This window comes from Sitophilus oryzae, unplaced genomic scaffold (genome assembly GCF_002938485.1).
Source record: "Sitophilus oryzae breed Bouriz unplaced genomic scaffold, Soryzae_2.0 scaffold_1396_pilon_pilon, whole genome shotgun sequence".
NCBI lineage: Eukaryota > Metazoa > Arthropoda > Insecta > Coleoptera > Curculionidae > Sitophilus > Sitophilus oryzae.
Genome location: NW_022146055.1, coordinates 12,281,135 through 12,353,223, shown reverse-complemented (window position 1 = coordinate 12,353,223; position 72,089 = coordinate 12,281,135). Strand labels below are relative to the sequence as shown.

Here is a 72,089-nt window from a genome sequence, read left to right as displayed (position 1 = left end):
TTATATTGCTGACATTTTATGGAATGTATTAAAAGACGCTTTATTTACATTATTTCGTACCCAATTTTATACCATTTATTTTAGTCCAAGACTATAGGCCTTTGAATACGAAGTTTTAGGAAAAACTTGAATGTTTCAAACCCCGAGAAGGGGTGAAATAAATAAATAAAATAATTTTTTTGAAATTTCGGAGAAACGGTAAGAACTAGAAAAAAATGTGCAAAGAAGTTGTAGAGCATCAAATTTTACATAGAAATGACCTCTATACTTTTTTTGTTCAGATCAAAATTAACGGAGATAGGGTGGCTAGAAGCTGCGGGATGATAGTAGAAATTCAAAAAATAGTATAAGTTGCTGAAAAATTCACATATTTATCATTTTTTTTTCAATTTATTTGGAAAATTATGTCAATTGAGATTTTTCTAAATTCTCCCCGAGAAGGGGTGAACAATATAAATAAAGTGTTTTTTTTTCAAATTTTAGAGAAACGGCAAGGACTTTAAAGTTTTTGAATATGTTTGAAAGAAATGTTTCAATAAAAGCTGTCCTCTAGCTTCTAGCTACCCTATTTCGGTTAATTCTGATTTGAGGAAAAAAAGTATAGAGACCATTTTTATGTTAAATTGGACTCGCCACAACTTTTTATTGAACTTTTTTTTCTAGTTCTTACCGTTTCTATGAAATTTGGAAAAAATAATTTTATTTATTTATTTCACCCCTTCTCGGGGGTAAATTTTATAAAATCTTTCACTATTCGTTTTTAGATCTTTCAAAATAACATATTAAAAATTCAAGTTTTTCCCAAAACTACATATTTAAAGGCCTACTTTCTTGGACTATTTGGTGATGATTTAAAAATGGCGACATATTTAATTCTTTAAGATTTAGGGTATTTTTATACGGTATCTCTCGATCAGTTTCTCCTGTTGAGATCTTAATTTAAAACAATCGTGAAAAATAAAATCTAAGTTATCTAAAATTTGCAGGATAGAGATGAGCTAATAGAAATTACTAGAAATATCCTTAGTTCGATATAATTTACATTTGCTGTAGACCAACTCTTCAGTGCAAATATAAAATACCTATCTAGTAGTAGAGAAAATATCGTCCTATTGGCTGCCAAAAGTCACTAACTAACATTTTTCCGAACAACCAAATTCAATCACTAACTATGTTTTGAATCAGAGAATCGATTGCAAAAGTCATTAACTACGATTTCTGGCTATTTATGTTTTATTTTAATACCGAATAGTTACTAACCACAACATCTTTATGCAATGCAATTCTTCTTTAGACGCATTTTTCTCGGAAGTAATAAAAAGTAATTTAGTGACTTTTGGCAGCAATGGGACGATATGTTGCGTGGTGGACAAAATGTATTTCGATCGCTATTTTTTCTGTCCTTCCAATCATCTTCTTCAATGGCTGAATCTTTCATGTTTCTTCTAATTCCTTCCATCCATACTAAGCGGTCGGTCTTCTTCTCATGTTATGTAGTATATACCTTTTTGCTCTTTTTGGTAATCATATCTCGTCTATCCTCATTTCATGACCGTACTATAATAACTGTCTGGATTTCACTCTGTCTGCTGTTATAAATATGCGTCCTGTTTTTCTTCTGATGTCTTCGTTTCGGATATGCAGCGTCCTGGAAATATTACACATCAGCCTCTTTATATAAGAAGTACGTTTCTATACATTGCATGGCGTCCTTGGGAAGTCTACTGTTTTTATAATATTTTCCCCTTCCCTGAAAGTTCAACCAGCTTTATTATGTAGTTTGTTAATTCTGTCTGAAATTTCATTTTTTTCACCGAAGCAAAAAGTTTAATATAATCAATGTACCTATTTGTTTGATGTTCCATCTAGCGAAATAATGCTTCTCGTGTTTAAATTCCCTAATTTTTAATTTCTGTTAATATAAATCTGGGTCTTTTTCATGTGTATCTGCGCATTCTTTCAAATACTCTGTTTTAGCGATGTTTATAGTTTAGGAAAACTTGACACCAAGTTTTGTAATCCTCTTTCAGTTTTCTAAATATACAGTTCTGCATCGTGTTCGTCACTCGCTGCATTACCTGGTCATCGGCTAACCAGACAGTTTGTTCATTCCCAATTATATAGGGTTTCTTGGATATATAATTTGAACAAATTCGTTAATAAATATCCTTAGTTATTGCCACTTTGTAGTGCAGAATCTTTTTCATAGATCATTTCCCATTTTTATTAGGCTCTTTGTGTCCTTATAAATGTTCAATAGTATATACAGGGTTGTTCACCACATACGACACGGAGTATTGTACGCTAAACAATTAGATTTTTACAAATTGTAAGTTTTGGATTCGTTGAAGGACTATTAGAGCTACAATTTAAAAATATTTTTACAAAGTACAGAGTGTCCCAAATAAATAAAAAATATCAAAGTTTTATTTTTATAAATGGAATACCCTGTATATTATTGCATGTTTAGTTTCTACGATTAAAATAAAGGTAATTAAAGTTTATTACACTTAAACCTTACCGTTTTTGAAATATTTTCAATTTTGTGAAATTGCAGTATAAATTTTAAGGCTTCATTTCTCCGAGGGTATCAAAGTTTTCCTCTATAAATTTGGCATACTTTCTTATCTTCTTTTTTATGGATAGGATTAATAAATGCTATATTCCAATCTTCTAGGATGTTATAGCCGTCAGCAAGCATGTATTAAAAAATACCTTTGCCAGTTCTTGAAGAAGTTCATCTGGTGCATGTTTGATTAATGCAGTAAGATAATAATATAGAAACATATAAAAGAGAACTATATATTTTAGGTTTCAAAAATTCATGACATGAACTTCTACTTTTATTCTTAATAAATGTTTAATGTACTATGCAGCAACTTGCATAATTAAGGCATCTATGTAAGCTATAGTGGGCAGTCAGTAAACCATATTAGACCATAAAAAGTTATCCTTAAACAAATCTGGTTAGGGTATGTTTATTATAACTGATACAACAATAAATCAACCTACTTTGTACTAACACATTAAAAACGCAGTGTAACGGCTGGCTTGTCGTTATAAGTACCAGTCGCTGGTATCTTTTAATTTCTTTATTACTCGTAATAAACCCGTGCTGGCTCATAAAGTCTAAATCCTTTTAGACAACATTATATTAAAAATAAATGTAACCCACACTATATGTATACTTTCTTTTTGATCTAAAATTTTATAAATCATAGTTCCCCCTCGAAATTAAGTTCTGTTTTGATTTATTTTTTTACTTGCCAAGACTTTCTTAAGTATTTACTTAAGAGACTTTTTCTTACTTTGAAAAAAAGAAACATAAATAGAATACAGGTCACGAAACGGAAAATGGAAAGGTCCATGTTGGGAATTAAAGTTAGGGATAAAATAGCCAATGATACCATAAGCAATAGGAGTAAGGGTGTGGTGATATCTATGTTACGTCTTAAGGTTGATTCTCACTATACCTTCCGTTTCCATTCCATATCCGTTCCGTATTTTTTATTGCATTGATGCTATACGTGAGCTTCCGTTCCGTATCAGTTCCATACTTTTTATTGTACAATTTACATCATTACGAAAGTTTTATTTTAAAAATTTATATCTTTTGAACAAGGTAATGGATTTAATTAACAGGTGAAAGAATAAATAAATATCAGCAAAATGTTAACAGAGCTGGTACAAAAATTTAAGAACTTGACAACACTGTTTCCGATACGCTTCAGTCCGTCCGCCAAAAAATGTATGGAAGGAAAGGATATGGAACGGAAGGGAAACGGAACGGATAGTGTGCATTGTCCTATTCATTTACATGATATGATATTTTATGTTAACGGAATGGAACTGATATGGAAGGTATAGTGAGAATCAACCTTTAAATGGAACTATAAATTAAATGGAAACCAAAAAAGCTTTTAGAAGCAGAGAACGACCTCCTAGTCGATGGACAGATGATATAAAAAGAGTGGCTGGAATCTGGATTCATGTTGCACAAAATATAAAGAGGTGGCTAGAGTTAAGGGAACCTTTTGTTCAGCAGTGGACGGAATAAGTTAAATGACGATGATGATGAAGAAGAAAAACCCAACATATCAGAGATTGTTAAAATCTGTCCAGCCGTTCTTTAGTAATAAATGGTGTAAACAAAGTTTACAGAATGAATTCTATAGTAACTTATTTTATTTATTTAGATAATTCCTTGAAACCTTAATTTGCTGTAAACATAAAATTTCACTAATAAACCATTTGAATAAAAACATATTAAAATCGCTCTCGAAGTATAGTCTGATTAATTTTAGTTCATTTCTTAATGCAATTTGTTACAATTGAGATTTAGTTTTTATAGCGATAATCTACAAATAAAAAGCAACAAGTTCATTGCAATTAAACAGTCTTCATATACATAAATAGAAGTAAAGAAATATCCACAAGATGGATCTATGTGACTATCCTGCACAAGTTTTTGACAATAAAATTACTTAAAACCCCAAGAGTAATATTTTTAGCCGACCATACCATCAGGTATGGTAGGCTATTAAGATCGGCAAAAAAAACTTTCTTTTTCTTTAATTTCACTCAAAATGAGTTATTTGGGTCATAAATGACCTAAATACAAAATATTTTCATGGTGTATGTCTGTCTGTCTGTAACACGATAACTCAAAAACCGCTAAACCAATTTTAACTAAATTTGGCACAAAAATACTGTGGCACCCGAGAATCTGGCCATTAGTTTTTGGTGGGGGTGGCGGTTTGGGTAGGGGGTATGGAGGGGGTTAAAATTTTTAAAAAATCGTAACTCCAAAATTACAGTAGTTAGCGAAACGCGGTTTTCAATTTAAGATTAGGAATAATATTTGCAACAAAATTTGTAATAACATCAAAATCAGTCAAAGTCGCAATTTTTGAGATAAAAAAAATTGGAAAAATTCCTTTACTTTGAAACTAAAAGAACTGCCTACCAACTTTTTAACATATTTTAGTATGGGCGGCTATACATGCCTCCCGGCGCCAATTTTTTTTGGTACTTCTTGAAAAATAGCCAATAATTTTAATACTTGAATTAACGAAAAGAGGGAAAGTAATTTCTCAGATCGGTTTTCCAATTTTTCACTACAGTAAAATTTGAGTTTCGATTCGAATAATAAATGAAAGGTAATAAACGGAAAGTATTGAAAATGGAAACTATTGAGACACCGGAAATGAATTTTTCTTGGACAAGTTGGAACGAAATGGCCTGAAGTGGAATCACGACAAATAGAATTCGATCTTGACGATTCCGGCAAATCGGTATGTAATAAAGAAAAATTGGATCTGAACGATATATTAGCTTTTATTATATACTATAGAAAAATTCAAGATAAACTTCTATATACATATGTATCTATAATTGTGATTCTCCAGTAAATATCATTTTAATGAGGCAAATAAAAATGTTATATCAATAATATTCGTCGGCTTTATGACGAAAAGGCGTATCTCGATTTTTGCTACTTTTCAGGAGAGCAATTTAAAGAAAATCATTTACTTTATTTGGTCAATGTAAAGTCTTTAATTTTTTAATAGTGTTTTTGTATTAACACTTAAACGGAGACCTTGAGGAAAGGTTCTGAAGATAAATTGAGCGTAAATTTTAATAAATAATTTATTCTTAGTTGTTTAATAGAGATAGGCCTTTTTGTTATAACAATAATAAATTTATTTCCGAACGAATAGTATACATACGCCCATGTAAAATAAATTTAAAAATGACGGTAAAGTGTTCTTAATAAGGAAAAAAAAATACAATATTCACATTATGGAATACATACAAGAAAACATCTGGAAATCACCAAAGAATCAGATAAAAATATTTTTAAATACTTTTATTCGCGTTGGTTTAGATCAACTGAAAACAAAGACAATTTTCATTCCAGAAGCAAAGACAATAATAAATTAAAATATTCATATCTAGCTTATTTTAATAATATTGTTTTTTTATACAAAAATAAATTTTTTAACTACTTAATATATTTTTAATAATTATTTAGTTCATTGAGTTTAATTATGAGATCAATCGACTTACCTGTAAGGAAGAGTGATCCTAATTATACGAGCAGCCTCGTCGAAAGATTATAAACACCCTGTAGTTGCAGCGCGACTATCCTATCTACGACGTTCAAAGAAAAATAACAATTTTTTGCTTCCCCCCAAGGGTAGGGATCAACTCAACATGTGATGTCAATAAGGGTTGGGAAGTTTATAATCTTTCGACGAGGCTGCTCGTATAATTAGGATCACTCTTCCTTACAGGTAAGTCGATTGATCACATAATTATACTTCGCAGCCTCGTCTCAGATTATAAACACCCTGTAGATGTTTAAAGAATATGGCAATCTAGACTGAGAATCCCTATGTTGAGAATAAGATATATTTATTTTATTCGAAGGACAGTTTACATCCTTTGAATTTTCTAATAATATGATATCAAATAATCTACATAAATATTGTACTAACACATTAAAAACGCAGTGTAACGGCTGGCTTGTCGTTATAAGTACCAGTCGCTGGTATCTTTTAATTACTATATTACTCGTAATAAACCCGTGCTGGCTCATAAAGTCTAAATCCTCTTAGACAACATTATATTAAAAACAAATGTAACCCACAATATATGTATACTTTCTTTTGATCTAAAAATTTTATAAATCATAGTTCCCCCCTCGAAATTAAGTTCTGTTTTGATTTATTTTTTTTACTTCAAGCCAAGACTTTCTTAAGTATTTACTTAAGAGACTTTTTCTTACTTTGAGAAAACAAACATAAATAGAATACAGGTCACGAAACGGAAAATGGAAAGGTCCATGTTGGGAATTAAAGTTAGGGATAAAATAGCCAATGATACCATAAGCAATAGGAGTAAGGGTGTGGTGATATCTATGTTACGTCTTAAGGTTGATTCTCACTATACCTTCCGTTTCCATTCCATATCCATTCCATATTCGTTCCGTATTTTTTATTGCATCGGTGCTATACGTAAGCTTCCGTTCCGTATCAGTTCCATACTTTTTATTGTACAATTTACATCATTACGAAAGTTTTATTTTAAAAATTTATATCTTTTGAAAAAGGTAATGGATTTAATTAACAGGTGAAAGATTAAATAAATATCAGCAAAATGTTAACAGAGCTGGTACAAAAATGTAAGAACTTGACAACACTGTTTCCGATACGCTTCAGTCCGTCAGCCAAAAAAATGTATGGAAGGAAAGGATATGGAACGGAAGGGAAACGGAACGGATAGTGTGCATTGTCCTATTCATTTACATGATATGATATTTTATGTTAACGGAATGGAACTGATATGGAAGGTATAGTTAGAATCAACCTTTAAATGGAACTATAAATTAAATGGAAACCAAAAAGCTTTTAGAAGCAGAGAACGACCTCTAGTCGATGGACAGATGATATAAAAAGAGTGGCTGGAATCTGGATTCATGTTGCACAAAATAGAAAGAGGTGGCTAGAGTTAAGGGAACCTTTTTGTTCAGCAGTGGACGGAATAAGTTAAATGACGATGATGATGAAGAAGAAAAACCCAACATATCAGAGATTGTTAAAATCTGTCCAGCCGTTCTTTAGTAATAAATGGTGTAACCAAAGTTTACAGAATTAATTCTGTAGGTAGTAACTTATTTTATTTATTTAGATAATTCCTTGAAACCTTAATTTGCTGTAAACATAAAATTTCACTAATAAACCATTTGAATAAAAACATATTAAAATCGCTCTCGAAGTATCTTAAAAAGTCTGATTAATTTTAGTTCATTTCTTAATGCAATTTGTTACAATTGAGATTTAGTTTTTATGGCGATTTAGTATTTATTATTTTAAATCTACAAATAAAAAACAACAAGTTCATTGCAATTAAACAGTCTTCATATACATTAATAGAAGTAAAGAAATATCCACAAGATGGATCTATGTGACTATCCTGCACAAGTTTTTGACAATAAAATTACTTACAACCCCAAGAGTAATATTTTTAGCCGACCATACCAACACGTATGGTAGGCTATTAAGATCGGCAAAAAAAGCTTTCTTTTTCTTTAATTTCACTCAAAATGAGTTATTTGGGTCATAAATGACCTAAATACAAAATATTTTCATGGTGTATATCTGTCGGTCCGTCTGTCTGTAACACGATAACTGAAAAACCGCTAAACCAATTTTAACCAAATTTGGCACAAAAAATACTGTGGCACCCGAGAATCTGGCCATTAGTTTTTGGTGGGGGGGGTTTGGGTAGGGGTATGGGAGGGGTTAAAATTTTTAAAAAATCGTAACTCCAAAATTACAGTAGCTAGCGAAACGCGGTTTTCAGTTTAACATTAGGAATAATATTTGAAACAAAATTTGTAATAACATCAATATCAGTCAAAGTCGCAGTTTTTGAGATAAAAAAAAATTGGAAAAATTCCTTTACTTTGAAACTAAAAGAACTGCCTACCAACTTTTTAACATATTTTAGTATGGGCGGCTATACGTGCCTCCCGGCGCCAATTTTTTTGGTACTTCTTGAAAAATAGCCAATAATTTTAATACTTGAATTAACGAAAAGAGGGAAAGTAATTTTTCAGATCGGTTTTCCAATTTTTCACTACAGTAAAATTTGAGTTCTCCGATAGGATACGACACGATACAATGAATAAACTATCAGCAGCGAGGCTCGACGTGGCCCGGTACGCTGAGTCAGGGAAGCAAAAAATTGTTATTTTTCTTTGAACGTCGTAGATAGGATAGTCGCGCTGCAACTACAGGGTGTTTATAATCTGAGACGAGGCTGCGAAGTATAATGACAGGTTTATCACCAGTGCAAAGGGGTTGTAGATCTGGATATTTTCTTAATATTATAGGTTTTGTTTGGATAATTATATTCTGGTTTATTAATAATTACAATACAACAGAAATAAAAATTACCCAAAATGTCGATTTTCTGCAAAATATTGTTCTAATACAGGGCAATTAAACACACGGTCTATTTAATAAAAAGCAAACAAAACATATCTTCACCCGTGCCTTTTTGATACAAATAACTGTGGAGTAACAGTTTCTGTTTTCCCTGTTCACTGATAACAAATTCGACTTTCATTCTACGTGTGTATGCTAGATGATTACTTTCCGCCGACATGAACGACGTCACAATATCTATTAACGGCATTTTAGTAGGCTACCGTTTAACGGCTGTTTAAGTACATCCTTTTATATATTAGTATAGATTAATATATATAAAATTTTGAAAATGAAATTACTCGGCTGTTTTTTTTTGAAAATTTACAAAATACATTAAAAAAATAATATTTATCTTAAAAAATAAGGCACTTTGATAGGCACAATAAGTAAAATTTTCCAAAAATTGGCATGGATGACAATGCTATAAATGCTGTTAATTACACTAAAATATATCTCGTTTATGGCTTTTCGAAGGGCAGCGCAAAGAATAAATGTATTAGTGTTATATTATTTCTTTTGTTTATTCTATTGTTTAAATATAATTTCGCATTGTTTGCATTTTCCGTTTAATTTAACAGGTACTTATTTTCTTCTATTTTTTTCTTTCTGGAATTAAGTGAAAGAGCAGAACTAATTTTTATGTTCTGAATTTCGCTCCATTTTCCACTATATTTGTTTCATTCTGTTATGTTTTGCTAATATTGTAAATTTAGTGTGTTTAATTTTAAGTTACATCATTGTGTTTATTGTATTATTACTTTTCTTGTATTTACTTTTGTAGAAATAATGAAAATTGCTTACATACACACATACATATATAGAAAAAAAATTGTTCCTCTGTTTGGAAATTAGTTGGAAATATGCTCGAAACTAATTTTATTTAAAAAAGTAAAAATATCTACCATTGCTTATTTACATTTTTTTGCAAGGTTATAAAATATGTGGCCGACCGAGGATAAAAAATAGATTTAGAAAAGAAAGTTAAAAATATTCTATGAAACTGAGATACGCCCATCTCCCGCTAATTTAATTGTGAGGTAAAATTCTTGGCGCTTTTCGTTCATGTTTAAGTTTCAAAAAATGACCGCATGGTGGCAGCATCTCACAATACCCCTCAGTGGACGACTATTTAATATACAGAGTGGTCCGAATTGTATTCAGGAAACTTCGGCAGCATATTCTGCAAATAAAAGTAAGTAAAAATGTTTCATTTTTATTTTGATTTTTTCCAAATAATTTCTGAAGTAATGTACATATTTGGATGAAAATTGAGGTATGTGAGTTACAACAAACAATATCCGTTCTATACAGGGTGGTGGATTTTATTTTATTTTAATTTTATTAATTGTAATTAATAAAATATAATGTGTAAAATAGTGTTTATCTCATCAAGGAGGCCGATATATTAGCCTCCGTTATATTAGCCGGTTTTTCGACAAAATATCGAGAGATAACTTTTAATTGGCATTAAACGGCCTACGCAATGACGATATCAAAAGAAAAAAAGTCAGTGGCGCTTATGTTTTTTTTTGAAAAATATTCCAGTGATAACCCATATGCACATCCCTGATAAATTAGATAATATATAATAGATAATAGAGCATTAAAATATGTAGCACTTATAGTAACTTTTACCCTCAAAGTATCATTCTAATCACTAAAAGTACTTGGAAAAGAGTTATAATAAATTGAAAGATTATTAAGACTTTAACACCCGGTAGCTACAAAACAAAGCAGAATCGGACCTATGTTGGTATGAAAAATAAATCTTATTTTTAAGTAAGGGATCTCCCCACAAGAGATGGCACATGTTTTTTGAAACACCCTGTACACAGAGTGGTCCGAACTGTATTCTGGAAACTTCGGCAGCATATTCTGCAGATAAAAATAAGTAAAAAAGTTCGTATAAATATATGTCCTAAAATACTTAGTTTCGGAGATACAGGGTGTAAAAATTTTTATTTCGATTTTTTTTAAAATAATTTATGAAGTAACTGTCTGGGAGTTTCTTGACATGAGAAATTTGATTTTGATGTCAATATCACTCCTACTTGTAGGGGACGCCACCTACATCTTTTTTAACTGTTTTGGAGAGTAATAACTCTTTGATCGTCCCTGTATTACACTACTGAGTGAAAAATATACATTTGTGCCTTTATATGTGCCAAATATTGACGGTACTTTAGAAATTATTTGGAAAAAACGAAATAAAAATGAAATTTTTACACCCTGACCTCTGAAACGAAGCATTTTAGAACATACATTGATAAGAACTTTTTTATTTATTTTTATCCGCAGAATATGCTGCCGAAGTTTCCAGAATATAATTCGGGCCACTTACTATAGACAATGATGTAGCCCGAATCTGTTTTATTTATTTAGATTACCTATGCAGTTTTATATTGACCCTGTACGCGATATGAAAATAAATAAACAGTACTAGTGAAACCGTGTTGAAAAGAAAAACTCATAATTGATGTTTTCTCAAAGGACACCATAGCACCGCCATAGGGTGTAAACAAAAACGTGCCCCAAAAAAATATCCGCAGTATTTATTACCCAACAATTTTCCCAGAATAAGATAAATCCGAGCACCATAATTTCGTCCGTCCTCCGTTTCCATCTATATCACGTCTAACACGTCTCCGATTCCTTCCCTTTTACCGAGAAACTCATTGTAATAAAACGGCCTTTGTCGCCCAACTTCCACCTTTTATTTAATCTCGAACGGTCGCTAAATAGACATTGACACAATGCCGAAATTTGTCTCCGTTATTTGCCACCATTCGCCCAGAGTTTTTCTATTGTGATGCCTGTTATTCTTTCACACCCCTGTATACATCAAGTCAGGGGATAAAATTCCCGAAACGTGTCTTATTGTGGAATTTCTCAAGCCAGTGACGTAACAACGGCACAATTTTTCATATGATTTAATATACGGGAAAATACGTGATGGAAATACATAAAAAAGATTTACGTCAGTACAAAACTGAATGTATGAATTAGAGAGACACACAAATTGAAATTGGATTGTCTTTTCTTAGCTTTATACTTAAGCAGGGGTGGATGGGCCATATGAGGAAACGGGAAAATTCCCGGTGGGACGGTGGAAAGATGGGCCGGTAGGCCAGTCCCGATCAGAGATCAAAAAAAGATTAGATTAGAAAAAATTAAATGGTTAATCTTCTAACTAAAGTGACGTAAGATCCTTAGTGACTCCATAACTAACTAATTAATTTGCATCAGTATAATCATCAGTTGCTTTTAAACATAAACACCAATTTGTAAAATTACTATTGTTAAATATCTTTCTCTGGGACACTTATAATTTTAATAATCATCAGTTGTTTGTTCGGTTTGAAAATATTATGGTAAATGTAAATAGTTGTCAATTCCAAGCCAACTAAACGACTTTTTTCGATCATACGAAAATATTCAGTACCTATAAAAGAATTTTTTATGTTTGTTTATTCTATGGCTAACACGAATAAATTTCCAATACATAAACGCGGATTTTTCACCATCCAAAGATATTTCCGTCAAACTTCTTACAGATATTACACATTTTAATATGGCAACACTGTTGCCTTCAGTTCCACACCGTCTTTGATATGCCTTGAGTGATATATTTTGTTTTTGTAGTTTTATTTTCGTTTTTCTGAACATTTTGAATCTTTAATACAGCACTGCTTTTGTTACGGAAGTGCTGAGGGGCCAGCTGAGTTCTTTTTATATATGACTATAGTCAGATAATAACCGACTATTGTAAGATAACAACCGACTATAGTCAGATAACAAATGACTATAGTCAGATCATAACTGACTATAGCCAGATAATAAATGACTATAGTCAGATAATAACTGACTACAGTCAGATAATATTTTTAGAGACACACTGTATACTTTTATAAAAACATGCCGCCGCCACTGGACATTTTATGAATGAAATCAGCCATGTTTTATTACTACTACCTTCCCCTCACCGACGACGCCGCGCTGTTAGAAACTCCCTTGCCTCTCTTTATAGGAGCATCTTAAGTGAACCACCCTGTACGTACGTAGGTTCGTTGGTATGTGATATAAATGCGCATTATTTGACATATTCAATTGTTTTCTATCGCTTCCGGTTTAAACGGTTTAACGTACACCCTCGATCCATTTAAAAAAATTGACTTAAGGTCATAAATACGATTTTGCAAACTTTAAACGGCTCTGTAGCAGTGGCGAAGTTATGGGGGGGGCTTGTAGAATTAGCCCTCCCAAAATGTTTGACGCTCTATGCAATACAAGCTCGATTACAGTCGGTCCCTGGTCTGTCAGTGTTAATATGTCACTCGATAGTTTAAAGTTTAACCTAGAAATAATTCTGCGAAAACAATATATTGTGATATTGTGATGTATATATTTTAATGCGAAGGTCTGGACCTAATCTAATCCCTAATGAGGCAAAGGAGTTTCTAACAGCTAACAGCGCGGCGTCGGTAAGGGGAAGGTAGTAGCTTAACCTTGTAATAATATAATAAAACATGGCTGATTTCATTCATAAAATGTCCAGTGGCAGCAGCATGTTTTTATAAAAGTATACAGGGTGCTCTAAAAATATTATCTGACTGTAGTCAGTTATTATCTGACTATAGTCATTATTAAAATGTATATATCAGTTATACTTAGTTCTGTTTAGTCCATGTTTATTCGATATTGCCACTAAAGCATTTAGTATTAAATACTGTGTTTTCATCCTAATCTTACCTAATGTTATGATCAAAAGATGCCGGGGCTTAAGCCCCCCCAAAATCAGAGAGCTAACTTCGCCAATGCTCTGTAGTGGTTATAAAAACAAAAAGACAATCACAGTTATTTTTCCATGACTACTTGATCCAAAATTAACCGTTTTCACGCATTTGTGGCGCTCTGGATTGAAAACATACATACATATATTGTATGTTAAATAAAAGCCTTTAAATATAGCTTAGGTTTCTTACCTTTTCTCTTTGTAAAGTTTCTGCAACTTCATCTAATCCCCTGTGAGGCAAAGGAGTTTCTAACAGCTAACAGCGCGGCGTCGGTAAGAGGAAGGTAGTAGTAGCCTTGTAGTAGTAATATAATAAAACATGGCTGATTTCATTCATAAAATGTCCAGTGGCGGCAGCATGTTTTTATAAAAGTATACAGGGTGCCTCTAAAAATATTATCTGACTGTAGTCAGTTATTATCTGACTATAGTCATTTATTATCTGGCTATAGTCAGTTATGATCTGACTATAGTCATTTGTTTTCTGACTATAGTCGGTTGTTATCTGACTATAGTCGGTTATTATCTGACTATAGTCAGTATATAAAAACGAACTCAGCTGGCCCCTCAGCGCTTCCGTATTTTGTAGTACAGGGTCACAGGGTGTCCCATTTTGGTTGAAATTGTACGGTATCTCCGTTATTAGTGAAGATAAAAGAGCGCGGTTTGCACAAACCTATGCCACTTTTTTGTCAAACGGAAGATGCCGTAAACAAAATTTTCATAGCCCTCTTCGTTTCTGAGCTACAGGGTCTTTTTTAAAATTTTGCAATTTGAAACGCCTCCTGTATCTCTGTTACTGTTGAAGGTATCAAGAAGGTGAAAACTGTTTATTATAGAACTTTTTACGTAGAATACAGTGACTTAGTCTGTTATTCTACGAAAATAATGATTTTAAAAATATAAACTAAAATTATGTTTTCTTAAATGGAACACCCTGTATATTTATAAATTGATCTGGCTTGCCATAAGCTTCTCAAAAATATATATCACTCTATATTTATTTTCACTATTTACTGCAGAACGACTAGAGGCTCCACCGTACAGCATTTGAGACGTAAGGGGAAATCACAAATTGTCACGAATTTACCCATCGGGTTGCATATCTTCCCAATTCTTTCAATCAGCGGTATTTTAATGCAAATGATACTTTAATGAAACAATATTTGTCTAATGGAAACTTTTATTTTATTACAATATATTATATTAAAACAGCAGACTTTTTCGGATTAATAGGCCACCCTGTATGTATAGATATGATAAATTTTCACCCCTCCCCCCTCCTAAACATTCTACAATAAGAGCAAGACAAAAAGTTTTTTTTTTCGTTGTGCATAATTTGGGTAATAAGTGGAAAATACAATTATATAACCTACATGATATGCTTCTTTTATACAAAAAGTTATAATAACTAAAATATTACTGTGAGTTAAAACAATAATTGTTAATTTGAATACGTGCATAATATGTAATAAATCCATTTGCCAACTATTGTAAATTTATTTTCACTACCTCATAATACGTTTAATTTTTAATCCTCCAAATCGCATATCCTTAAAATTACACGTTGAAATACCGAACGAATCCTACAATATTGTTTAAATAATAATGGAAATAAATTAATTTCAGTAGGACAGAAGCATCCATAAATCCTTTGAATTTGTTACGAATGTGTATTAATTTATAATGGAAAATGATAATACTACATTTATGTCCGTACTGAGCAGAATAGCTAAACATTAATGTAAATATCAGATTCCATTTGATGTAAAGTACTAGCAGAAAGTTCTGTTTAATAGTTATTTTTTATAGAAATCGGTAGTATTTTAAATTACAGTTATAGTTTGTTATAAATACCGTGTTTACAATTTTTTTATTATATTTTGTAGATTTCCTTCTAGTAACATAAAAGAGAGCTATTTTCAAGATATTACAAACATGTCAGAACGCCACTGGATATATTAAATTGTACTCCTAAGTCGACTCGAGGCACGGATAGAATACTGAACAGGTATAAGTTTTACGCCTAAGATTTTAGTTCGCCTGACTACCATGTAGGGATAATAATTTTCTACTAGATATACCTAAATAAATTTATTTAATGATAAAATAAACGTGAACAAAATCTTGAGTTAACAATATATATTTAATAAGTTACTATAAAAATTAAAGTTGAGTAAAACCGTTTGTCTTCTTGGTTTAGTCGAGTTTTTTGCTTGTCTGAATGTAATTTTTTTATATTTTTATGAACCAACTTAAATAATAGTGTTAATAAATAATAATAAATATTTGATACTTTATTTTAAGTTAGGTATTTAAAGAGTTTTAGACTAGAAAAAATGTACAAAACAAAAAAAGTTATTTTTTAAACACTACAGCACTACAGCGTTGATCCAATGGAGACCAATTTTTCAGTGGTATTTTATTAATACAATAATTTTACCTAACGGGCAATAAATGTTTAATGTTTTAGGAGGTATAAATATCTTCTCCAGTCGTCGAAGTTAAAAATACAAGGAACAAAGAAAAACTATTTAAAATACCTAACAGGCGCTTTCAAATGGAGCGGAGCGTCCGCGATGGACCGTTCGTCTTGTTTTTTCAAGATAGCCGTCGGACGGAGCATATGCGCCCATGTGAAATTGTTCATATAACTCATGGAACTTGCTCGAAATCGCGGACGGTCCGCTCCATCTGAAAGCGATGTAAATACAACCATTCAAGAACACTTTACAGCGCTTTCAGATGGAGCGGAGCGTCCGCGCGGATGTTTTTTCAAGATAGCTCATCCGGACGCGACCCATGTAAAATTGTTCATATAAGCTCATTACTTGCTCGAAGTCGCAGACGGTCCGTCGCGGACGCTCCGCTCCATCTGAAAGCGCTGTTAGTTTTTTAACAAATTATGATAAACCGTTGACGCTAGGGTTTCCAAACCGGGATCCCGAGATCTCGGTGTATGTTTATCCCGAAATCCCGGTATTAAATCCCAGGATCCCGAAAATCTCGAACAATTTAAATGCCCAATCTAAAATGACTCTTTTCATTTTTTTTGTAACAAAAATTGTATTTTTGTACTAAATATGAACGTTACTTTGCTTTGTCTATTTTAGCTCTTTTTGTCTATTATAGCTCTTTTCTCATTTTCTTTCTGATATGTAGCTGCATTCTTACTAAGAATTTCTTTAGATTAAATTTCTCATTCTGATAGTCAATCTCAGAATCCAATTTAATATTTGTTTTTCAACGATCCCGAAATTATAGGTTCTAATCCCGGAAGGTCAAAACGGGATGCCGATTCCGAAAAATGGTTGACACTCTGTTAAAATGTCATTATACAGGCTGAGTCTTAAATAAGTGCAAATATTTTTAGGGGTAATGTATTTCGACCCCAGAAACACGTCTATGAGGTTTTTCGCAATTTTTTTTTGGAAAATTTGGAATTTTTTGAAAAAAAAATGGATTTTTTAAAATTTTTATTTAAAAAACATGTTATATTGACAATGTGGCAACATAGTTAGTAGAAAATAACTAACGCGGTTATTTTAGACTTATTTGAAAAATGGTAAAGAGAAAATGTGTTTCTTTTCTCGAGATCTATCAGTCCTGAAAATATTTGCACTTATTTTAGACTCACCCTGTATAATAATAATAATAACCTTACATTACTAACCTTTACAGTTGCCTTGCAATGTAGCACAATATATTTATTTCTATTAAATTGAATTAAAAAGCCTTTTTTATTTTATTTTTTTGGAGGCTGGTTCTTTCTTCATAATTATTGTCTTGGTAAAAAAATAATTACATAACAATAATATAATATTTAAAAAAAGTTTTTTCTTAGTCGTATATTTTTATTTTGCTTCTTCTGACGCTATACCACCTGAAACGTTAAGATTTTTTTGATTGGGTAAAAGGTAAAATGCCACTGACAAATTGGTCTTAAAATTGGTTTGATAAACGCAGTGGTGTTTACAAAAAATAACTTTTTATTTTAAAAATTTTTCAAGAAGTTTTTTATAGAAATGAACCCGCCAAAAAGGTATAGCTATTAAAGGTATACACTGAGTTTATATTTTCGTGTAAGTAACTCACGATACCTGCCAAAATTGATTGATCTAGAAACTTGGATATATCTCGTGATTTTCGTAAATTTTCTAAAATAATATTTAGTACCGAGACGAATACCATATATTTTTTCGTAAAGTAATTTGATTTAAAACACAGTTAGTTTTAGATAATCTTTACTACATGTATATTGCAAGTATACGTATAGTGATTATACTACCTACGCTTTTATAAATTTATTTTGGATTAAGTCCAATACCTCATAATTTCATAAATCGTGAATCTCCTGTCATCCTGAATACAGGATAAAAACAAAGTATTCTTTTGCGTTCTTTATAATCGGGTCGATTACTAATTTGGTTACTGTTAAAATTACACTGAGGGTTTTATAAATCAAGCGATTAAATCCCAGCTTGACAAATAATCTTATAAATCATCACAATCCGACAGTCATAAAAGGTGACCGCACAAAAATACTTAAGAATATTTTTGAAGGAAAAATGTCATGGCATGCACATCTGTAAACGGCTATTTTTAAAAAATGCAAAACATATTAAGCGTCCATTCACACTAAGATAACAGTTAATCATCATTTTTTTGAAGTTTATGATTTTAGATGTTTCCAAGTATCAAAAACGTTAATTTTAAGTAAGAGTTGGGTACAAATTACGTCGCATCTTTACTGAACTGAAACGCAAAAAAAAAGTTCTTTACGCTCGCTGGGAGTAAACATTTAATAAGCCAGACGAAAGGAAAATTGGTAAGGACGGCCTACGGCTTAGAAAAAATCATCCAATTTAAATGAAATTTAGTATGGCGATAGATTGGACCAAGGGCAACTTGACATTTGTAGCTGTGACAGTTAGATTTGATGTAGGTTATCTTAGGTTAGGTTGCTGGGGTTTGGGATCATGTTTGATCCCTCACTCGGAGGCCTTGGGCCCATTGCGATACCCCTGTATTGTTGTACCAAACATTCCTCTCATTCTTTCTTTGTGTTAAAGCACTTCCAGCTCTTTGCAAAGTTCCCGATGTCGCTGATGTGAGCTTCTGCTGCTTCCTCTAGTCGCTCCAAAAAACCTTGCCCTAAAGTTTTAAAGCGTCGGTATTCCAGTGCCGAACAGTGGCACAGCAAGTGCTCTATGGTTTCTTCTTCCTCTCCGCATTCTCTGCAGTAGTCGTCTTTGGAAACTTTCCATCTCACGAGGTTTACCCCGTAGGACAGTTTCCAGTGTTCTTCCAGAGTTCTTTTTGTGCTCTAGTAGTTGTTTTGTCTTTTTGCTATCTACCACTGGCCATAGTCTTCGAGCTGTAGCGCAGTCCTCACGGTGTTGCCACGTCTCTCGCTGCTTGGCCTTGATGGCAGTTCCTATAGCTTCCTTCAGTGTGTTGATCGTCACAAGTGGTGGATCATCTGCCACGGCTTCTCCCCTGGCCCCATCTTTAGCGAGTCTGTCTGCTTCCTGATTGCCCACCACATTGCTGTGGCCTGGCACTCATCACAGAGTAGCCCCGCCCTGACGCAGCCAAGACAGTGCTTCTCGGCATTCCATCACAGTTTTCGATCTCACTGATTGCATGGTTAGGTTTGATGTAAGAAACTTCAAAAATTGATGTCGTCCGATCGCGACCAAATTTCGTGGGTAGGCTATGTGAGCGACGGTGCACACGGATTCACCCTGCAAAGTTGGATACGACGTTGTGTTTACATCTTCATTAGGGTGCGACCAAGAATTTGATATTGAAGAAAAATATGGGTAGATTTGGGTATAATTGGAGACGGGCTACAGGATGACGCTCTCCACGTTTCTAACCGATGCCGATGCCTCTAAATGGACGAAATCATCAGGGTTTTTCTTAGTTATGGGTTGATTGGAACCAAACTCGGCACGTGGATAGAGTTACCCGAATGGAGTCCTCAGACGGACAGGGCAGATGGTCATTTTAATACAAATTTTATGAAAGTGAATCAAATCATTTATTAATTTCTAATTTATTACTTTCAAACATGTAATTCAAATCCTTCAATTTAATAGCTGTTAATAAGAATTTTCACTTAAATATGCGCACATAGTGCACAGACAATTTTTTATTTAGTGGATATTCTGAAGCTATTGGAAAGTAAGAAAATTGTCAGTCAATAAAATATGATCATGCCTAATTTTGTAAAAGTTCTGTTATATTACTTTCAAGGGATCCTTTGATTAAAAAAAAACAAAATTGAACCCAATCATGTCACACTGTCTCATTTAATTTAATGTATTCATCAGTATTATCTATGCCTTTAATTCATATTAATTTTTCAATCTATAATAGGTTTTTTGTAAAAGGAAACAAATTTAAGAAAATAGTAATTTCGAACTTTTTTTGTACTTTTAATTTTGTCCTAAAAAAGAACTTGCCAAAAAAACAGTAATTAAATCAAACACAAACTAATGAGATAATAGATGTAATGTAATTATATCTTATTCGGAAGTAGAGCCTTCCTTTCACTAAAATATAAAGATTCAAGATAAATAACAATACTATTATGTTTATTTAATAATATAAAATGTTGTAGTTAAAGTATATAATGTATATAATTTTTAGATAGAAATCTTTCATCTTGCTAGTGGGTTACATAGTGGATTAATATGACACTTAAATGGTATAACTGTGATTTATTTAACTTGAATTAATAATATGACAGTGGTTATATATAGTATGACAGTGAATAATATGAAGTTCAACTAAAAAATAATAATAAAGGAGATAGAAATTAGCTAATGGTTAAGTTGAATAAAAATGTCACAATTGGTAATACAAATATTTTAACGACCAAAGAAAATGTAGCATGTTGCTTTAGTGTATCTGTCAAATTTGACATTTAAAGTCAAAATATCTAAAAGTAGGTTTCCTAGCCGAATTATGAAAAACTTAATTTGTTATTGGTGTTTCCTTTTTGAATTTTATGTAAGTGTACCAAGTTTCAGCCGTTTAGATAAGGCATAGATTAAAATATACGTTAAAAATAACGAAATTTTATTTTTCATCTAGATGGTTGAAAATTGGTATATCTACTTGCGTAAAAGTTTTTTGCATAAAAGTTTTTCAAAATTTGGACAGGGAACCTATTTTTAGACATTTATTACTTTCAATGTCAAATTTGACAGATTATGATCAAGCCATATAAGTCTTTTATCTATGGATCAAGCGTACCTGAAAACAACATACTAAATTTTCTTATATCATCTTTTACCTTTTAAGTCAATAAGTAAAAAAAAGTTCCATATGATACGAAATTTATCTGTGACACTAATATACAGGGTATCCCAGAAATAAGTGCAAGTATTTCAACTGGTAGTATAGTTCAACCCCAGAAACACACCTATGAGGTTTTTTTCGCGAAAAAAAAATTTTAAAGTTAGGAATTATTTTTTAATTAAATTATTTTTAGTTTTTATTAAAAAAATAATTTCTTTATAAAATGGCAACATAGGTAGTAGATTAAATTTACAAGAAAGAAAATCCAGAAAAGATCCAGTGGTTCTCAAAATTTTAGCAAGAAAATTTTTTTTAGAAATTTTCAAAGTAAAATAACTTATTTTGGACTGTTGGAAAAACGGTAAAGAGAAAATATATTTCTTTTATCGAGATCTACCACTAAATACTATATAATAAAATACTTGCACTTATTTCTGGGACACCCTGTACAAACATTAGCGTAACTAGCAATTTATACTGGGGTGGGCCTGGGGGGCCTGGGGTTGAGCCCAGGGGGGGCCTAGCTTTTGATTTTTTTTAAAAATGAAAAATAATTTTAAAAACATATTTTTTGAATAAAACGTTTACATGAATTTCTCTATCAATGAATTTCATAGACTTGGTTATCAAACCGTGTTCCCGTAATTTACTTAAATACAAATATTCTAAAAAAAATTAAAATTAACAATTTTTTTTAAAGACAACTAAATAATATTAACTAAACAAAACTAGAAAACGTCATTTTTACTACATTACAAGCAAATAAAAATTAATACGTAGCCAAGATGTGGCCAAGAGTCATAATTCAGGATTTCTCTGTGGGGTGCCCAGCAGTACCTGGGGGGAGGCACCCCTGTAGTTACGCCAATGTGTACAAATATAAATAAATACAAATTCTATCTCCATCTAAATCAAAAATAAGATAAACGCTGTTTTTTTCGATCGTATGGTAGATTTGAAATAACCAATCATAAACCATTTGCATAAATGCTAGAATTTTTAACTACCCCACAATTTTGACAATTCTAATTCAACTGATTATTAAAATTTGATTTATTTGGTTCAATTGTACGGAAAGGGTGATAATATTTACCAGAAAATGTGATACTTTAACCACAGCCCGACTCTACTTAACGTTAAGTAAAGCCGGGCTGTGCTTTAACGATAGCAAATAACCATCTATCAAAGAATGAAATCGAAATTATATGTTTTACCATAGAAACACCTTTTGATTTTTAGGACTACAAACATGTTTTTCTGTTTTTTTTTTAACTTATTTACAAACATAACAATCTAATAAATAATATAAAATATGCCATTATTGTATATTGTTTCTTGTACCTCGAAAGTATCTGATAATTTATCAAATTAAAAATAAAGCCGTTAGCACGCAATTCAAAACCGAACCAAAACCGATACAGTGCTTGAATAAAACAATTTATAGAATACAAACCATTCTATAAATTAGAGAATACATGACACGAACACATTAAAATATAAATTTAAAATAACAAAACCATTTACCGCGTTCAAATAAAGGATTACCAGTTTTCAAGAAAGTTTATGTTTCCTGTTTTCTTAATAGAACCAGTAGTGGCCTACATTTTATATATCTACCTGTATAAAAAAAATCTTAAGATTGAAGATATTTGGGAAGAAAATAATACGATTTACTTAAAACAATATTATATTTTTATATGTTATGATCAATAATATTATTTACTTATTGACATATTTTAATATACCGGGTGCGTCTCAAAAGTGGTTCACCCCTATAACTTTTTTATTTATTCAGATAAAAGAACGAGATTCGGTATTATTTTTATAGTTAGCATATGTTATAAATTAGGATTGATTGAGGTATTGAATTGTTTTTAGTCGTTTCCTGTTTCACCGGAAATGACTACAACTTTTATTTGTTAAATCGAGTCGAACATGGCGGACGACGTGCGTGTGTGTCCTCGTTGCTCTGACAACTTTATAGTAAATCAAAAGTTTCTAAAGTGTTATAATTGTCAAAAACGATATCATTATGCCTGTTCCGGTTTGAAAGACGTCCAATGTAAATTTATCACTGACTGTAAAAGTGTTGTGTGGCTGTGCGACGTTGCGCAAATAAACCTTCTCGTAATAGCGCATCAGTTCCCGATATAAGTGTCGAAAAACTGGAATGCGAAGTTGCAGTGCTAAATAAGGAAATAGACTGTCTTAATCGTGAAAAACAATTGTTAAATAAACTCTTAACTGAAATGGACACTATGGTAGATTTATTTAAATCCAAAATAAACGGTCTCGAACAAAATTCCTTAGCTGATAAAAACCTAAAGAATGCAGATATAAATGACCGGACAAAAAAGGGAATCTCCTACAGTGAGGCGTTGTCGTCGAAAATAAATAATGATGAATCAGCTGTACTGCTTGTAAAAATAAACAAACCATCGATTTCCAAGGAGGATATTTTCAAAGATGTAACTAGTAAAATCAAGCCTGCAGAATTAAAGGTTTGTGTTAATGACACCAAAGAGATAAAAAATGGTATTGCTGTTTTTTGTGAAAATTCCGATGGTTTGAATACACTTAAGAAAGAGCTTACAAAGAAGCTAGGTTCTGATTATATCGTCAATGAATCAAGGAGATATAATCCACGAATGCTAATAAAGAATGTCCGAGCTGATGAGCAATCAAGCGACAGTGATATTATGCATAGTATATTTACTCTAAACGACTTGTCTCAGTTTGATAAGAACGACCTAAAAGTTGTATCAAGACTAAAACGATTTGGTAGGATGGATGTGGTCATAGAGGTAACCCCAACACTTCGTAGATTCATACTTGCCAGAGGTTATTTATGGGTATCATGGAAAAGAGCAGAGATTGAAGATCACCTGCGGATATTGCGCTGCTTTAATTGTTGCAGATATGGTCACGTGTCCAAAGACTGTAAAGTGTCTAAAGTGTGTGGTAAATGTTCTGAAAATCATAGTGAAAAGGAATGTACTGGTGAAGAAAAGTGTGCAAATTGTTTGGAGCATAATTTAAAGTATAAAACTTCATTGTTAATTAATCATACAACTAGAGACAGTACATGCACAGTTCTTAATAATTATATTTCCAGATTGAAAAGTAGAGTTGCATATAACTGATTGTAAATTATGGTGAATAATAGTAATTTAAAGATGGATAAGCTGAATTTTTCACATTTTAATGTACGTTCGCTTTGTTCTAATTTTGTTGCTTTTCGCGACTTTGTAGTGGACGGACAGTTTGATATTTTTGGGTTGTCTGAAACATGGCTGTCTGAGAAGATTGCATCTTCTTCTTTAACTATACCTGATTATAATATAATTAGAAGTGATAGAATTGGAAGAGGGGGTGGCACGGCTTTTTATATAAAAAAATGTTACAAGTTTCAAAATCTTGAGTTGCCTGCCTCAGAAAGTGGATTGGAACAGTTGTGGATATCCATCAAGATTAACGGCAAAAATATATGTTTTGGTACTTTATATCGACCACCCAATGTTAACCTGCTGGGTTGTCTTACTGATCTTGAAAATTCGATTTCTACTTTCTTACCCTCATATGATATGCTTGTTTTTGGCAGTGATTTTAACGTGGATCTTTTGACAAACAATAACAGTAAAATAGTCTTAATGAACTTCTTTGAGAAGTATGGTCTCCATCAAACAGTAAAAGTTCCTACGCGTATAACCAATAGTAATAGTTCACTTATTGATATTATAGTTACATCTTGTTCTGATATGATTACAGATACTGAAACTCTTCTGATGGATGATATATCTGATCACTGTTTAGTTACTTGTAAAGTGAATGTACGGAGAAAAACTGCTGGAGTTAGATTTAGCACATTTCGAGATTATAAAAATTTTAACTTAGTAGAATTTGATCATGATATGTACAACATGGATTTTGATAACATTTTTGTTCTGCATGAGGTTGATGATATCGTCAACCATTTTACTAAACTCGTTACATACCTCTTTGATAAACATGCGCCGTACAAGAAGGTACGTTTTACTAAGCCTCCGGCCCCATGGATTACAACTAATATTAAATTTATGATGCGTTTAAGGAATAAAGCCCTTACTAAGTTCAAGAAACATAAAACTGAAGCTGCCTGGCAGGATTATAAACAACTTAGAAATCTGGTAACTTCGAGTCTAAGAAATGAAAAGAAAGCATACTTGTCTTTTCAGTTTAAGACCAATCCGAAGAAGTTTTGGCTAACACTAAGGCGTTTGAAAATTCGTCCTGGTATGCCATCTCATCATGAGGATACTGGTACTGCCGATGAGTTTAATGAGTTTTTTATTAATTCTGTACCTAAATTGTGCATTGATGATAACACTAATACTTATTTACAAACTTATATGAGCTCTAAATTTCTGGATGATTCCAATTTGTTTAATTTTTTGGAGGTTGATGAGAAAAGTATTTTGAGGGTAGTTAGGGAAATTAAGTCTAATGCCAAGGGATGTGACGGGATAGATAAAGGAATGATTGATTTAATACTTCCTCATTTATTGCGTCACATCACTTTCATTATTAATACTTGTATTAAAAAAAATCATTTTCCAGCTGCCTGGAAAATTGCTAATATTATTCCCACAGCAAAGAACTCTAATCCTGTCAGATTATCTGATTATCGACCAATAAGCATATTACCTTTCCTATCTAAAGTATTAGAAAAAATTATGCATAAACAACTAACAGATTTGTTAATGTCTCTAAGATTCTTCCTTTCACTCAGTCCGGCTTTAGGTCTCGCCATAGTACGGCAACTGCTTTACTGAAAGTCAGTGATGATCTTTTCAGAATATGTGACAAAGGTGATACTGGTTGCCTACTTCTGGACTACTCAAAGGCCTTTGATACGTTAAATCATAGGATACTTTTGAAGAAATTGCAATATTTTGGTTTCAGTGATTGTTCACTGAAACTCATGGCGTGTTACTTGGCTGGTCGACAACAGAGAGTTTTTATCAGAGAATCTCCTTCGACTTTATTGCCTGTAGATCGTGGTGTTCCTCAGGGCAGTATTCTTGATCCACTTCTGTTCTCTATTTATACGGCAGATTTTAAAACGTATTTAAAAAATTTATCTTCACATCAGTATGCTGATGATTTTCAAGTGTACTGTTCCTTGAGTACAGATTTCAAAGCCTCCGAAATCAAAATAAATGAAGATCTGAGAATAATTTACGACATTTCACACCATCATGGTCTTTTCTTAAACCCTAATAAGACTCAACTAATTTTTGTGGGTAAGAACTCGCCAGATGTTTCTCAAAAATTAAATATCGTACTTGACAATATCACCATTACACCTGCTAAAACTGCAAAAATCTTGGGGTTATTTTGATTCTAAACTGAGATTTGAAAAGCATGTATCATATATTTTGCAGAAATCGTATTGTAAGTTAAAGACACTATATTTATACAAAGATTTTCTTAACAGAGATGTTAAATTGACCTTGTGTAAAAGCCTAATTCTTCCATTGGTCTTCTACTGCAACACTGTCTACTGGCCTGCTCTACTTAACAAGGATAATCAAAGCTTAACAAAACTTGTCAACTCTTGCTTAAGGTATTCATTTGGTACTTCTAAATTTGATCATGTTTCTCCTCTTTATAAAGAATCGGGCTGGTTAGGACTTGAACAGTATGCTTTTAAACATACTTATATACTAGTTTATAAAATAGAAAAATTTCGAGAGCCTCATTATTTGTTCGACATGCTTGTCAAGGCAGCTAACCTCCACGATCTTAATACCAGAAAGCGCAGCAGTTATGTTGTGCCTAAACACCGAACAGCCTTGTTTGAAAAATCGTTTTCGTATTATGCTTCGAAATGCTACAATTCACTTCCTCCGTACATTAAAAGCTGTCTGTCCATTGCAGGTTTCAGGAAATCTCTTGTTGATTTCAATTTAACTTTATAAAAGTATTATTGAATTGTACCTTAAGCTCATGTATGGGTGTTTTATATGTCTTTTTTTTTTTGTTCGTTTATATAATTTAGATTTATATTATATTAAAATTGTTATATTGTTGTATTAGTATTGTATGTGTATTTTGTATTTTTTTAAGGTGGTTAGATTGAGTAGCGTATGCTAGACCTCGCCACCTACATAAATAAAGTCAAATTATTATTATTATTATTATTATTATTATTAAATGGCACCCTCGGTATATTTTTACTTTATCGATAGAAAATGACACTCTGAATAAAATGCCATATCATATGTCACGTTTTGTCACTTTCGCTTAACAAGAAATCGTATTTTAAATTTCGATCTAGAGTACCATGGCTGTGTTAAAAACACTAATGTTTAATAAAGGAGTCTTGGAAAAATATATTTGATCATCTAATGTTTTTCGTGTCTTGTCCTGGCCGGTTAAAAAATGCACAAATCGTATTTTTAATCATATCTCAATTTTTTTAAATGGAACAAGGGCGGCTCATTAGCATATTTGGAAAAAACATTTTTTTACGAATAATTTGATACCACACACTTGGTATTAGAGTCAAAATGTCGTTATGATGATATTGATGATATGCGAAAATGTCAAAAGTTGACACGTGATATGTACATATGTATATTCAAAGTGTCATTTTCAATCGAACAGAGTAAAAAAATACCGAGGGTGTCATTTAAAAATCAAAAGTTGTAGTCATTTCCGGTGAAACAGGAAGTGACCAAAAACAATTGAATACACCAATCAATCCTAATTTATGTGATATACAAAATCTTGTTTTTTTCTCTAAAAAAAATAAAAAAGTTATAGTGGTGAGCCACTTTTGAGACGCACCCGGTATATCTAAAAATGCTAACTTTTACTAAGAATCATAACTTAAAAAACTTAAATAACAAACGAATAATACACAGGGTGTTCCATTTAAAAAAAACATCCCGATCCACTCACACTTTTTTGAGCCACCCTGTAGAAGTTAAAATATTTTCCTGAAATACATGTTAACACATACCTACTTTAGGTTGACACTTATAGTGACTTATGCAAAATGCCTAAGTTTTTATGATAGGAGCTACCGATGCCCGACGTACTGTTGCCTGGCCCGTATAAAGTATTAGGAACAACTTTGAACCGCAGCAACTTTTTGATAGGCACCCTTATAACATCATGTACAGAATAAAAATAGCTTTAATTTGACATATAAATGATCAAAAAAAAATGAACGTAATGTTTAATGTTGTCTGCAAAATCAGCTATTATTATTATTAATTAAACATAGTTGCGGCAACTTTTTGATCAGCACCCGATTAAAAGTGTATTCCCCTATTCATAAATATACGTAAAAATTGGTCAAGTGCGAGTCGGACTCTCGCACGACGTGTTCCGTATTAAGCCGGCAGCCCACCACGCGGAACTTGGCGAGTTCGGCGCGCGATTTGGCGAGCCACGCGTTGTGGGAACGAGAGCGCTCGTCGATGCGACAAGCGGCTCGGCTCGGCGCGGTCTTCCGGTCAGTTGTTTTTAAATGGAGCACAAGTCAAACGATGAACGAGCATCGCAGGCTTGACTTGTCTGAACTTGTTTAATCATTTCCTACCATTCTCCCACGTAGGCTTGTGTCAAATAAAACTGTTTTGCAGTCTCAGTAGCGTTCTTTATATCGTCGCAGAATAATCGTTGAGATAGGTGTATTTTTTGCAAATTAAGTTTCTCATTTATTTATTTTTTGAAGAATGGAGTGGTCTAATGAACTGGTTATAGAATTTTTGGAACTTTACGAAGGAGAACCAGCAATTTAGAATCCAAAGGACTCAAATCACGAAAATAGAAATATTGTTCATGATAGTTAGAAAAGAATTGAAACTAATTTAGGTGTCAAATGCACAGTGGCGGAACTTAAAAAGAAGAAAGAAGCATTGATGGCAATTTTTAGAAAACTGTGGCAAAAAGTAAAAGCAATCAATGGAACCGGCACAGGGACCGACGACATTTTTAAACCGGACTGGTTTGCATATGAATACATGCACAGATTTCTACACGGAATTTCTCCACCATCGTTTTTTTTTCTTTGTTTCTATTTAAATTATGTTCAACACTCATTAAAATAAAACTTTTCAAAAATACGCTGTTTTTGTTGCGATCTCATTATTTGTTCTTCCCTTCACGATGTTGACTACACACTGCCACAAACAAATATACACTGCCCTGTTTTTACTACTATGCAACTTGACAAGTCCAGTCAACGGTCGCGCGCAAATTTGCATTCGCCACGCGCCGCGCCGCGCCGTGGGAAAGAACCACGCTCGCTGAGTCGCCACTTGGCGAACTGACTTGCCAAGCCAAAATTCGCCGAGTCCCGCGTCGTGGGATGCCAGCTTTATATCTATACAATATTAGACACTATATTATTATAAACATTTTTTTCCGATTTAGCTGAAATTTTGAATGCGCGTATAAGTAATTTAAAAAAAAGTGAAGAAACACATTACTAAAAATTGTATTAATAATAAATATGTAAAAAGTAAAAGTAAATATGTAAAAATTAAAAAAAACGATTAAAAAAAGTCGCCTTGACTAGGATTCGAACCTGCCTTACTACGGCTCCAACGTCTTAGCAGCGTAAAGTCCTAACGCTTTAACCACGCGGCCACCGAGGACTTGAAAGGTTCTATGTAAAATTTTTACTTAAAAGATAATGTTTAGTGAAAGTACTTTTTTATTTATCAACATTTATTTAATTCTGTTTTTAGTATTTGTTCTTATAGCGGCAACATAGATACATTATCTGTAAAAATTTCAACTGTCTAGCTATAAGATAGTTCATAAGATAGACCTTTGTGACAGACGGACGGACGGACAGCGAAGGCTTACATCGTTTTCAGATGGAGCGGAGCGTCCGCGACGGACCGTCCACGACTTTGAGCAAGTACCATGAGTTTATATGAACGAAAAATATTTACCCTTTGGGTACGGAACCCCAAAAATTAGCTTTTGATTAAAAATATGATGAGCGTGGTAATTCTGCAGTCCGATCCTGTACTATATATATTTTTCAATTGCTAGTTTGTAAAAGGTCCTTAAACTTTGCCCTGAGTTAAGTTTCAAATTATTCAAATTAAAATGTATCTTAACGTAGTGGGACAGGTATAAAGCAAGAAAAAAATACAACCCAAAAAACCATTTCAATATTGTCGGATTAAGAACAGCTCCCGAATTGTTTTTGTCATCCGAAAACGTCCCAGACTTAATAACGTCACTTAATATTTTCGATAAAGATTCCGATATTTAAATAGCAAATTTTGCATAAGACGATCGTATATCTTTTACAACACAAACGGTCATTTTAAATAATGAGAATATGTCAACCTAAAGTATGTCCATTAAGGTATGACGAATGCAGATGACATTTTTTACATCCCAGACAATGTAGATATTTGTTTCTAAATATTTGGCATTCGAAATAATTGGAATACAAACTGTAATAAAGGGGACATTTATTAGATAAAGTTTACAAAAGATCATGATGGTAAAAAAATTGGCGCCGGGTGGCACGTATAGCCGCCCATACTAAAACATGTTAATAAAAAGTTGGTAGGCAGTTCTTTTAGTTTCAAAGTAAAGGAATTTTTGCAATTTTTTTTTATCTCAAAAACTGCGACTTTGACTGATTTTGATGTTATTACAAATTTTGTTGCAAATATTATTCCTAATCTTAAATTGAAAACCGCGTTTCGCTAGCTACTGTAATTTTGGAATTACGATTTTTTAAAATTTTTAACTCCCACCCATACCCACTTACCAACCCCCCACCCCCACCAAAAAATAATGGCCAGATTCTCGGGTGCCACAGTATTTTTGTGCCAAATTTGGTTAAAATCAGTTTAGCGGTTTTGGAGTTATCGTGCTACAGACAGACGGACAGACAGACAGACACCATGAAAATATTTTGTATTTAGGTTATTTATGACCCAAATAACTCATTTTGAGTGAAATTAAAAAAACTTTTTTTTGCCGATCTTTTAATAGCCTACCATACCTGTTGGTATAGTCGGCTAAAAATAAGTGGCTCACCCTTATAACTTTTTTATTTTTTCAAGTAAAAAACCGAGATTTGGTATGTTAGTATATGACATAAATTATTATTGATTGACGTTTTCAATTGTTTTCGGTGACTTCCTGTTTCACATCATTCGACAGAAATTACAATCTGAATAGAATGACGTATCATAATATGTAGTACAAGAGATGCGGTGATATCTGTCTTACATCTTAAATGGAATTGGGCAGGACATGTGGCTAGGATGACAGATGGACTGTGGACAAAGAGACTTGTGGAATGGAGACCGAGACACGAGGCCTATAGAAGCAGAGGACGACCTCCTAGTCGATGGACAGATGACATTAAGAGGGTGGCTGGAAACTGGATTCAAGTGGCACAAAATAGAAGGAAATGGCTAGAGTTAAGGGAGGCTTTTGTTCAGCAGTGGACGGTATAAGCTAAATGATGATGATGATGATGATCATAATATGTCAACTTTTTACATTTTCGAATATGGTTTATTTTAAATTGCAACATGCGATTCATACCAATTTGACTCGAAATACCAAATGTGTAATACCAAATTATTGAGCCACTGTGGTACCATGCTAATGAGCCACCCTCCTTCCTTTTGAAAAAATTGAGCTATGATTAAAAATACGATTTGGGCATCTTTTAACCGGCCAGAACAAGACAGAAAAACAATAGAAGATCAAATATATTTTTCTAAGGCTCCTTGATTAAAAATTAGTGTTTTTAACACAGCCACGGCATTCTAGATTGAAATTTAGAATACAACTTTGTTTTAAGTGAAAATGTCAAAAGTTGACATATGATATGTTATTCTATTCAGAGTGTCATTTTCTATCGAATAAAATCAAAAAATTTCCCAGGGGGCCATTTAAAAATCAAAAGTTGTAGTCATTTCCGGTGAAACAGGAAGTGGCCGAAAAGAATTGAATACGTCAATCAATCCTCATTTATGTCATATACTAAACATACCACACCAACCCGTTTTTTATCTGACAAAATAAAAAAGTTATATGGTCTAAGAGCTAGCAACGTTTTCGAGAAAGTATTTTAAGACGTCTGGCTCTTTGATATATCTTTTACTATGCTCTCTGGAACAGCATGCGGCCCGTCTGGCTGCAGATACCCGTTGCGTTTACTACTGCGCATTGGAAGAAGATCCTTTTATTAATTTAGTCCTATAAATTCTAGTATTGAATATAAATCGAACATGTCTCAATAGCGCAGTGCTTAGAGTTTTCGACCACAAACCGATTATTCAGAGTTCGAATCCGGGTCAGGGCAAAGACTTTTTTATTTTATTTTCGTTTATATTCTGATAGTAAAGTATTAAATAATTCTGGTAATTAAAAAAAACAAATATTTAATACTATCAGAATATAAACGAAAATAAAATAAAACAGTCTTTGCCCTGACCCGGATTCGAACTCTGAATAATCGGTTCGTGGTCGGAAACTCTACGCACTGCGCTATGGAGATATGTTCGATTTATATTCAATACTAGAATTTAAAGAACTAATAAAAATATAGGATCTTCTTTCAATCCGCAGTAGGGAACGCAACGTTTACCGGCAGCCAGACGGGCCGCATGCTGTTCTAGAGAGCATAGTAAAAGATATATCAAAGAGCCAGACGTCTTAAAATACTTGTTTTTCCGATGTTGCTAGCTCTCGTACTAATAGGGGTGAGCCACTTTTGAGACGAATTTAACGATACATGTTTACAAAATATTGCAGCTTTACAACGAATAACATATTTGTTTTTAATATATTGTGACGGTCATAGAATACGGTTATACCTAATAATCATACTGATTTTAAAGATCAAGTTATAAAATCATTGAAATTTCACTTTTTTCTAATTCATTTATAACCAGGGTTGGCATGATTTAAATCATGATTTAAATCGTGATTTAAATCAAGTGATTTTTTAAATTTTAATCATTGATTTAAATCAAAAAAAAAAATTTATTAAAACTTTATTATAAATAAAAAAATAACTGTAAAAGTTATAAAAATGTGTCCTAGAAAACTATAAAAAATATTTCTATAAAAGATATAACAGATAATAAATCGAAAAGTAATTGCATGTAAATGTTATAAAACTATATAAAAATATCTATTCATCAATTTAAATGTTGGACCGATTTTTGAAGTACCTAATTTCGTGTGAATCCATTAGACCACTAAACGCGGGGATTTATTTTAAAATTTATGTATAAGTGACAAAAATTTGCTGTTCGAATACACATCATTAGCAGTCTAGTGCAGAACTAGATTCTTCTGATATAGAGACTATATCTTCATTCCCAAGAATCTATAATAATCGTTGTCAGGAAATATGTTGTTTTTTTTTGAAATGGTTGTATTTTTCCAAATTCTTACCGACATTTTGATCCACAGTAAGTATTTTACACTTTGACATAGATAAAAAAAATAATTTATACAAAAAAAAATTATTAAATTATTTTTTTTTATATATATTTTTTTTATTTTTTTAAATTTCATTCTCGACTTAAGAGTATTTCCGAACAATAGTGTATTGTTTTATTAGGAGTAAAAATTATACTTTTTTTGATGAATTATACTCCTTTGAAGGACCATCGTAAAGCTATGAGCTATTCCGACGTTACAAGGAAGCACAAAAAGTACATTTTACTCCTAATAGAACTTGCATACTATTTTTTTTAAAACATTACAAATAATTTTTAATCAATTTCAAATATTGCAAATAATATAAACAGTAATCAAGCAACAATTTAATTTGTACACTCGTTGAATTTGACACTTAATATCAGTTTAATAATATATTTTTGTACTTTTGTGCTTAGGCGTAACAGTGCTTTACTTTTATACCTAGGCGTTAAAATGACAAAAATTAATACTTTTGAGACGTTTGAAAAAAAATCCTTTTGATCTGAAGCGAGCGACTTTTTTGAGAAATATATTGGTGACCGATGTGAAAAAATGACAAACGCACCCTAGAATTATTAATGTTATCGATAACGGACAGAGTTAAAGTTTAGTAAGATTTAGCCATTTAGGATAGGACTTTAGTTGGAAATAAGTCCTAGTCATTTGGAAATCCGATTTAAATATTGTTTTGAATTAAAATCAAAAAAATTTGATTTAAATCAAAAAAATCTGATTTAAATCAAATAAATCTAATTTTTTTGATTTTTTTAAATAAATCATGATTTTTTCCAACCCTGTTTATAACTAGTAATTAAATATGCAAAAATAATAAATTAACAGATTTAGAAAAAAAAAATAAAAATATATGACCTCTTCTAATAAATCTTAATGAGATTAATAAATATTCGTAAATTATATAAATTTTAAATATGAAAAATATACTTAAATCGAATAAAAAATAAAAACAAATTAGTCACAAGGAACGATTTCTATTTAAACTCTTAAATCATAATTTTCTAAAATTATTAACTATTAATCAAGTCTTAACACCTACGTCTACGAATAAATCTTCTTGGTGTAATTCTATTATGTCTTCGTTATAAAGACTTAATTGGCAATTTTAATTTATCAAAACCCACCAGTAAATTAGTTCCTCGCTCTTTCAAAAAGTGCGGTAAACTTTAAGATAAACTAAATTGGAATAGTTCGTATCTTTCATAAACCAAATCGTTTGTTTTTAATAAATAAATCTACAAATCCTGTATCTCCAAAGATTGTATATATCTGTTTTTATTCTACTTTAAAGAAAAATAAACCAATTAGCCATTTTTTGACAAAAAAACAAATAATCTGGACTAATGAAGCACGGCTTTGAGATAAGAGTGTAACAAATGCGGCTGACCCGGATCATTAGGCGTGCTTTGAAAATATATAATAAAAAATATTAAACTGGATTAATGTCGTCAGTCTCGATTTCGAAATAGGGATGGTTGAAACATTTCAGAAGTCGATTTGAAACTTCTCCAGAGTTACAAAAAATTTAGATTAATTTGTCTCAACATAAAATTGTTATATGTATAGTAAACTAGCGTGTACCCGCGACTTCGTTCGCGTCGAATTAATCATTTGTAATGCTGATGATAAAGCAAAGCAAGAATTTCCATTAACATACAAACTGGATAAAATTTCCTTACATTCATGTCAGCATGAGAAAAAACAATATGGCGATATTATTATATAACTTGGTAATATTTGAGGGGTAGTTTCATCTCATTGGAATTTGACTTTCGAAAAATCCGTTTGCCAAAAATAAGCTTTTTACGTCAAGCAGTTTAAGCAGAACCGTGGTTAATCAATTACCCAACTTTTTGGAACACCCTGTATGATTTTTTAAAAAATTTCAAAATATGTAAAAAAAACAAAATAAATTATGCATGTCCAAGCGTTTTCCCGAAAGACTAACCGTTTTTTAAATAACAAATATTGTAATATTTGAGGGGCGTTCACCCTCTTGGAATTTGAGATTCGAGAAACCCCTCCTTATCGAACCTCTACACCCTACAGTCAATCCCTTTACCAAAAATCAGCGTTAAACGTCAAGCAGTTTAAGCAGAATTGTGATTAATCCATGGTCATATTTTATGAAACACCCCGTATAAATTTAAAAAAAAAATTAAAATATGTAAAACAACAAAAAAAATATACGTATTTAAGAGTTTTTCCGAAAAACTTACCGAATTTTCAAAAGTTCAAACTTTTAAATAAAAAATATTCTAATATTTGAGGGGTGGTATCAACCCTTAGAATTCGAGTTTGGAAAAATCCATTCTTATCGAACCTCTACACCCTAAAGTCAACCCGTTTTCCAAAAATCAATTTTTACGTTAAGCGCTTTAAGCAGGATCGTGATTAATCAATGACCAGATTTTTCGAAACACCCTGTATTCATTTTTAAAAAATCTTAAAATATGTAAAAAACAAAATAAAATATACGTGTTAAAGCGTTTTTTCGGAAACTTGACCGTTTTTCAAATAAAAATACAGGGTGGCGCCTCTCATACGCCGCGGAGGTTCCAAGGAGAACGACAGTTTGTATTGAAATGAAATTTTGTGAACATATGTAGGTCAATTCGGAGCACTTTTTAAAAATATAGAGAGTTCTACAGGGTGTCCCCAAAAAAAGTTACATATCAAAGTTGTGTTTTTTGTAATGGAACACCCTATGTATTAATTGATTCTAGAAAAAAAATAAAGGTGAGTTTTATTAAAGAAGCATGTGCCTAAAATGTAAGGATTTTGACATATTTCACATTTTGTGAAAATGAAGAGTAAATTTTAAATTTCAATAAAAGCTACCTAAATTTTAATTTACCCTGTATAGCCTGATATTTAATTACAATAACGATTGTATGTTAAGCGAAATTAAAATTTGACCCGAAAAGTTATACAGGGTGAGACAAAATTAATATGGAACATTGGTCACTCTCAAAAGCAAGTTACTCCTTTATTTTAAACGGAACACCCAGTATATTATTCCAGTATTCAATAGGGAATTCATATATCTTCAAAATATTATTAAGGTTGCCTACCTCTTAGACAAAGATTTTCCTCGATATTTTGAATTTTTATGTTTTTGCGTCAGTAGATTTCTATTATTTGAAAAAATCTAGGTGGCTGTGATATACCTTTTGTTAATTTAACAAAAATTAAAGGATGTAGTGTAAAATACCCTACGATAATAAAAATATACACGTTTAAAACATATTTTAATTATTGCAGAATTAAAACTAGATGTAAACGTATAATTATGTGACAAAAATTAGGTAGATGAAATCAAATGCTTAAAATACTTCCTTTCCTGTTCAGTGCATAAAATGATTCTCTTTTCAAAAGTTTTTGTCAGTTTAAAAGGCATATGTGGAGTTCTACTTCGAAAAGCAGATACAACCATTTCTCTCATGTTGTCGACAATAGTTGGTCGAGTTTTATAAACACTCTCTTTAACATATCCCCATAAAAAAGCCCAGGCTAGATAAAATCAGGAGCATTTAAGTATTCTTTTAACTGGTGAATGCGGATTGCATTCACCAACTAATAAGAATCATATCAATTCTCACTGATGTAATATAATTTTCCATTTTTGGCAAATTTCTGAGACTTTTTTTGTTTTAACTGACACAAAATGATAACTAGTTTTTCAAGTTGGACTAATTAGGCAGCTATGTTGAAGTAACGTTAGAAACATTCCAAGCCACCTAGATTTTATCAAATAATAAAGATCTACTAACACTAAATCATAAAAATGAAAATATCTAGGAAAGTCTTTGTTTGAGGGGTAGGCAACCTTAATAGTATTTTGAAGAGATATGAATTCTCCATTGAATGTCGGAATAATATACTGGGTGTTCCATTTAAAATAAAAGAGTAACTTTCTTTTAAAGGAAACCAACCAATGTCCAATATTAATTTTGTCTCACCCTGTATAACTTTTTGGGTCAAGTTTTAATTTGATTTAAGGTACAATAGTCATTTTAACTACATATTATGCTATACCGGGTAAATTCCAATTTAGGTAGGTTTTATTGAAATTTAAAAATTGTTCTTTGTTTTTAGAAAATGTGAAATATGTCAAAATCCTTACATTTTAGGCACATGCTTCTTTAATAAAACTCACCTTTATTTTTTTTCTAGAATCCGAAAATCAATTAATATATAGGGTGTTCCATTACAAAAAACACAACTTTGATATGTAACTTTTTTGGGGACACCCTGTAGAACTCTCTATATTTTTAAAAAGTGTTCCGAATTGACGTACATATGCTCATAAAATTTTATTTCAATACAAACTGTCGTTCTCCTTGGAGCCTCCGCGGCGTATGAGAGGCGCCACCCTGTATTGTAATATTTGAGGAGTGGTTTGGAACTGGAATTTCGAAAAATCCCTTCTTATCGAACCTCTACACCCTAGAATCAACCTGTATGCCAAAATTGAGCCTCTTACGTTGAGTCGTTTGATGCAGGATCGTGATTAATCAGTGAGTCAGTCACTTAAGGATTTTATATATTAGTATAGATAAAACAGTTCCCACCAAAGGTTATATTATATGATACCTAGTAATAAAGTATAGATTATACCAAACAATCTTTTAGTCACGTGATTAAGCCTATACTATCCCTTGGACTATAATAAGGATGCAATGAGTTTTTTGCAACGGCTGTTAAGCTGCTTGGCCATCTTGTATACTTCGCACTACAAGCTATTAAAATAAACAATTTTCGACTACAAAGTCTGCTTCGAAAAAAAATTAAACCTAAACTATCACAACTAAATTAATTTAAACCAAAACTCCTAATAAAACTAAACTGTCAAAACGAATCAAAATATTAGTAAATATATACGGCGAATTGACATTTTTTACAGCAGATAAAGCTACCATTTGAATCTGAATCGCAAGCGAGAAATTTAAATTCCAGTTAGTCAGGGCAGCGTCGAGTATGTCCATATAGAGTATGTCCATGGTTGGCAACAATGTGTCAAATTCAACGAGCGTTACCATAGTTTCTCGATATATAATTACATACAAGGTATTACTTTTAAATTTTTTTATACTATTTGGAAGGTTTAAAATTGTTTAAGAAATTATTTGTGGCGTTTGAAAAAAAAATAGCTTGTTCTATTGGGAGTAAAAATGACTTTTTATGTCCCGTCGCAATGTCAAACGTACAGCCTCGCAACAGGAAGTTTCATTTTTATTCCAAATAAAACAATGTATTATTATTTTCTGCCGATTAATAATATAATTGTTGTATTATGAGTAAAAATGATACTTGTTAACGCTCATCCGTCAAACGTAGAGCCTCGCCACAAAAATGCATGTTTATTTTTACTCCGAATAGAACATGCTATTTTTTTAAACATTCACAAATAATTTTTTAATCAATTTCAAACGTTTTACAAATAATATTAAAATATTTAATAGTAATACCTTGTAAGTAATTACCTATATATATGTCGAGAAATTTTATGTCAGTTTAATCATATATATTTTCGTATTTTTGTGCTTAGGTATAAAAGTGTTTCCTTCTATGATAAAAGTGATTTACTTTTATGCCTAGGCGTGAAAATTATTTTTAATATTGTCCATCAACCATCAACATAATATTGTCCTAACCATCAGGTCTCAAAATTTAATAATTTTGTGACGTTTGAAAAAAAGTAAATCAGGCATTTTTTTCTAAATACATGAGTACTAGGAATATGTTTTTTTCAAAAGAAACATTTTTATATTGCCCATTCCTACTTTCGTACTTCATTGTTCTGACAGTTAAATTTATGTCCGCAAAAGCCAGGCAAAAAACTGGATTACGAGGTGTTATTAAGGGAGCTTGTAAATTTAATATTATTTAACAGTATTTTTTTCACAAAAGGTAGATATCCGCGTCAATGTTCATTGTGGTAGATATATGAGCTCGTAAATTTTATTTAGGGCATTATGAGCCAACTAAACTTCATAAAAAAATTTACGGTAGAAATACAAAAGGAAAAGGTTATAAATCTCATGCAGATTTAGTTGATGAAAAATGAGAAACGCCAGATTGAACACTATTGCTAAATTGATCAATGTGTAAATTTAGATATACATATGTATGTATAGTTTCGTATTTGAGATTTTCATTAATTCAGAATTATTTTTACAAAGTATGCACATTTTAAATATATTGTCATACATATAGAGGGTGAATCAAATTTATTTTGATAGTACAGGTGTAGATTTAAATGGAATACTATACTATATATTTTTTCTTCAGTGAATTTGCCATCAAATCCATATTCCAAAAATACTATAATATTTTGTGCTAAACCAACCCAAATCTCTTTGAATATCATTTGCCAACAGTACAACCTCCCAAATACTGCCTCGGATTCGACGATAAAATCTAGGTCTCGTGTTGAGGGTGGGTCAAATTCGACGCTTTTAAATGGAACCACCCTTTTCTATAGGAGATAGACGAAAACTAATATCGGTGTCTGGAGCTCAATTTTTATCAAAAACATGATGGTGAAAACCGCACTTCAATATCTGCTACCGTTTCGGAGTTACGGGGTGTTTTTCAAAAATGTGCATTTTTAACAAATTGCTGTAACTTTTTTGCTATGGAAAATTTTGTATTTCTATGAAACCATTTCCAAAGCACCTTTTTAGAAAAAATGATTTTTTATTTGGGACACCCTCTATATTTTTAATTAACTGAAAAGAATTTAAAATTACCTTTCCAAAAATATAGCACACTTGATATTTTGTTATAATCCCCTTCGAAATACAGAATTTTTGAAAGTTCACCACTTTTAACTAGTAGGCTTTGGACCCCTTATTGATAATATGCCCTTAATGGAACTCGAAAACATATTTTTCCAGCAAGACGCACCGCCTCTGAACGCTGAAGTTATCAGCAAATTTTTGCAGCCAATTTCAAGAATAATTGAATAGCTAATCAAGATCCCAGCCGTTGGCCGTCGAGGCCCCCTGACTTAGTGCCTATGGATCTAATCCTATGGATATATTTGCGGAAGAATAAAGGTTCCTTATTCCTTATTCTTCCGTATAATCTAGACAAGAATTAGAAATACTTAGCAGTTATGAGAGGGTTTCTTTCACCACTACTGAGTTAATGAATTCCGCGAGAAATGTTCAAAAACTACCCCGTCTGTCCATAACAGAAGACGGGAGATATGTTGAACACCTGTAGCAAAATCTCATGTCTTGGTTTGCTATTTATTTTTATGTTATTAGATATAGTTTAAATGTGTTGATGTTGGGTAAATATATTTTAAATTGTTATAAAATTCTGCATCTCTCATAGCAAATATTATTTTCGTTTTAATTGATGCTCACAGCTAGATTTTTTTTGCATTACAGCCGGTGCCCTTCAAAGCCTACTTATTTAAAGCGGGCGAGTTTTTATATACTCTATATCTCGAAGAGGAATCGAGCAAAATATCAAGTGTATTATATTTTTGGAAAGGTAATTTTAAATTATTTTCAATAAATTAAAAATATACAGGGTGTCTCCTATAAAAAATTAAATTTTCTGTTGATAATTCTTAAATTATTAATTTTAAAAAAATTATACTGAAACCATTAAATTCTACGTAAAAAGGTGCTTTGGAAATGTTTTAATAAAAATACAAAATTTTCCATAGCAAAAAAGTTACAGCGATTTGTTAAAAATGCATATTTTTGAAAAACACTCCGTAACTCCGAAACGGTAACAGATATCGATATGCGGTTTTCACCATCATGTTTTTGATGAAAATTGAGCTGCAGACACCGATATTAGTTTCCGTCTATCTCTTATAGAAAAGGGTGTTTCCAGTTAAAAGCGTCGAATTTGACCCACCCTGTACATACATGTGAAATACTGATGACACATATCACAAGTACATGCCGAGAGGTTCTACAACGCCCTGTATAGAGCAGAATGCCACTAAGAATAAATAGAGCGAAAATGAAAAATAAAAATAGAGAACGCTCCGCCGCGCCGGTGCTGCCACCATCAGATAATATCGTAAACAATCAACATATACAAATACGCGGGTTTAAATAGCGAGTATAAGAAAAAAAGTTTATATAAAAGTGTTTGGAAGGAAGTATAATTTAATTATTTAATAAAATGTATAATTAATTTAAAAAAATAAACTTTTTAGATAAGTTTCAACTACGGTAGCGAGGATAGTTTTACGCGCCGGTTTTGCTAGTGGGGACATAACTTGGGCTATAACTTTTAATTTCGGCAATAACGAAATTTTTTGAAGGTAGATAATGATAATTTTAGAAGATATTCATAAAAAATTTAAGCAATAGTTTATTAAATTAAAGTTTATTATTTATTAAAAAAAGAGTATAATATTAATATTGCAAATTATACTTTATCCCCTCGTATATGTCTATTTATTTATTTTTTCCATAGCAACTGTTAAAATTGCCTTATGTTTATCAAAAATAATAGATAAAAAAGTACTTTAACAGCAATGGTAGATTAAATGATACTTTAACAGCGGGGATAGGTTAAAAACTTTATTTCTTCTCGCACGTTTTTTAATTGCTTCCATTTTTGAAAATTTTTGTATTCCTTTTCATAAGTTATTCGGGATTTAAATGGAAGTAGTTTGGATATGGCTGTTGTCGCCTCAGCCTGAATATCTGTTCGTAATTTACTTATTTCGTTTTGAGCCATTTCTGTGGCTCCAATTCAATCAGCAATCGACAAGGGAATTACAAAATATTGACTCAAAACTGACAACTAAAGAGACAGCTTTATTTATTTGTCAAATTATATAGAAACCAACGCCAACCCAGCACAATATTTTTTCTACTTGTAATAAATTCCTTGAAATAATAATTTCTGAATATTTTTTAAAACGTAACTCGCTATGGCAAAAAATATTATTTTATACACGACGATAAAATTGCATTATTGTCTCCCGAAATTAATTCACTCGCAATTTCATCGCTCGTGAATTAATCTTTTCGGTCGACGATGAAATACCATTTTATCGTCTTGTATAAAAAATAACTATGATTATGTAATGGGCACTTTGTTTACTCACTTGTTTCATCGAACTGTTTGAATCCATTTTTGTTTTTGATCAAATTGGTGTGAGAAGCTATGAAGCTATATAATGTTGTTTCGGGAGAGTTGAATATCCGGGAAACTTGACTTATTGAATGTTATTGCACTATTTTTCAGGAATTTTATTAACATTTGAAATTGTGACAACACAACACGACGCCCAGTTCGAGTTTTATTTAATTAATTTTCACTCCCCGAAACAGCGTTACATCAAAGAAACCTCATCATCTGAGTATTTTATAGTTTCAATAACTACACTAGCAAAAAACAAAAATACTTAAATATTATCACAAAGCCACGAATTCAATATTATCTTAATGCGATTAACTTGAACTAAAACCGGGACGGCCGGCGTGAAATACAAAGCGATAACTTCTGATTTCTGCCGTTCCAGCGCTGCGGTCGGAATTTTTTGAAATCAACTAAAATGCACCAAACCTATAGTGAAAAAAGCTCATGTATTTGGAAATGATTTAACCTTATTTTTTAATTATCATTTTCTTGCTATTTTAGAAATTCCTTAAAGTTTTAAACAAAATAAAATGATCTCGCACGATAAAAATCTTTTCAGATAATTACAGTTTTAAATCAATAACCTTTTTGCGTGTAAATTTCATAATAACTCTATCACACAGAGCGAAGCATATGGCAACAACGCGATGGTGTTTTACGGCCGCATTAAACGATATTGTACGGCTTTAGTGTGCAGTGCTGTGAGCTATAATTGTAACTGTAATCAACCCTAGTAATAGCTAGTAATTTCAGAATAATTCCTTTAGTAAAGCAATGCAATTTCTATTGACATACACATAATAAAGTTTTATATATTGAGTTAATTTCTCCGGAAACTATTTGGGGAGATTAACATTGTGCGTAGTCAGGCGCAGGACATTAATATCGAAGCTATTTCGTAGCCCTTCTATTAATATTCGGAATATATTAAACCATTATGAACGCTACTTTATTTAACTCTCGCATAAACATTAACGATTTTCAAATTATGTTTATTAATTAGTGATATTAAAATGATATTTTTTAACAGGTAATTAATATCGTCAATATTTAAACACTATTTTCTGTTTTATAATGATTATTTTAAGCTGCATCAGTATTAAGTCATCTGTCACTAATTCTTAATTTTTGTTAGGCACAGCTGCAAGCTCACAGAAAACTTAAGTCTTTTCTGATTTAAATCATTTTAATGACTTAAGTCATTTGATTTTAAGTCATTTTTCGAAAGCTAACTTAAAACTTGTGATTAGGCCGTAGCTCCAGCGGTAGTGTGTCGATCTGCGGAGCGGAAGGTACTGGGTTCGATCCCCAGCCAGTACGGTCGCTTTATTTATTTAAATAAAAATATTTATTTATCTAAATAGAGCGACCAACGAGCCGCAAGGAAGGCAATGGCAAACCACCTTGAGTCCTTGTACAGCCTCTCAAATAGTGCCGTTCGGATTCGGCGATAAACTGTAGGTCCCGTGTATTTGTGAAACACTGATGACACACATCACAAGTACATGCGAGAGGTAACCGACGCTCTATATAGAGTATGGCACTGTAAGAAGAACCCTTGTTTATGTATTCTTAAAGTTGGTCAACCTCTCGACAAAATGTGCTGCCTCTGGTGAACAAATCGTAAAGCTTTAAAATAATGAAGCATGTGATTAGGGGCGGAGTCAAAAATATCGATTATTTGCGGTATTTCCCTCAGAGTAATGTAATAATATAGCTCGGATTTTTGCGAACTATAATAGCTATAGGGCTCAGCTGATTAAGAAATTTAAACAAAACTATTATTTCATTGTTGATTTTCGATTATTTTTGCTGTTATTTTAAGGATTCTAAACCGTATTTAACAAAGAAATAACAATTTTCAATATGTTGGTACATTAATGCTAATTACTGGTAATTATTAATATTTAAAAAAAGTTACATACACGTACTTTATTTCGATTTGACCCAGGTCAATTTTATTTCATTCTTCGATCATTTTATTCTAAATTGAGGTTTTACGAATTTAAGATAAATTTTTTTTTGAAAATAAAACCTTTATACATTCTTGATTAATTTTTTTCTTAATTAAAAATAAAACTTGGCACTTGTTTCAATAATATTATTTGACATTTAAATAAATATTATGTACTTAATACACCATTTAAATCTTTATTACACGAAATAAATCTTTCTTAGCGTAAAACATGGTCAGAGTCAAGTTTGCTTTAACTTTGTACCATATGAAAAAAAACGGCGTCCAGTTGGCAGGGAAATGACGATCGACGACATTTCCCACATAAATTTACATATAAAATGACAGCGATCTTCATTTCATAGCCATCGCTGACGCCGTTTATTTTCCATCAAGAATTATAAAAACTGAAAATATCATTATGTTTTAACTCACAAAACCCTTTAAACCATAAAACTTTCTAGTATATTGTTTTATTAGGAGTGAAAATGACACTTTTCGTGGCGAGACTGTAGGTTTGACATACAGCCGAAGCACAAAAGTCATTTTTACTCCGAATAGAACATGCTATTTTTTTCAAAAGCCACAAATAATGTTTTAAACAATTTCAAACGTTCCAAATAATATAAAAATATTTAAAACTCATACCTTGTAAGTAATTATCATGATACAAAAAAAACAAGGTATGATATTGCGCAGGTTGGTCACCACGTCACAGGTGATAAACGGCAATATTGGTCGGCAAGTTCCACGCGCCAACTTCAAATTTTCAAACAGATGACACATAATAAATGTGTATAATGTGTCACAACTTTTCAAATGTCCAGCTCGATGATTTTACATAACTTTAAGGGTTATTTAATTCCTCCCTATTTTAGGTCTTTTTTTATTAGTGGCAATTGAACAATACGGATATTTTGTTGTATGGCATATGACGTTACAGGCGATATGCGCAAACTGAACGAAATTGGAGACGCTATCGACCATACCTTGTTTTCAAGTTTGCTTTGTACCATGAGTAATTATATATCGAGAAACTATGGTTACAGCTCGTTGAATTTGAGACTTATGTCATTTTAATAATATATTTTCATACTTTTATGCTTAGGCGTAAAGTGCTTTACTTTTATGCCTAGGCGTTAAAATGACTTTTTTATATTGTCAATCACGTCGCAAAAATTAATACTTTTGTGACGTTTGAAAAAAAAATGATATTTTGAAACTAACTGGTATATTTTTCTGCCACAACAAAGTTATTATACAGTGATAAATGATAAGATCATATTGAAATACGCTACTGGGTAAAAAAAAATGGCTAAATTTTATCAATAATACTCCATTTCAAAAGTTATTTTTCAAAATAATTAATATTTTTCAATAATTGATTGCAATTAATATTATTTGACTAGTTTAATTTGATTAATTAATAAGACTAGATTAATTTCATTTAAAATAAATTTGATCAGATTTTTTTCGTATATTCAACTACCAGAAAAGTAGAAGGAGGATTATAATGTATCTATCACAATATTTAAAAGAACTACTACAATAGGGAACAACGGCATACGGTCGAGTCGGCCGCTGCTGGCACGTATACGTAGACGTAAAGAATCTTTTACGTGTATAAAAAATACAAGAAATGCGCATGCGTACGTGTTTGTAGGCGATTACGTGTTTGTAGGCCGACACGACCGTATGCCGTTGTTCTCTAATAATTATTAGAAGAAAAACAAAAAGAAAAATATACCCAAATACCTTCACCTTCTACTCAACTACAAAATAAATTAATATAATCTCTTACAAGAACACTACACAAACTACTACTTGTATTCTACACTAAACAAATTATCAAACTTATTAATTAATCAAAAATAAAGAAAAATTAACCAAATTACCCCTTCCCCTACTACTTAACTTCAAAATAAAATATAAAAACACTACTAAATTTCTTCTGGTAGTCTACACTAAACATTATAATCAAACTTAATAAATTAATCTAATTTTACATTACAACTATAAAGAAACAAGAAAATATTTTAAAACTACAAGAAATAAAACTTCGATACGTGCGACCAGTATAATAGATTAAGCGGACAAAGAATATAAAATACTTTAAAATGTGCATTCAGAAAGAAAAAATATCTCGAAAATTGTCTAAACAAACATTTTTTTTTCTTATCAGTGAAAAACATCGACCTCGTCGGCCTTGCGGAATTTGTCGGGTATTTACAATGGTCGAATTGTATAATTACCAGCTTTTATAGCATATCTAATAGACAAAAAGTATCTGGTCGATTAGTAACCAATTGGCACAGTCCGAAAATTATCGATTTTTATTTTCTCTGTTTTTATTGGCCGCTTCAAAATTCAGAGTAACAAAAAATATTTTTCTCTAGTAAAAGACTGTGAAATACGCCCCGCCATCTGGTGCTTTAAGAACTTAAGACTTAAAATTTCAAAAATCAAAAATATAGACTTAAAGCTTCATTCAGAACCTCGCAATTAGTAGAATAAATTAGTGGTTTCAATTACACTTTATACTTTTTTAGTTTATGATCATTCACAGACATGAATGTTGTCACACATTAAGACTTAAGACTGAAGTATTTTTGAAATTCACTTGTTGCAGCTCTGAGTATAAGTAGGTACCATTTATTAAGAAACGTTTACTAGTAAAAAAACATGTACTCCATTTTCAAAAAGTAAAGCTTGACTTTAAAAAGAAGAAAGCTTTCCATTTAAAATATCTAAAGCGCAAAGCTGAAAATTATTTAAAACGATACATGGTACATTTTACATAAAAATCCGAATTGTCAAAAAATCCCGTTCTGCATAAGCGGGGGTGCCTATTTCACTGACTAAATTTAAAATTTCCTTTCTGAGATTAGTTGAAAGTAATACCACCTTAATTTTGCTACTACCACCCAAAAATAAACTACTACCACCTTAACTTTGTTACTACCGCCCAAAAATAAATTACTACCACCTTAATTTTGCTACTACCATCCAAAAATAGACTACTACCCCCTTAATTTTTGCTACTACAACCCAAAAATAAACTACTAATTGTCAGTACTTAACCTTTACAAAAATATTATCACCTTTATATCGTAATAATTTGTAATTTTGTTTTCGACTGTTATGTTTTGTCGAAGATTATTAAAATAATAAATGTCATACATAATTTTATTACTAGTTTTATTTAAATAAGTAAATAAATCAATGTTTCTAGCAATTTAACCACTCAAGTATGAAATAATACATTTTCGTAGATTTAAATAAAATTACAGTGGCAGTAGTTTATTTTTGGGTGGAAGTAGCAAAATTAAAGTGATAGTAGTCTATTTTTGGGTGGTAGTAACAAAATTAAGGTGGCAGTAATTTATTTTTGGGTGGTAGTAGCAAACTTAAGGTGGTAGTAGTTTATTTTTGGGTGGAAGTAGCAAAACTAAAGTGGTAGTAGTCTATTTTTGGGTGCTAGTAGCAAAATTAAGGTGGTAGTAACAAAATTGAGGTGGTAGTAATTTATTTTTGGGTAGTAGTAGCAAAGTTAAGGTGGCAGTAGTCTATTTTTGGGTGGTAGTAGCAAAATTAAGGTGGTAGTAATTTATTTTTGGGTGGTAGTAGCAAACTTAAGGTGGTAGTAGTCTATTTTTGGGTGGTTGTAGCAAAATTAAGGTGGTAGTAATTTATTTTTGGGTGGTAGTAGCAAAGTTAAGGTGGTAGTAACAAAATTGAGGTGGTAGTAATTTATTTTTGGGTAGTAGTAGCAAAGTTAAGGTGGTAGTAGTCTATTTTTGGGTAGTAGTAGCAAAATTAAGGTGGTAGTAATTTATTTTTGGGTGGTAGTAGCAAACTTAAGGTGGTAGTAGTCTATTTTTGGGTGGTTGTAGCAAAACTAAAGTGGTAGTAGTCTATTTTTGGGTGCTAGTAGCAAAATTAAGGTGGTAGTAATTTATTTTTGGGGGTAGTAGCAAAGTTAAGGTGGTAGTAACAAAATTGAGGTGGTAGTAATTTATTTTTGGGTAGTAGTAGCAAAGTTAAGGTGGTAGTAGTCTATTTTTGGGTGGTAGTAGCAAAATTAAGATGGTAGTAATTTATTTTTGGGAGGTAGTAGCAAAGTTAAGGTGTTAGTAACAAAATTGAGGTGGTAGTAATTTATTTTTGGGTAGTAGTAGCAAAGTTAAGGTGGTAGTAGTCTATTTTTGGGGGGTAGTAGCAAAATTAAGGTGGTAGTAATTTATTTTTGGGTGGTAGTAGCAAACTTAAGGTGGTAGTAGTCTATTTTTGGGTGGTTGTAGCAAAATTAAGGTGGTAGTAATTTATTTTTGGGTGGTAGTAGCAAAGTTAACGTGGTAGTAACAAAATTGAGGTGGTAGTAATTTATTTTTGGGTAGTAGTAGCAAAGTTTAGGTGGTAGTAGTCTATTTTTGGGTGGTAGTAGCAAAATTAAGGTAGTAGTAATTTATTTTTGGGTGGTAGTAGCAAACTTAAGGTGGTAGTAGTCTATTTTTGGGTGGTTGTAGCAAAACTAAAGTGGTAGTAGTCTATTTTTGGGTGCTAGTAGCAAAATTAAGGTGGTAGTAATTTATTTTTGGGTGGTAGTAGCAAAGTTAAGGTGATAGTAACAAAATTGAGGTGGTAGTAATTTATTTTTGGGTAGTAGTAGCAAAGTTAAGGTGGCAGTAGTCTATTTTTGGGTGGTAGTAGCAAAATTAAGGTGGTAGTAATTTATTTTTGGGTTGTAGTAGCAAACTTAAGGTGGTAGTAGTCTATTTTTGGGTGGTTGTAGCAAAATTAAAGTGGTAGTAGTCTATTTTTGGGTGCTAGTAGCAAAATTAAGGTGGCAGTAATTTATTTTTGGGTGGTAGTAGCAAACTTAAGGTGGTAGTAGTCTATTTTTGGGTGGTTGTAGCAAAACTAAAGTGGTAGTAGTCTATTTTTGGGTGCTAGTAGCAAAATTAAGGTGGCAGTAATTTATTTTTGGGTGGTAGTAGCAAACTTAAGGTGGTAGTAGTCTATTTTTGGGTGGTTGTAGCAAAACTAAAGTGGTAGTAGTCTATTTTTGGGTGCTAGTAGCAAAATTAAGGTGGTAGTAATTTATTTTTGGGTGGTAGTAGCAAAGTTAAGGTGGTAGTAACAAAATTGAGGTGGTAGTAATTTATTTTCGGGTAGTAGTAGCAAAGTTAAGGTGGTAGTAGTCTATTTTTAGGAGGTAGTAGCAAAATTAAGGTGGTAGTAATTTATTTTTGGGTGGTAGTAGCAAAATTAAAGTGGTAGTAGCAAAATTATGGTAGTAGTAATTTATTTTTGGGTGATAGTAGTAAAATTAAAGTGGTAGTAGTTTATTTTTGGGTGGTAGTATTTTTTTATAGATGGGAAACGCCTTTAGGGCCGGAGTGTGGGGATCTCCATCCCTACTCTACCCAGAGGGAGGGCCTACCCACTAAAAACCCATCTTTGCTACATAACCCTAACTATCCTGGAACTGTAGTGGATAGTAAGTGATTCTCAGTTATCTCATATTTTCTAAACTATTCTAACATTAATTTCCATATATACGCATATCTTCCTTATTATTCTAATCAAATCACAGTCAGTTTTTATGACGGTTTAGTTCTTTATCACAGACAATAATATCACAGTATGGGTGGTAGTAGCAAAATTAAGGTGGTAGTAGTTTATTTTTGGGTGGTAGTAGCAAAATTAAAGTGGTAGTAGCAAAATTAAGATGGTAGTAGTCTATTTTTGGGTGGTAGTAGTAAAATTAATGTGGTAGTTGTACGTATTTCGATAGTAGTAACGTATATAAGCTGGTCAGTATATTATGCTGGTCAGTAAAATAGATTTTCCCTGCATAAGCGTCTCGACACTGGCTGATCCTGTATAAACCAGATGCAGCAACTATTTCTTAACATATTATGTCAATGCATGCTACTACAACCAGACAAAGCGGATTATTCAGAATATAATCTTAAAATTACATGTTCCATTACAACCATTTCGTGGTAGATCCAAAGCTATTCCATTTACTACCTATTTACCGTGCTGACGATAACAAAAAATGGCTTTATGCGTTGTTTTTTACGTTTCTACATATCGTTATGGCTGTCAGTTTAACGTGTTATTTGCGGTTAAAATTGGAGCCCGTCTAGTCGCTTCGTAGCATAGCGTACCCGCAAGAAAAAAGAGAAGAAAAAATACACTATTATGTTTATTGAATCTTCCAAGGTAGCCGACAGACCACAGAAACACCGCAAGGCCGGAAATGGACGGGCGTAAAAGGTACGATGCGCAGGACCGTATCCACAGCAAAGGTTTCAGTGGTGTTACTCATACATTTTGATGCAATAATACTATTATTATAGTTTTCCTATCCTGACAGTTTTGTTTTATTAGTATAAACAAGCTCCAAATAATTTATGTTAATACGTATTAGTGGAGTGCCCAGACACTTTGACCTCGTAATTCAATTACTGTGAATGTATTAATGTGAAACCTTCTGTATTGTGTTTTATAGATAAAACACTTAAATGTTTACCCATTTTTTTTCGTTGCTTTTATTTTTTTATTTTAGTAATTTTAGTTAATTCTTAGTTATTTCCTTCTTAACTTTTTGATTTTCTTTTCTAAACAAATTTATTGAAATTAATGAATCTAATGCATAAGCTATACGAGTAGCTATTCTGCTTATATTCTAATCATTGAAATTTTAATTGAAACCGAATTCTACAGGGTGGCGCGTCATATACGACGCGGTTTTTGCAAGGAGAACAAAAGTTTGTAATGAAGTGAAATTTTGAGAGCTTATGTAAGTCAATTTAAAGCATTTTATAAAATTATATAGGGTTCTACAGGGTCTCCCCAAAAAAAGTTACACATCAAAGTTGTGTTTTTGTAATGGGACACCCTATATATTAATTGACTTTCGGATTCTAGTACAAAAATAAAGGCAGGTTTCATTAGAAAAGTAGATGACCAAAATGTATAGTTTTTGAAATACATTCACAGGCACGAAAAATGGACACCTTAAAAGTTTAATGTATTTTGTTCTAGTGGGCCGATTTTGATGATTTTTTAATCAGTATGTAGCCAAATTATTTGACTTTTGAGTATCTCTTCCTAAATTAAAAATGAAACTCCCCATCTATGTTGATATTTTGGAGAAAGTTTGAAACACTTTGTGGAATATTTTAAAACAGCCAGAAATTTAAGAATAAGTTTATCATCTAGATACTTCCTATCTCGATAGTTTGCTTTTTAGTTCATCTCATTAGCTTTAATTTTGTTGGAGATATTCGCTTTTGAAGAAGACGAAGACGTAATTTTTTCGTAATTTTTACATTAAGACCTTTGCTTTTAGTCCTAGTCAACAAATCTAGTAAGTTCTGGCCCCGAAGCAGGCCTTCTTGGCATAAAATTTGCTTCCTTTAGTCTTTAGTCCGTTAGTTAATAATTAAGTGCCTACGTTCCTTAGGTTCAATTCATTATAAATTTGAAAAGCTGGCAAACGGTGGTTTCTTAGCAATAAACTTACAATAAGTCGATCGTCTCGTTTAGAAGTTCCCATACGAAGGTTTCGGGACGTCTAGAATGACGTCCTCATGGACGTGGTCATAATTCAATAACCACTCAGTATAATCTATGGTATTAAGATATTTTCGGACCCGGAATTTTATAGCAAATTCACTGAACTAATATGATATATTTCATTTAAAAAACTAAAACGTAAGTGTAAAAATATATTTGACTCACCCTGTATACCTATAAAACTATTTTTGAAATGTGAACTACCATAAATAATAAGGCTTGGAGTAAAAATCTCAAATAAGAATCCTGATACAGAGCTTTTTCTGAACACGAAGCCATCTTAAAGCTACAATCATTTCTCTCATGTTGTTGACAAAAGTTGGTCCAGTTTAGTAAACACTATCTAACATATCCCCATAAAAAAGCACAGACTAGATAAAATAAGGAGCATTTAAGTATTCTATTAATTTCTAACATTTTTATTGCCCAAATTTTATATACAGTTTGAGGCTACAATCATGTAAGTCCGCTCCTGTATAATAACATTTTAGTGAAGTTGCGGAGACACGTCGGATCATCGTAGCCCTATTCCGTGTTTAGAAGCGTTTCAGACTGATAATTGATTTATTACCAGGCAAATATTTCGAAATGATGGTGCACTTTCCGGATTTCTGTGGGAGATATTCCGGCATTTTAAACCAATTTTGTGACCGGAGGTGGTCGCATATGAAATATTAGAAATTATGGACATATTTTAACCATTTTTATATCTTGAACACGATAATTTTTGACTATATGTTTTATTATGTAGTAACTATCCAATATTATATTGCAATTTACATGGTTCTAGTACGAGATGTAAAAAAAAAGATTTGTCTCCAAATTAGTATATACAGAAGGCAGTAATGACCCCGTTATAAATTACATCATTTTTTTTATAATTCGCCCGATAATGTAACACCCTATATATCCAAGTGGTAACCAATAACTCAAGACGGAACTCAAGAACTTGGAAGACTCCATCCGCAACCTGGAATGGGAATCTTGCAACGGTCTAAGACCTAAGTCTAAATCACTGGAAGTAGTTTCTGAGGGCTTACGATCAAGAAAAATCAAAGATCTTCCTAGGTTTAAGTAAGAACAATCTTCGGATTGTCACGGTGTTTTTAACAGGACACTGTCTCCTCAATGAACACCTCAGTAGATTGAAACTAAGAAGAAACGGCGAATGCAGATTCTGTGGGGAAAGTGGGGAAAGTGGGGAAACACCAGTACACCTCATCACTGAGTACGCCGAGACGACAACCATTCGTACCATGAACTTTGGTACGACTAATATTGGAGATGGAGAACTACCAATACCACCTAGACAATAGCTATGAATGAACTATTGTGATTTTCACATTGAGACAAATCGAATAATAAATTATTTTGAGACAAATATTCTAGTGTTATTGCTGATAAAAATTACCTTTTATTGTAGATGCTCAGAAATGTATCTTCTTGTTTATCTAAAATTTTGTTGAAAATAACGTACTCATATAAAACTATATTAGTGACTTTATCTTTTGGAAATCTGAGGTTTCCTCTACTTAAATTTTTGATAAGTTTATGGTTATCTTCAATTTGGAGATCATCGTTATAAGCCAGTTATTTTTTACACATTTTAACAAATGCACCGAATCAAATAAATAACACAAAGGTCGATTCTTATTACTAGGATGAGGAAAAACAATACTTAGTTTATTATTGGGTGAAAATTACACATTGCTTTACTATTAATTGCATTGTTATCACTTAAAATACAAAAAATTTTGAATCCAATAGTCTCTAATCCCAAAATTATGGTTTTTATAAGATTAAAAAGAACATTATGATCAATTTTTGAAATTGGTGAAATATGTACAACTTCTTTAAAATCTGAAAGTGCGCTGCTAATCATAAAAGTAAATGCTGAATTGGCTAAAGTGGCACTATTAGCAGCTGTTCCAACAATATTTTTTCCCTTATAATCCATATATGGTTTAATATGAATTTCATCCATGAGTAAAATCATGTGTTTTTGGTGATCTTTTAAATATTTGTATACATTTTTGGCATATAGTAAAAAGGATTGTCTTTCTTCCAGAGAGTCAGTGAGAAACGAATTACATATAGATTTTAGTGTATCAGGATGCGGCAATGTTAAAAATCCACGATTTCTTAAATACTTATATACATGAGGACTGATTGTAATTAATATTGTACATACTATTAGGGTGTCAGCTGAATATCGATTTCTTTTTTTAGATAAAGTTAATAGTTTTAATTGTTCACATAAAAAAGACAGTGATGAACTATTATCTTCGTACGTTTTAAATTATCTAAAATGCTGCAAATCTCATTAATTATATTATTGAAACTGTTTGTTTTTTCCTCTTTTGATGTTGGTTGTGTACTCGATGCAAGATTTTCTAATTTTCCAATCTCATTTATTACTTCTGATAAATCATTAATATTATTTAAGGTAAAAGGTGTTTTAAATTTATTTGTGTTTAAGGAAATAGCATGTTCATATAAATATATGTGCAGTTTTAATTCGGAATCAATATTTATAGAATAAGTAATAATAGGACCTGGAGATCTTTTTATTTTAAATAATAGAACTTCGTTTAAGTTACTGAATATTTTATGCCATTTTTCAGGAAGTATCCAACTATCAAAAATTTGTTTAAATTCATCGAAGTTTTTAAAAGTTGTTAATTTTTTATAGGTCTCATATTCCTGTATACTTTCTGTAAGCGCTTTTTGCAAATTTTGTTGCTCTTGTATAATTGACTTTGCTTCTCTACTTTTTCGGTTGTTATCGGGTTTCGAAAGGTAAGAGGGACAATTTGGAAAAATTGTTGGAACAGAACCTGTTAAAAGTGTTGGACGTTGTAAAGGTATATCGACAGTTTTACTTGATTTCTCATCAAAATAAGTATTAAAAAATTTGATACTTCCAAAAAATGCTGCTCGCAAACCCTGGTGTTTTTAGTGGGCTGAAAGTTGTCTCTTGTAATCGCACGTACCCATTGTTTCGAAAGTTGTTCGTCCTTTGGAAAGGCTACGAAAATATGGACACGTTTGTCGTCGGAATAATTACCACTGCACCCCGGAATACAGCACTTATACGGCATGTTTACAGCACAATATCGAACACCAAACACTAAAAACTATCTAAACGCTGTAAATACTGGAATTACAAACGAGAGCGGTCAAACGAAAAAAATCATCTGGCGCTCAGCATAACGTAAACATGTGGTCGCCATCATGTCGCCCTTAGATTTTACCACCTTACAGGTAATATGATTGGTCCAATTCACGTGGGAGTTTTGAATCGGTACAACTGGACTCGGTCTTGCGAAATTCCTAAAGCGCGGCGGCGGTGGTGCCGGTTTGCTTCGGAAATACGATCGAACATAGTAAAAGCAATGTAAAAGATGAATGCCTACATACGAAGAAATGCAACCTCGCCCGTATTGGACAACCGGGGCCTTCTTAATATCTAGGTGGTATTGGAACTACCCTCTATAAAACCGTCCCAGATGCTGGCTTTTGTCAAAGCCCTCGGACTGTATGATGAGTTATAACTCAAGAAAAGGGGACACAATAGATCTGTAAGGTCGCATTGATTAACTCCCCTCCCACTCATTCTAATTCTAATTCTAACACCCTATATATAATATAAAGCGGCATGCTAAATTATAACAAATTATATATAAAAAAAAACGATTATCTACTATCTTTTACACCACCATCAAATACAAAACACAAACCGTACGTTAATGATACACACCCCCAGCTAAACCATTAAAAATTTTAAATACTCTAAATACAAAAAATGTTCATTTCTTAATTCTCTATTTATTAAAAAAATAATATAGCGTGTTCCATTTAAAAAAAACTAGGAAGAATTATTTATATTTTAGAATTTTTAATTTGTTTTATTTTAATTTTTAATTTAAGGTTACGATATTCATAGCAAGTACAGACTATCAAAAGTAATACCTAATATATAATATAGTTTTGATTTCTGGACTGTTCTTGTATTTTTAATAATTTTTTAAAAAAGGCCGAAAGAAATATTTTTTGTTAATTATTTATTAATATCTATGAAACTATCAAAACATATTTAGAAATACAAGGTCCGGCAATTGTGCGTCGGGCATCTGTAGCTCCTAGATTAAAGTATTTTCCTTAAATACATCCTAATACATACTTTAGGTTTGCACTTCAACAAAATTCCTAAGTTTTTTATATTAGGAGCTACAGATGCCCGACGCACTATTGCCGGACTCTTTAATAGTAAACACCAACCACTAATAATTGAGTACTCAAAATTAATACCAAGTGCCAACATATTCTCGAAAATGCAATTTTATATAGTAGATACAGATATCCATTTCTATATTTACAAGAAAAAAATGTATGAACTAAAGTAATAGTCAATGTTAAAAGTTTTTAAAAATAAATGAAACATAAAATAGAAAGAATTAAAAACCGTCTCATTCTTCCAAATAACAATCCAGATTACTTAAAACGAAACCGTTGACAGCTATCGCTGCAGCCCTAGAAAAAGACAATTCTTTTTATATTCCCTCTGGATGCTTACAAACTAAATCCAGACAACACTATCCAAGTAAAACACAAATATAATCCAGGCTTTCAGCGTTTACTGTTTTCGACGTTATTTGAAGACGGGGTCTAGAAACCTCTTTAAGAGGAACAAGAAAAAGAGAAAAATATATATACACCGTTTCCACCTTTGAGAATTGCATAATAAAAGTTAAAAGGATTTCATTTACTGTTATGCCTTTGCTTCTACTCTTGTTGTTCCCATTAGCATGGCTGGGCGAATATCAAAAACTACAAAAGAAACTCTTTATCCTATTTAAAGTTATAGAATAATTAAAATATTTCGCGTGTTTCACAATCAACAATTTATGTAATAAAGCTAAGACTAAGAATAGATGTTTTTCATTAACATTGTTAATGAAAACGTTGTTTTTGTTTAGAAAATTATATAGGGTGTCCCAATATTCCGTGGATATAGATAGATCTCTGAGCATTTCCTAAATCCAAAAAAGTTAATTGGATACAATTTACCACTATACAAGCTTTAAAGAAATAAAAATATATGTACAATTTTTAAGATATTTAAGAACTAATATTTTAAGAGTTCTAGAGGATATGCTATAGAAAGCTGTTTTGTTTTCAAACGAAAAATATTAATTTTTGCGTCGTGATTGCCAATATAAAAACGTCATTTTAACGCCTAGGTATTTTTTAAATGGTGTAACCGTCTTTGACGCTGTTTTTCGATACGGTAAGGTAAACGTGCCTATTATCGACACTAATTCTACATAATCTCAAAAAATAAGATATCTATGGCAAGATTATTAAATAAAAGTATTTCAAGACCTTCAGCGAACCTTTATCTACGCGTCTTCACAATCGAACAACTGTCTGTCAAAATCGGTAATTGTCACTATCAAAAATATACTGGTCGGTTCGCGCTAAACTCTTGTATAAAGCGTTTCTTGGTGTACGTGTTCAGAAACAGGTAAGCTATATTGTGTTATAATTTCTGAATAATGTTTGTTATAAGCCTTTAATTGGGTCTCATATAGTTAGGATGTATTATGTTTATTAATTGCTTGTCAAAAACTGCTTTTCTGTAGCTCTTATGAGTATTTAATGGGTACATACATATTAGTGAATGATCCAATTTTCGGCAGATATGCCGATAACACAACTTTTGGACCCGAGCAGATAAGAACGATTCTTAACGTTATTTGATGCCCTGAACTCAGATCTTCAATCCGTTTGTCAAGATTGGCTCTAGTTGTCGAGTTCGCACATGGCAGTAGCACTGACAACAAAATGTGTCCTCTGTACCACTTGTAAACCCACAGGACGTTTTACTGCCACCTCTTCACATTAAACTTGGTCTTATTAAAAACTTTGTCAAGGCGCTCAATCGCGAAGGACCTGTTTTCCAGTACTTAACAAACTTGTTTCCAAAACTGTCATACGCAAAAATCAAAGAAGGAATATTTGTCCCAGGCAGCAGCATGGGCATCCTTTCAAAGTGTTGTTCACAACTTTCTCGGTAACCATAAATCACCGGATTACAAGCAAGTAATCGACAATTTGTTGCAAAATTACTACAAGATTGGAGCTCGAATGTCTCTCAAGACACATTTTCTGCATTCACATCTTGATTTTTTTTTCCACAAACCTTGGGCGACACGAGCGACGAGCAAGGAGAGCGGCTACACCAAGATATAGCGAAAATCGAAAGGCGATACCAAGGATTTTGGGACAAAGGCATGATGAGCGATTACTGTTGGACCCTAATCCGTGAAACAAATCCCAAGCAGTATAAAAGACTCAGTTCAACCTCTGTTCATTTCTGATTTATATTGTTTAATTCAATAAATGACCGTTAACGGTCAAAAATAGTAAAATAATGAATTTATTGAATATTTCGAAAACTAGAACCAATCTTAAAAAATGGACTGCTGATTTGGATTCAGCTTCAAAAATTATCTTAGAAATTGCTTTTAGTTGCTCAGGTCCAAAACCGTGTATACTTGTGTAATTGGTTATACGCATTGAACTGTATTTAGGTCGATTTTGTCTTTAGCCCTTAAGGTACCAAAAGAAGTGTTTGGTCATTCTATGGAATATAAAGCCACGAGATTTTACACCAATTTTCGGCACCCCTTTTTTTATTGGAATTAAACCTAACTTTGACATAATAGTAGTGCCGATAATACATACACTCACGTGCCTATAATTAGAAATCTATTTTTTTTAGATTTAAAATTCACGACAATGGAAAAGAAAAAACCGATTCTCTATTCTGTGGAAGACCTAAATAAAGCTGTTAACGCTATTCGATCTGGAATGCCATTTAAACCAGCTAGTAAGTTATTAGTACCCAGGTCGACCCTACAAGACAAAGTTAAAGGCGAACAGCTTTAGAGAAGAAATGTGGACCAAAAACCATACTAACAAGAGAAGAAGAAAATGTATTGGTAGTATGGCTATTTCGGATTTCAGCCTGTGGATTTCCTGCAACAAAAACAATATTGTTAGATAGTGTTCAGCTATTGGTTAAAGAACTGAATAGGCCGAATAATTTCACAGACAATAGGCCTGGACGTAAATGGTACGAATTGTTTATTAGAAGGCATCAAGAACTGGCTCCAAAGATTTCTCAAAACCTCTCATCTGCAAGAAATATCCTTAGAGAAAATCGCATTTGTCAGTGGTTCTTAGAAGTAGGGGCCTTCTTAGAGGGGTCAAACTATGTTCGTATAACTGATGACCCTGGTCGCGTATTTAATTGCGACGAAACGGCTTTTTTCCTCAGTCCCAAAGTTTGAGTTAGAACAGAGGACAAGAGACAAAGTTTTAGTTAGAAAGGATGATAGAACAGTTTACTCATTTGTAAGTAATAATGAGAAGGAGGGTCTAAAGACTTTGGTAACTTGTAGTGTATCCGGTCAAATTTTATCACCAATGATCTTTTTTTTAATTACAAAAGAGTTGGGGTATCGGAAAGTCAGAAAATGGATGGATGACCGGTGTAACATTTTTTGAGTACATCGCAAATATATTTCATCCTTGGCTAGTCGCCCAAAAAGTTCAGTTCCCCGTTATTTTGTTTTTGGATGAACAAACATACTGTTAAGGTCAAGGTGTATTACTGGTTGCATAACCGCAACGTGCATTGAGGAACCTGGCGAATTCGACAGAAAGTAAAAGAAAATTACAGAATTCTTTAGAAAATTCCAGAAACCATCGCCAGGGGGTATATAAGGCCCGCGCTTTGGCAGTTGGACAAGTCTGAAGATAGTCTGAAGTCTGAAGTTTGAAAATACCGCAAAATACCGTTAGAGTAATAGTAGTTGCATAAGTTGTGTTGTAAATAGTATAAGTTGTGTGTACAGAGTGAGACAAATAAATTCGTTAAGTATTTTATCGTGAGTTTAAATAGTGGACCCACGGAATCCGTAACAATTGGTGTCGGAAGTGCGATTCAAGAGGATTTTAAGAAGAAATTAAGTGGATTGGAAGATTTTAGACCGGATTAGAGTATTTTTATGGTTGGTACAAGGGAACAAGCGAAGAAAATGGAGGAAGTAAGCAAACTATTAGGCGATTTTATGGAGAATATGAGAAGGGAGAAAGCAGAAGAACAAGAAAGACTCCGTAAAGAACGAGAAGAAGAGCGAGCCCGATTAGAAAGAGAAAAGGAAGAGGAAAAACTACGACGTCAACAAAAACAGGACCGGCTTGAGAACATTTTCGAAGATTTGAAAGTTCAACAACAACAAGAGAAACAAGAAGAACAGGACCGGCTTGAGAAAATACTGGGTAATTTGGAAATTCGTTTGGAGGAGCGACGTCAAAAAGAAAGACAAGAAGAACAGGACCGTATTCAGAAAATTTTAGAAAATCAAGGAATTAGACAAGAACGGTTGGAGAAAATTGTTGAAGATTTAGAAGTGCGTCGCCAGAAAGAAAAATTTGAAGATCAGGACCGTCTTAAGAAAACTTTGGAAAATCAGGAATTTCGACTACAGAAGAATTTTGAAGACCTGGAAAAACGGCAGGAAAATCAACTTCAAGAAACCGTAGATCTTGAGGAACGCCTTCAGCAGAAGATAGAAAGATTGGAGATGGACCTACAGAAGACCAAGGTACAAGTAAAGACACCTGGCGTTCAAGGAACAGCGAACCTTAAGGCCCCGACCTACGATGGACAAACGACATGGACAATGTACCACCGTCAGTTTGAAGCAGCCGCCGCTGCCAACGGATGGGCTGACCAGGAGAAAGCAGCGGCACTTGTCATCGCGCTGCGTGGCCCTGCCCTGGAACTGTTGCAAACTATTCCTGCAGCCCAACAGCAGGAATACCAAACTTTGGTCGCTGCACTGGACAGAAGATATGGCGACCAACATCGACGCCAACTTTACCAGGCCCAGATCAAGACACGCCTGCAGAGGTCCGGAGAGAGTCTGCAGGAATTTGAAGCAGACTTACGTCGGCTGGTACACCTAGCGTATCCTGAAGCACCGGAAGGATTTAGGGAGGAACTCGCTGCTCAGTGGTTTATCAGCGGACTGAGGGACAACGAATTACAGAGGGCGCTGCAAATATCCCGATTTTCTACCAGCAGCGAAGCACTGGTCAGGGCGCTGGAAATCGAAGCTGCTTTTAGCGCCATCCCTAGACCGAAGATAAGATCGGTAACGGTAGAGGAACAGCCCGAAAGTACCCACAGAAGTTTGGAGGAGATGTGTAGAAAATTCGACAAACTATGTGAGCTACTAATAAACAAGGGAGTCAACAACACCCAGACAGAGAACCAAAGAAGATTCCAGGATATGAGGTGCTATGGATGCGGCAGGAATGGCCACATCAAACGGGATTGTCGCATCCAAATGCGATTCCATTCACCATCCAGAGAACATCGGCACATCGGAAGATCCCAGGACATAAGTTGCTATAGATGTGGCAGGAATGGCCACATCAAACGGGATTGCCGCGTCCAAATGCGATTCCGTTTACCATCGAGAGAACATAGGCACCAGGAAATCAACACTAATGAGCAAGTATTGACTGGGGAGAACAGAGCCCCCAGGATTTTTTCCACTAGGAGTCTGGGAAGAACCGCTGACAGTTTAGTGATCGACGGGAAGGTCAATGGTAGGAGAATCCGAATGACAGTGGACACTGGCGCTATGGTATCGTTGGTGCGGGCTAACTCAGTGCAAGGATTGAAGCTGATGCCTCTGAGAAGAAGAGTGTGTTTACGTACAGTCACGGGGGAAATGGCCGTTGTACGGGGAGAGGCTATCGTCGAACTGAAGTTAGGAAATTTGAAGTTTCAGCATAGCATCTTAGTGGCAGATATTGAAGATGACTTCATCTTGGGCATGGATGTGATTCGTCAACATGGATTTTCGTTCGATCACCAGAGAAATATCTTAAATATTGGAAATGAAGAGTTCATGTTATCTCCAGACGAGGGACCAGGCAGAATGGATGTGAGATCAGCGGAAACTGTGGTGATACCTGGTAATACCGAGAAGATCGCATTCGGTAAAGTGGAGAAAATCGCTGGGTGCTGTGTTGGACTGGTACAAAGTAGCGACAACAAACAAGATAAGTACTTAGTAGGAAAGTCATTGGTGAACACTGACAAGAATATACCGATCAGAATTGCGAATGTTTTCCCGAATTGTGTCAAGATTCAAAAAGGTGACAAGATAGCCATCTGCGAACCTGTAAGAAGTGTCACCCGATGTGATGAAGTGCCGTCAGCTGTTACACAAATGGCATCCAAAGAAACACTAAAACATCTAGAGCAGCCATGGGATCACCTAACATCTGAGGAGAAACAGAAGGCTAAGCAGTTCCTGCTAAAGCATGGCAGTATTTTTGAGAAGAACAACAGTGGAAGAACGGATTTTGTGAAGCACCGGATTAATACTGGTCATGCTCAGCCGATTCAACAACGTCCTAGAAGGGTGCCCCTTTCCAAACAACAAGAAATGGAGACAATGGTAGATAAGATGCTAGAAGATGGAGTTATCGAAGAATCATCGAGTCCATGGTCATCTCCTGTTGTTTTGGTGACGAAGAAAGATGGTAGTACACGATTCTGCGTGGACTATCGGAAGCTCAATGACGTCACTAAGAAGGACAGCTACCCACTGCCACGTATAGACGACACGTTAACCACACTGGCAGGTTCGTGCTGGTTCTCCACTCTCGACTTAAAGAGTGGATACTGGCAAGTTGGTCTGGACGAGGAAGACAAAGAAAAGACGGCTTTTTCTACAGGAAACGGACTATACCAATTCAAGGTCATGCCGTTTGGATTATGCAATGCTCCAGCCACTTTCGAACGTCTCATGGAGGTGGTGTTAAGAGGATTAACTTGGAAAACGTGCTTGGTTTACCTCGACGATGTATTGGTTATGGGAAGAACTTTTGAGGAGCATTTGCGAAATTTAGAAGAAGTCTTCGGCCGCATACGGAATGCTCACCTGTACTTGAACCCGAAGAAGTGTAGCTTATTCCAGCGACAAGTGGAATTCTTGGGTCATGTAGTTTCGGCAGACGGCATTTACACCGATCAGAAGAAAATCGCTGCAATCAAGGATTGCCCTAAACCTCGCGACAAACATGAACTTAGAAGTTTCCTGGGTTTATGCACTTATCACAGAAGATTTGTCAAGGGATTTGCCAATATAGCTGCACCCTTACATAGGCTTACAGGTGATGAAGTCGGCTACGAATGGAACACCGATTGTGATGTAGCCTTTGGAAGACTTAAGGCGGCTTTATGTTCAAGTCCTATTTTAGCCTACCCACAACAACAAGGGGGGTATATACTGGACACAGACGCCAGCAACATCGGCATAGGAGCAGTGCTATCACAAGTCCAAGATGGCGAAGAACGAGTGATAGAATATTACAGTCGAGTTCTATCCAAACCGGAAAGGAATTACTGCGTTACCCGGAAGGAGCTGCTAGCATTTGTAAAGGCAGTTGATCATTTTCATAAATACCTGTATGGCCAAGAATTTTTAATTAGGACAGATCATGCGCTCTCAAATGGCTTATGGAGATGAAACAACCTGAAGGCCAAATAGCACGATGGCTCGAGAAGCTCCAGCAGTATCACTTTACCATCCAACATCGTGCTGGGAAGATGCATGCTAACGCAGACGGTTTATCCAGAAGACCCTGTCAAACCGATTGTAAGCACTGCTGTAAAACGGAACAACGTGAAGGCACTGTCATGATAAGGAGTTTTAAGCTTGGAGCTGATGAACAGTGGACGACGGCACAGTTGAGGAAAGACCAAATGGAAGATCCAGACATCGGAGCAATACTAGGGCTCAAGGAAGGTAACGGCGAGAGACCACCGTGGCAGGATATTGCGGACAGAGGGCTAGTTTTCAAAGCTCTCTGGGCTCAGTGGAATTCACTGGTTATTGAGAATGGATTGTTAAAGCGCACGTGGGAAAGTGCGGATGGCAGGACAGTAACAACTCAGTTACTGGTACCAAGGAAGAAAGTTACCCAGGTATTGGAAGAAATTCACGGTGGTAAAACTGGAGCCCATCTTGGGGTAAACAAGACCTTGAGCAAGCTGAGAGATCGTTTTTACTGGGTGGATTATTGCGAAGATGTCAAGAAATGGTGTCGACAATGAAAATTTGTGCAGCCAGCCAAGGACCAAGCACTCGATCTAGGGGAAAAATGAAACAATATAACGTTGGACTGCCATTCGAAAGAATCGCTGTTGACATTGCAGGCCCATTCCCTGAAACGCACAAGGGCAACAAGTACGTTTTAGTGGCGATGGATTATTTCAGTAAATGGCCAGAAGTTTTTGCCATTCCAAACCAAGAAGCATCGACTGTAGCTGAAGTATTAGTCAATAATGTCTTCAGTAGATTTGGAATTCCTTTAGAGCTTCACACTGACCAAGGAAGGAACTTCGAGTCAAGACTGTTCCAGAAGATGTGTGATCTGCTTGGTATTCACAAGACTAGGACAACAGCTTTACATCCGCAGTCTGATGGGATGGTCGAGAGATTCAATAAGACCATTGAAGAACATCTCTCGAAAATGGTGGATGAACATCAAAGAGATTGGGATCAGCATATACCACTATTCCTAATGGCATATAGAAGTGCAGTTCACAACACCACCGGACTTTCACCATCGAAGATTTTATTTGGTCGAGAATTACGGTTGCCTTGTGACTTGGTGTTCGGATCACCAGACGACAGCACCACGAACGTAGAGGACTACGCGGATGAACTGAAGGAAAGGTTATTGGGAATTCATAAGGCCGTGAGAAGTAAGATTACGCTAGCCAGTGACCGGATGAAAGCTCGTTACGACCTCAGAGCTAATTCTACGGGATTTCAACAGGACGATATGGTATGGTTATATAACCCACAGCGCAAGAAAGGGAGGTCCCCAAAGTTAACTCCAGCATGGGAAGGTCCTTATACAGTCATCAAGAGGATAAATGATGTTGTGTACCGGATTCAACGCAGCCCTAGAAGTAAGATGAAAGTAGTCATCTGGATCGATTGAAGAGATACCAGACAGGAAACCTTGATCGGGACGATCAAATTTGAGAAGGGGGCAATGTTAAGGTCAAGGTGTATTACTGGTTGCATAACCGCAACGTGCATTGAGGAACCTGGCGAATTCGACAGAAAGTAAAAGAAAATTACAGAATTCTTTAGAAAATTCCAGAAACCATCGCCAGGGTGTATATAAGGCCCGCGCTTTGACAGTTGGACAAGTCTGAAGATAGTCTGAAGTTTGAAGTTTGAAAATACCACGAAATACCGTTAGAGTAATAGTAGTTGCATAAGTTGTGTTGTAAATAGTATAAGTTGTGTGTACAGAGTGAGACAAATAAATTCGTTAAGTATTTTATCGTGAGTTTAAATAGTGGACCCACGGAATCCGTAACAATACCATCTAACGATGGCCGTCAGTGAGTTGTGCAATAAAAATAATACTGTTCTTATAGCTCTTTCCCCAAACGCAACATATAATCTACAACCATTGGACGTAACAGTTTTTCGACCATTAAAACTTGAATGGAAAAAAAGCGTGCACCGATGGAGAAAAGAAAATGAAAGTCAAAAGATTACCAAATACTTTTTCGCGCCTATGTTGGAAACAACTCTTCAATCAGGGATATTTGTCAAAATATGACAAATATCCCTGATATACCGTAGTTAAAATACCATAAAGACTGAATAGGTACCTAATATTAGTATTTAGTTAATAAGACTCAAATCATTCATTTCTGTGCCGATAAACGGATCTTATGTGTGCCGAAAACAAGAACATTAATTTATTTTAGTATGCCGATAATACAAGCACAGCATATTTTGTATTTAAATACGTTTGTAAATTTTATGTGTTCTCTTTAGGTTTAAATAAATTATTTTTTCGTAGTATGATACCTTTAATTAGCCAAAATAATAATTAGAATGTGGGATCTTCCGGTATTCTATTTACTAAATTAATTTAAATGGTGCTTCTGGTACGCAAGGTGCTTAAGGTGCCGATAATAGGTACGTTTGCCATATTACCCTTTATTATGTATATAATGTATACAGGGTGTTTCAAAAAACATGTGTCATCTCTCATTGGGCGATTCCACACGTAAAAATAAAAAAATAATAAAATAATAAAAATAAGATTTATTTTTCATCATCATAGGTAGGTCCGATTCTGCTTTGTTTCGTAGCTACAGGGTGTTAAAATCTTAATATTTTTTTTCGACTTATTGTAATTTCCTTCCAAGTTTTTTTTGCGTTTCGAATGAAACATTGAGGGTAAAAATTACTACTATACATTTAAAAGCTAAAAAAGTGTCGACATATTAATCAAGGACGTGCACATGGGTGATCACTGGAATATTTTTCTAAAACAAGCATGTATGACTTTTTTTCTCTTCTTAGCGAAATACTGTAGCAGCTTAATGCCGATTAAAAGTTATCTCTTGATATTTTGTCGATTTCGGCCTCTTTGATGAGATAAACCCTATAATAGTAAAATATACTGTATATTATACAAAGTGTTTCAAAAAACATGAGCCATCTCTCATGGGGAGATTCCACAGGTAAAAATAAGATTTATTTTTCATATCAACACATGTAGGTCCGATTCTGCAGTTTGGCAGCTACAGGGTGTTAAAATCTTAATATCTTTTCGATTTATTATAATTTTCTTCCAAGTACACAATTTTGATATCAAAAGAAAAAAGTCGGTGGCGCACATATTTTTTTTGAAAAATATTCTAGTGATAACCCATATGCACAGCCTTGTTGAATTTATCGACACTTTTTTAGCATTAAAATATGTAGCACTTATCGCAACTTTTACCCTCAAAAATTCATTCGAATCACTAAAAGTACTTAACTTGGAAGAAAATTATAATAAATCGAAAGCTTATTGAGACACTAACACCCTGTAGCTACGAAACAAAGCAGAATCGGACCTATATGTTGATACGAAAAATAAATTTTATTTTTACGTGAGGAATCTCCCTATGTGAGAGGGCACATGTTTTTTGAAACACCCTGTATAAGCAAGTGTATTACTAAACTATACCGGGTGCGTCTCAAAAGTGGCTCACCCCTATAACTTTTTGATTTTTACAGTTAAAAAAACGAGATTTGGTATGTTAGTATATGACATAAATTAGGATTGATTGACGTATTCAATTGTTTTCTGTCACTTCCTGTTTCACCGGAAATGACTACAACTTTTGATTTTTAAATGGCACCCTCGGTACTTTTATACTTTATTCGATAGAAAATAACACTCTGAATAGAATGACATATCATATGTCAACTTTTGACATTTTCGCATATGGTATTTGAAATTATAACTTGCGGTTCGTAACGAAAATTTGACTCGAAATACCAAGTGTGTGGTATCAAATTATTCGTAAAAAATGCTTTTTCCAAATATGCCAATGAGCCACCCTCGTTCCATTTGAAAAAATTGAAATATGATTAAAAATACGATTTGAGCATTTTCTAACTGGCCAGGACAATACACTAAAAACATTAGACAACCAAATGTATTTTTCCAAAGCTCCTTAATTAAGAATTAGTATTTTTAACATAACCATGGCACTCTAGATTGAATTTTAAAATTTAATTTTGTTTTAAGCGAGAATCTCAAAAGTTGACATATGATATGTCATTCTATTCAGAATGTCATTTTCTATCGAATAAAATAAAAAAAAGCAGAGGGTGCCATTTAAAAATGAAAAGTTGTACCTAGTCATTTCCGGTGAAACAGGAAGTGACCAAAAATAATTGAATACGTCAATCAATCCTAATTTATGTCATATACTAACATACCAAATATACAAAATCTCGTTTTTTTTTCTGAAGAAATAAAAAAGTTATAGGGGTGAGCCACTTTCGAGACGCACCCGGTATTATAGCATAAATGAAATAAGTAAATAAAGGTCTTTCAAAATCACAAAAAATAAACAAACAAACTGGTTATTAATAGCTCAACAACAAAAGGACCAAAATTAAGTCAAAAACTAATTAATACCAAATAACGATCCACTGGCTTCATTATTTTAATTAATGGTTATTCGGAAACAAAAAAGGAATTCGGGTGTCAGTCGAGGGAGTCAAGTAGACCGGTCATATCTTTGTTCGCAGCGGAATATCTTTAATCTTTATTTCTACGGGCTTTCGTTTGATCTAATTTAGCATAAAACCGCTACAAAGATAACAGCGGGCCCTTTTGTACGACCATTCGGTTTACATTTAAAATAATAAGAGGGCTACGGTCATCGCCGACGAAAAATAACCCCTCGAAAATAAGAGGACTAAATTCGAGTTAAAAGTCAAATCAGATTAAATAAAAGCGTTTTGAATTTTGTTTTGAGGTATAAAGTGGTTAATGTTGTGGGTAAAGTGAAAAAGACTCAAACATTGCCAGAGAAACATTAATATTAAGGTATTTCATTGGCTAGGGAACTCACATCAAACAAATATAATAAAAAGATACGTTTGACTTTGGCGTTAGTTTTTGATTTAAAATTTTGATTAAAAACGACATAATAAAATTTACTTTTTACTTTAATAAGCAGTTTTGTGGGGTGATAAATATGCACCTTTCAGATTTTTGAAAAAGTTTATGGCTTACTAGATATTTCGAAAAAAACAAATTTTGGCTATTTTAAAAATTGTCTCTAATTCCATTATAAGCTATTTTAGACAAAAAGTTTTCAGATAAAAGTTGTAGATAATTACATCCGTAATGAGATTGTGTCCTCCGTTTTTCTCTAAAGCCTGTCATTTTTGATATATGACACAAACATATGTTTTTTTAAATGGAAACCCTAGTTGGCCATGACTTCATAAAAAACGCCATTTTTAAAGCTTTTCAGCAATATAAGCTTTATGTTTTCAGCAATATAAGCTAATATGTTTTCTTAGAAAAATTACTGAGTTATAGCCAATTCTTATAATTTTTAAACAATTTCACTTAGTTAGCCATGGAAACAAGTTTAATCGTCTTTACTCTCAGATATGTTAAGCTGTCACATCCAAACTTTGTAAATTAAGATAAACAACAATTGTCAATATGAATTTTTCAAATGAAGAGAAGCGTGTAAATATATTTTTGAGGATACGTTGACCGGTGAATGTTACGTTTTTTAGAGAACGATTTTCAAGACATGTTAGAAAAGTTAAATTTAGTTATAGCCATTTCTTATCTTTCTTGACTAATTTCATTTAGATTGCATGGTATTCTTATTCTGTTTTGATTTATAACTTATAAAGAGTCAGAATATATTAGTAAACGGTTCTTTACAATTTACATTACACAAACTAAAACTTAAATAAATAATATCACTACATATACACTTTAAGTTATTTTAGAAAATGTTAAAAAAATTCGCCATTGTTTTGAGTTGCATCTTTTTAAAACTGAATTACTACCTATTCTCACAGAAGGACCGGCCGACTTAATTAAACTTCTCTCGTACCGCCACTTCGAGTACTAAAAGAGGTACTCGTTCATAATTCATAAGTTTTTTTGTAAACCTTATTGTTAACCATACCTCATAAAAAAATTTAAATGGATAGGTCAGGTGATCGAGGAGGCCCATGCAATTGGTCCACCTCTTCCTATCCCTGAGTTTGCATAATTATGATATAAATAATTTTTAACATTTCTTTCATTATGGGGGGAGGGGTCGTCATAAGTCATAATGAAAGTCGTGTTTGAATCACTCTATTGATGAGCAAGTATCTGCATGATTTTCTTCACTTGAAAAAAAATCATATTTACAATTTTTGTTTATTTTAATTTACAAAGTTTGGATGTAACAGCTGAAAGCAATGGCGGCGGCGATTGAACTTGTTTAAAAATGATAAGAATTGGCTATAACTCAGTAATTTCTCGAAAAAAACATATTATAGCTTATATCGCTAAAAAGCTTAAAACATTGCGCTTTTTTAAAAAAAAAACATATGTTTGTATCATATGTCAAAAATGACAGGCTTTAGAAAAAAGCGGAGGACACAATCTCATTAAGGATGTGATTATCTACAACTTTTATCTGAAAACTTTTTGTCTAAAATAGATTATAATGAAATTAGGGACAATTTTTAAAATGGCCGAAATTTGTCTTTTTTTCAAATATCTAGTAAGCCATGAACTTTTTCAAAAATCTGAAAGGCGCATATTTATGACCCCACAAAACTGCAATTCTTTCCCTATTTAACCGACTCTCTATCTCCAGTAGTTTCAGAGATACCCATAGAGAACATCGTAGGAAACTCACCCTGTATATATATATATATATATATATATATATATATATATATATATATATATATATATATATATATATATATATATATATATATATATATATATGTGAGCGAGGTTACACCATAATTGAAAATAGTTGAATACTATACAATATTCTACAATTTTAAAGTTTTTTTTATAAAAAATATTTCAAATGCATAAGCATAGAAAAGTAAGTATAGTCTGATCAACAAAAGGATCTATGACAATAACAATTGTCATACATCTTGGTCGTTTTGATCACAGGTAAATTGTGTTTTCTGACATTTTTAGAATGGCATCTGTCAAATTCTTCCCTGGCACGTGGGACAGACTATACATAAATTCAAGCACAAGTATTTCCTTATTTATATTTTTTGAAAAATCATAAGAGCCTATTTAGTAATTTTTTTATAATAGGAATTAAGATTTGTTTCAAAAATAATGGCAAGTTTGTGTATCTTAATCAACCATTTCTTTTTCTAGAAATGGGCGTGGAAATAAAAGCTAGTTTTTGTATAAAATTTACAAAATTATGTAAATATTCATAATTATATTTTCCAAGTTTTTTCATGCGATTCTACAAGATGTATTATTATGTGCTAATTTGCATAATGATTTTATTCAGTTTAAGCGAGTCAATTAGGAATTTAAATTAGTTAAAATGTTTACAATATTACAATAATAATAGGTAATATTTAAATAAGCAGCATGTGAATGAAATACCAATAGAAATGAATTGGTTCAAAAAATGTTTAGTAGGTAGGTACTACTGATACAAGATTCCAGAGAATTAATGAAAAATAATTTATAAATTCAGTCCCTCAAAAACTATTCCATCATAAGCTAGGTACCCCATAAAAAAACACATCTAATTGTATTTGCACCTGTCCTTAATAAATGTACAAAGCTTTAATTTAATTTGCGTATTAAGGTGGATGAAAATAAATTCCAACGATTTCTTTACCCAGATGCATTCAGGGGAAAGTAATAAAAACATGTTAAAAAAGTCAATATCAAAATGTTCTTACCTTAATTTATGCTGTTGCAACATGGGTGAGTTTGACAACAAGGGTGAGTCAAAACTAAATGTTGCTAAAAATGGTTATATTTCAAAAAGTAGGTACTCGGAATAGCACATGACATTATGGTATTTTTGGAATGAAAATTCCACTGAACTGAAAAATATATAGTATTCCATTTAAAAATATATCACTACTATTATACAGGGTGAGTCGTAAATAAGTGCTTATATTTTCAGAGCTGGTAGATCTCGATAAAAGAAATATATTTTCTCTTTACCGTTTTTTCAAGTCCAAACCATACCGAAATATTTTACTTCTGAAAATTAAAAAAAAAAATGGATTTATTTCTTAATCGATAATTGATCGTGCTTCTAGGGTCGAAATATACAGGGTGTCCCAGGCTGAGCGTGCATTAGAAGTTTCTAGAG

At 32.9% G+C, this 72,089-nt stretch overlaps 1 protein-coding gene across 1 annotated transcript; it reads left to right on the top strand.

Annotated features, from left to right (window-relative positions):
* The first annotated feature begins 24,275 nt into the window (after positions 1 to 24,275).
* LOC115875782 lies at positions 24,276 to 59,218 on the top strand. The gene is made up of 3 exons (XM_030891285.1): positions 24,276 to 25,796; positions 25,850 to 26,381; positions 59,052 to 59,218. The coding sequence occupies exons 1-3, from the start codon at positions 24,276 to 24,278 to the stop codon at positions 59,216 to 59,218; spliced, it is 2,220 nt and encodes a 739-aa protein (XP_030747145.1).
* Positions 59,219 to 72,089: the final 12,871 nt, after the last annotated feature.

Bases quoted from the DNA above. Each gene is read 5' to 3' on its own strand.
- LOC115875782 (XM_030891285.1), top strand. From the start codon at position 24,276: ATGGATAAGCTGAATTTTTCACATTTTAATGTACGTTCGCTTTGTTCT. The intron at 25,797-25,849 runs GTATTAGAAAAA...AATGTCTCTAAG, and splicing joins TATTACCTTTCCTATCTAAA to ATTCTTCCTTTCACTCAGTC. The intron at 26,382-59,051 runs GTAAGAACTCGC...TATTTTTTTTAG, and splicing joins GACTCAACTAATTTTTGTGG to ATTTAAAATTCACGACAATG.